Source organism: Gossypium hirsutum, chromosome D05, assembly GCF_007990345.1.
Source record: "Gossypium hirsutum isolate 1008001.06 chromosome D05, Gossypium_hirsutum_v2.1, whole genome shotgun sequence".
Taxonomy (NCBI): domain Eukaryota; kingdom Viridiplantae; phylum Streptophyta; class Magnoliopsida; order Malvales; family Malvaceae; genus Gossypium; species Gossypium hirsutum.
The window spans coordinates 19,248,686-19,320,309 of NC_053441.1; the positions used below are offsets into that span (position 1 = coordinate 19,248,686).

The 71,624-nt window shown below is 32.0% G+C and overlaps 5 protein-coding genes and 1 long non-coding RNA gene across 11 annotated transcripts in view; 3 read left to right on the plus strand and 3 right to left on the minus strand.

The window, feature by feature from the left end:
• Window positions 1-848, plus strand: part of LOC107905165 (uncharacterized) — a 1,766-nt gene extending 918 nt beyond the window's left edge. Inside the window, exon 2 of one of the 2 annotated variants that reach the window (XR_005914021.1) lies at window positions 1-848. This exon is cut by the window's left edge and continues 16 nt beyond it. This is a non-coding gene — a long non-coding RNA (uncharacterized lncRNA). The other variant, XR_001686464.2, reaches the window with a different exon arrangement.
• A 242-nt stretch (window positions 849-1,090) lies between these two features.
• On the minus strand, window positions 1,091-5,619 carry LOC107905164 (growth-regulating factor 1). 2 transcript variants are annotated; one of them, XM_016831742.2, is made up of 4 exons: window positions 4,328-5,619; window positions 3,571-3,798; window positions 2,540-2,903; window positions 1,091-2,147 (listed from the first exon to the last, which is right to left on the minus strand). In XM_016831742.2, exons 1-4 carry the CDS (start codon window positions 4,743-4,745, stop codon window positions 1,325-1,327), a joined length of 1,833 nt encoding a protein of 610 aa, XP_016687231.1. In that variant the 5' UTR covers window positions 4,746-5,619; the 3' UTR covers window positions 1,091-1,324. The 2 variants fall into 2 exon arrangements, with proteins under 2 accessions (XP_016687231.1, XP_040950127.1); XM_041094193.1 differs by having other exon boundaries at window positions 2,540-2,912; window positions 4,328-5,365.
• Window positions 5,620-25,401: 19,782 nt separating this feature from the next.
• LOC107905166 (probable xyloglucan glycosyltransferase 12) lies at window positions 25,402-28,820 on the minus strand. Its single transcript, XM_016831744.2, has 5 exons — window positions 27,609-28,820; window positions 27,196-27,504; window positions 26,787-27,077; window positions 26,569-26,682; window positions 25,402-26,470 (listed from the first exon to the last, which is right to left on the minus strand). Exons 1-5 carry the CDS (start codon window positions 28,359-28,361, stop codon window positions 25,844-25,846), a joined length of 2,094 nt encoding a protein of 697 aa, XP_016687233.1. The 5' UTR covers window positions 28,362-28,820; the 3' UTR covers window positions 25,402-25,843.
• Window positions 28,821-42,954: 14,134 nt separating this feature from the next.
• Window positions 42,955-47,210, plus strand: LOC107905167 (squalene monooxygenase SE1). Its single transcript, XM_016831745.2, has 8 exons — window positions 42,955-43,693; window positions 44,744-44,855; window positions 45,008-45,182; window positions 45,375-45,543; window positions 45,665-45,883; window positions 46,018-46,293; window positions 46,477-46,755; window positions 46,860-47,210. The coding sequence occupies exons 1-8, from the start codon at window positions 43,457-43,459 to the stop codon at window positions 46,962-46,964; spliced, it is 1,572 nt and encodes a 523-aa protein (XP_016687234.1). The 5' UTR covers window positions 42,955-43,456; the 3' UTR covers window positions 46,965-47,210.
• A 398-nt stretch (window positions 47,211-47,608) lies between these two features.
• Window positions 47,609-50,760, minus strand: LOC107905170 (uncharacterized). Of its 2 annotated transcripts, none has more exons than XM_016831751.2 (7): window positions 50,525-50,760; window positions 50,255-50,296; window positions 49,605-49,724; window positions 48,925-49,160; window positions 48,764-48,800; window positions 48,101-48,158; window positions 47,609-47,986 (listed from the first exon to the last, which is right to left on the minus strand). In XM_016831751.2, the coding sequence occupies exons 1-7, from the start codon at window positions 50,663-50,665 to the stop codon at window positions 47,907-47,909; spliced, it is 714 nt and encodes a 237-aa protein (XP_016687240.1). In that variant the 5' UTR covers window positions 50,666-50,760; the 3' UTR covers window positions 47,609-47,906. The 2 variants fall into 2 exon arrangements, with proteins under 2 accessions (XP_016687240.1, XP_016687241.1); XM_016831752.2 differs by having other exon boundaries at window positions 47,795-47,986; window positions 48,076-48,158.
• Window positions 50,761-51,218: 458 nt separating this feature from the next.
• Window positions 51,219-53,852, plus strand: LOC107905168 (probable pectin methylesterase CGR2). 3 transcript variants are annotated; one of them, XM_016831747.2, is made up of 7 exons: window positions 51,219-51,412; window positions 51,500-51,539; window positions 51,655-51,693; window positions 52,018-52,392; window positions 52,706-52,761; window positions 53,230-53,394; window positions 53,576-53,852. In XM_016831747.2, exons 1-6 carry the CDS (start codon window positions 51,293-51,295, stop codon window positions 53,380-53,382), a joined length of 783 nt encoding a protein of 260 aa, XP_016687236.2. In that variant the 5' UTR covers window positions 51,219-51,292; the 3' UTR covers window positions 53,383-53,394; window positions 53,576-53,852. The 3 variants fall into 3 exon arrangements, 2 of the variants coding, with proteins under 2 accessions (XP_016687236.2, XP_016687235.2); XR_001686466.2 differs by lacking the exon at window positions 53,576-53,852 and having other exon boundaries at window positions 52,706-53,141; window positions 53,230-53,372; XM_016831746.2 differs by having other exon boundaries at window positions 53,230-53,852.
• Window positions 53,853-71,624: the final 17,772 nt, after the last annotated feature.

Consider the following 71,624-nt stretch of genomic DNA (forward strand, 5'->3'; position numbering starts at 1 on the left):
GTTAACAAACCCGGTGCCTGGTTTAGTGGTGGCTTTATTCCCTTACTAAAGTCTGTGCCAAGAGAGGAATAGTATCCTGTCTTTCAGGTTTTGCTGTAAAAGGTTGTTTTAACAGTTTCCTATTCTACTGTGGGGACATTGATGGAGAAGTTAAGTTCATCTCAGTAAACGGGTGAAACAGACTTGGTAAAACCTGCACAAAAATTAATGGATTTTCTCACACTAGAAGGAAATATAAAAAAAGAAAAAAGAAAAGAAGACGTGCATTGCAAACGACTGTATGTAGTAAACTTCTGTCTGATCGACATATTGTCTCACTTACAAAACCAACATTTATATACTCTTCATATCTCATCTACCAAAGGTGTTGTTCTAATGTTTGTATTCGTATTGTATGGTTGTTTTCCATGAATAGTTATTGTCTGAGACACAGTAGAACTGCAGTCATGAGACAGTAAAGGATCATGCTTGGTTAGGTTATTGGAGGAAATGCGTTTTGAGGGAAAGCTTTTATAATCATGGAGGCCTAACAAATTTTGATAACATTAGATATTTGCCAGATTAAGAATTGTCTCTGTGATGAGAACTGACATGAGGTTCCAAGCAGAAAATGTGTAAATCATATGTAAGAACATCAGATGCTTAACATGATTATGTGCAGATTATTGTGGGAATTGCAGTCTCTATGTTCTATATCCGCAATCACAGATGAAATGAGTATTTGATCCTCATCATCTGCAGAGCACTGTTGTATATAGATTGTAGGGTAGTTGCCAACTTGCAAAGTGAAAAATTTTCATGGAAAGTCACATCCAGGCTTTGCTTGAAACTTTGTTGGAAAAGTACCATTTTACTGTGGTTGCTGAGTGGTAAACTTTGGCACAACAGTTTACTTGTGAGTTGCTTTCTTTCTTCATGACCTTAAAAGATGGACCCATTCTTGCCATTTTTTAAATTAAATAAATTTCATGTTCTAAGAACCTTCTGAATTATTTAAACTCAAAGATACATAAACATTTTCAAGAGCATAATTACAAGTAACCAATAGAACTACTGTGTTGCCAAAACAAGTCGTACCACACATTGCATGTAACGCTGAAAATAAAAAAATTTGAAGTTTCAAACCACAATTTTAGACAAACTGCGTTTAATCTCTAATTTCTAGGAACAAAGCATGGCTAGAAAGTACAAATTACAAAATGTAAAAAAGGATAAACATAATAATATTGCTTTCATAATTAATTGTTCCATGTTTGTCAATAGATATAAAAATCCATGCTTCCATTTCTCCATTTTTCTCCTCCCACAACCTAGTGAAGTGGATTCAAGAAGCAGGTAGAGAGGAAGACTGAACAAGGGCTGAACCAAGGAGGTTATTGCAAAGACTAGCACCTTCATGTGTCTTGTTGTGCTCCGCTGTTGGACTGCTTCCCGCACTGCTATTAGAAAGAGAACCGAAGGAAGTCTTTTGTAAGACACCGGTAGGTGATGATCCTAACCGAGGACTACTATCCCAGCCCTCTGTCATGAGGTTAAGTGCCGATGAGCTCTTACACTCACCTGTGCTGCTGTTAGTACTATGCAATACCTCGCCAAGAGGACCACCCATGGATGCCTCCCAAGAGATAGGAATCCAATTTGCTTGCCTCTGGTTTGAGTCATTAATAACACTGCCCACACCCAATCCCATGTGAATGGGATCGAACTCACGTGACAATCTGAGAGGGGATAGTGTTACTTTATCATTGTTAGTAGAGGAAGTAAAAGAAATGTAATCAGAGGCAGCCATGGGTACTGATATGGAGAGTTGGGTCCTATCTGATTGAACATCAATTTCTGGCCAGGAAATGGCTGAACGATCAGACTGCGTTTTAGAACACTCGTCCATGAACTGGCGAAGGGAATGCTGAGATTCAGTTTCTTGACTAGTAAAGTTTCTGCACTTAATCAAGGCAGAGATTTTATGAGAAGGGTTAAGGAGTGAGTCAGAGGAAACAAGTCCAAACTCAGTTCTTGAGTGATGTTCATATGAGTTCTGCTGCTTTGGGATCAAGAAAGGGTTTTCTTTTGATTTTAAGTCACCGGTCACGGATGTCATGGTGAGTCCTGGTGTAGTATCACCCACTGTGTCTTTACTCAGAAGCAACCTGAAAGATCAACAATCATCAATGGAATTAGAATCCATTAATGACAAGTTTTTAAGTAACAGGGTATTGAACAACCTGTTGAAAGAACCTTCCCTAATAATAACTAGTAAGACCGGTCACTGTCAAGGATGGCAGAAGATAAGTAGATTCTACAATTATTATTAATTTTATATAGCCAAAGCGATAAGAACATATGGGCAGAAGGCAGGCACCCTACCATTCCAGGATAAATGCTATAACAGTGTAGCTGAAAGATCCACAATCATCAACGGAATTAGAATCCATTAATGGCAAGTTTTTAAGTAACAGGGTATTAAACAACCTGTTGAAAGAACCTTCCCTATAGCTTACAAACAAGGAAGGAAGCAATGATGAGGGGATAATTCTGTCACCTGTTCAGTGTAGCTGCCGCAGAAAGATTAGATGCAGTAGCAGGCTGCGAATGCTTGAACTGCTGTTGTGCAATGGCGAGGCTGTTGGATTCGCCGCTGCCACCGGTTGGCCCTAACACTGATGCTGAAGAGGAGACAGTAGGCATCAGTTTGGCGGGGGCGATGGCTGCGGCGGAATGGCCGGATTGGCCTTCCACAGGCTTTCTTGAACGATGGCGTCCCCTATTCATATGCCGCTCGCAGTACTTCTGGTCGGCAACCGCATCTCTTGAACACCGCCATTTCTTTCCATCTGTTCTACGACACCGCCCTGGCTCTGGGTCAGTGTTATTCGAGAACCCAAGATGAAAAGCCCCCCAACCCACTGTTTGAACATCATTAAAAAAAGGTCAATAAATTTCAAATTATAACTTCAAAACAAAACATTCCAGAAATATTAAAGTAGAAGATGCAGGCTTAAGCATGCATGCCAAGGCCATATCTGTTACTCTTCTGTGTTTGATATAGCTTTGAGCTTTCAGGTTTACCATTGATTTTTTTTTCTTTTGATTTGGAAAAAAATAATATACACACTGTTTTACTTTAACAAAGGCAGGGGAGAAGTTGCCTTGTCGGACATGGGACCAAAACAAATGTGGCAATGAGCTATAGTTGAAATTTGAAATGTCCTGACAGTGATGCTTTGATTCAAACAGATTATGCAATCAAGTAGCGCGTGTGGTGCATTGTTTTGGCTTAGTTGAACAGTGTTTCTCTCTATTAAGGGTGGAAATTAAAAAAAAATAAAAAATAAAAAAGGGAAACAAAAAAGACAATGAAAACCCCAGAAAGTACTTCTTTGCCAATAAGAACAGAAAGTAAAGTGCAGCACTAACTCGTGCCTCCCCTCCCCCCTTCCCATTCCCAAATCTTTATGAGAGAGGGAGAGAGGAAGGTCTGTTTGCTTCTACTTTTGCATCAAGCATGGAAATCATATGGACATTATGGAAAAGTTCTTAGAAAAATGTTTCCTTTTTGAAGAGACAACTTACATGTATTGGGTCTGAGGAGTCCACCGGAGAACAAAGAGAAATTAGCAGAATCAAGGGATTTTCTTATAGGAATGAGAAGATTAGATGGGATAGGCACATTTGAAGTTATGTATTTGTAGATCAAAGCCTGGTGTTCCAGCTCCATCCATTGAGATGGGGTGAATGGTCCTCTACCTCCTGCTAACACCCCATGCATGTTTGCACCATTAAACCCTCCAGTGTTGTAGCCTGTTGTACAAATCCAGGAAGAAAATAAGTGAAGGTTAAGCAAAACATATTGTAACAAAAATAAAATAAAAATGAAGGCAGAAAAGCCAGAATTTCAAGGTTTTCAAAGCAGTGCAATGGGAACAGGTAAGAACCCAAAAACAATCAAGGATGAACCTTTTTGGGTTTCTTCTTTTGTTCTCATAATCACTGTTTGATTTATTACCAAAAATATTTATCTCATAGAACAGGCAGATGAAAATAAAAATAGAGAACCTCACTTTTTTTTATTGACAAGACTTAAAAAAAAGACCTCTCACAGATTTTCATGAAAAGACCCTTCATCAGAACCATGGAATCAAACAAGAAAACCAAGAGAAAGCATGTCTAGTCTTTGCTACAAGTCACAAGAATATGCACCAGCCAAGAGGTCAAAACCATTTTATTTCCTTTTCCGTAATTTCCTCAAATGATGATGAATAGGGTAATGATGTTAGAATCTTAGCGTTGCTGTCAACATATATACATGTGTATATATATAGTGATATACCTGTGTTTCTAGTGTAAGCAGGTGATGTCAGTTGAAAGTAAGGAAATGCGACACTTTGAGAGGCTGTATCAACGGAAAGAGCGTCTGATTTGGGAGCAGAAAAGCTCAGCATTTGTTGTTGCTGGTGTTGTCCGTCAGAGAAGATAGAGAAATTGGATCTAAGTAAAGTATTTCTGTGGTTGTGCAACGCTGCCTTGGAGGTCGAAAAATCATCAAATTTGGCCAGTTTCGAACTCCTCCAGTCGTCCTCATTATTGCCGGATCTCTCTTGCTTGAGGAACCCGGAACCGTACCATTTCTGCTTTGCCTCAGGATCTGCAGCAAGACTGGTACAACCAGCAGTCGTCGTCGTAGTAGTAGTAGTGGTTGCAGTATCTGAACCCACAAACCCTTCCAAACCCACCACCCCAAAATCCATTTAGAAAGACACACCCCGCCCCCCTCAATCCAACCTACAACACAAACTCAAGATTCAAGAAATGAAGCATTGGGTTATTATTAATACTCAAGACAGGAGCTTGTGAGGTGCAAGATGCTCATTTCAAGTGTTTGGTTCATAGATATTATGGTTTAAGCTTTAGCTCAGACTCAAAACCAGACTAGTTTTCGTTTAAAGAGTTGATGTTTAAAGGGAATAAAGACAAAGTAATTGGAGACAGAGAGAGAGAGAGAGAGATAAAGTAGGCGAGGCAAGGCGAAAACTAAGCGGACAAAGCTAGTCCTAAACACAAGTGTCTCTCTATATATCTTTAGACATAATGAGTGAAAAAAGAAAAACATCTGCTTTTATTTATTAGGGATAAGAAAACCTGAGGAGTAAGGCTACTCCTATTATTGTTGAAGCAAATTAAAGATAATTCTTTTTTCACACCTTAAATATCTAAGCCTAAAAAATAAAGTTTACCACCCAAGTTGCCTTAATAATTTCCTCACTTGAGGAATTATCCTAGAAAAGTTTCAGACAGCAAAGTGATTTCTTCTTATGACAGATAAAAGGAAGGGTTTATCTGTAATTTCGAAACCATCCATAGTACTTGGTGCTTGCTTTTTTTCATATGTTAATCAGATGGTTCAAGTAGAAGAAAATTGCAGAAAATGTAATTCATTCAAAAAAGAAGTTTGCCTTGCAAAGTCCGCTAGCGGTTTCCATTCACCATTCTCTCTCTTCATAAAGTTAGAAGGCCAAGATGGGGTGGGCTGCATGAACTCATTCACTCAATATGCAATGCCACGTGACAGTCGCCACAAATAAAATTCCCCCCTCAGCCTCAACTCTCTTCTCCGGACATCCCTTCTTAAATTTCTACAAATTTCTAACCACAGCCTCTTTCATGAAATTTTTAAAACATGCTTCAATTCTAACACCGCACATTACTTTTATTATTTCAATCCTAAGTGTCTATGCTGAAAGGTTTTAAGAAAGTGGTTTTTATTTTATTTTAATATTATTATACATTTAGCTTACTTGTTGCCTTTTTTATAATTAAATTTATGTTTGTTTAACTTGTCACGTAATTCCATATTTATGGTATCAATAAAATTTATGATTAAGTTGGTTATTAGGATATTTTTTTTATTTTTATATTTTTTAAATAAAATTAATAAAAATTCATCATTTTAATTTAAGATAGTAATGGGACTGGGACAAAAGCGGATGTTGCTAAATCCATCACCACTTTATAATTGATACACCCTGCTTCACTCACTCCATTATAGATGTTTAATCTTAAAATCACTACCATCTCTATAGATGTTAGACTCTACCACTTCTATGGTTGTTAGATGCATCCATCCCTATCTCACTTCGCTCCATTTTAATTTAATTTTTGCTACTTATTTTTCCTATAATTTTTAAACATTTTAGAAACAAGTGAATGTTTAAACACAATTATTCAACAAATAATTAAACATAAAATATATGAATTTTTCTTAACACATTTTTACATTTTTACTCTTTTAACAATTAATATATGTAAGAACAAAATGGTAACTTCATATAGTGGAGCAGAACGGAACGGTGTAAACAATTATAATAACAACTCCATGTCCATTGTTCAAAAAAGTTTTCTCAACACCCGAGACGGATTAGCGTAAAATTAATAGAGATTCTTACATATTTTTTATATAATTTCCTTTTACTAACATAATTTAGTTATATTTAACACCGAAGCGGAAGTATGCATAACATATCCAAAAGGCAGTAAATTAAAACATTTGCACCGAAAAAGACCATACATAAAGCATATGTTAATGTTATGTTTGGAAAGAAATAGCAAAAGAAACCCACAGCTTCTAAAATCCATGATTGAGCATCTCTAATCTCATACCTATAACATGTTGCATCACTTCAGGAAAAACACACTTTATACTTCATCCCAAACATAGACAAGACAGCCTCTTCATTCGACGTTAAACCTTTGATGTTTTTCATATCGTAAAAAAGGGTGGAGACAAATGAGTTGCTCTCTCAACTCAATTTACGGACCTTTTCATTACTACCCCATTTCTTTTACATTATCTGTTGGCATTCACTACTTCAAAATAAATGCTGTTGGTGTTCCAACTGTGAGACCTTCTACTTCATTCAAAGAGATTACTAGATTTTAGTTGTTTGAAAGTGTTAAAGAAAATTATTGGACATTAATTGAACTTATCAAACCATGTTGAAACTCTTTAGAAATTACGTGTCCCCCCTCCCCCTCCCATTTTTTTAAGCACATAATGTAACCATAAATTCTAACATGCAAGCATAGTGGAAAATATAGAAAGTTACATTGAATCCAAATGGGGCCATGTTACTTCATGTTGCACCCTACCTTTTTGCCTCATGTTAAAATGACAAACCGTAAAGTCAAATCCATGGTCTTTGTAAAAATCCAGCAAATTTTCATTTCTTTCACCTCCAAATATTACATTCTTCCATTCGAAAAAAAAAAGTGTTCCACACTACACATTTGTTTAAATTGAAAAAAGCATTAATTATCTCAAATGAGGGGAAACAAAGAGAAAATAAATTATAAAGGGAATACTATAGAAGAAAGATGGGCAAAAAAAGAAAAGGGAAAGGAAAGGAAAACGATGGATCTGGAAGGGCATAGATGCATGCTTTCGAAGCATCCTTGTCAAGGTTGAAACTAGGAAGACAAGTTGAGGCATGTACAACATCATACAATTATTCTCTTCTTTCTTATTCTTCTTCTTTGCAAATAAAAGCTATACCCATATTTGCTGTTATTTACCCACACAAGTCGTGTTTTGTTTTTTGGGCACTTAAACATCTCATTCCAAGTTAAAAATGGTCCCAAAAGTCCAGAACTCGTTTCGTTTCTTTTTCTCTATGGTCTTTCATTTTCCAACTCCCTTTTTCTCCTTATAAAAAAACAAGGGCACTACTTCAGTAATATAATCCAAATTAACAACACGGTAATTTACTTACATGTGAAGTTGGAGGCTTGGCAACCGTGACGCCTAAGGGAGGTAGCAAGTGCAAGGGAGTCACATATATTATTTTTCTAATATTGGTCTATTTTAATGTATCAATTCAAATTATCATTATTTTTAAAAAAATTAATATATGTATTAAAAATATTTATAAATATCAAATAATGAGATTAAATAGATCTCAAATATAAAATATTTATAAATTATATAAAAGATTATTATTTGGTGAATTGGCATCAAAATTTCAACTCCACAATCCATCATTAAATAAACAAGGTAAAAATTATTGTATACATTAAAAAGAAAATCATCACATATTATCTATATAACAATCCATCATTCAACAATTTTAAAATAAATAATAAACATTCAAAATTTTAAAAAATTAGTATTAATCGGTACACCATATTTCAATCGAGTGAAATTAACCGGTACACAGTACCAATTGAAATTCACACCAGAACAAAACAGGAATTTGTTGCTTCAATTTACTACCGGAACAGAACGTTCCAACCGGCTTGGACAATACTAGAATGAAATCGACTACATCAAGTTGGTGTTTCTAATTAAAGTATAAAGGGATCAAAAAAATATTATTTTTTTAAAATCAAATATGAATATTTATAAAAGAGGATCAGTCTCTCATAATCTTATGTCTTGATACATGTGCGTGGTTGGCTACTTTGAAAAGCATGGTAAACATTAGATAAATTGTGAAGAGACGAATGTAGGTAGACAAGGTACCATGTGTGCAATATAGAGAGAACCGAACAGTTGTCGCTGATGGGATAAATTGAAGGAGTTCTACATGACGTACATACATGTTGCCACGAAATCGTGTTTAATGGAAGTGCCGCTCTTAGCCAAGGCATGACGGTGACATGGCGATTGAGGTTTCAACATGACAAGGTCATGTGATGAAGCCTAAACAAACAAGATACTTATAACAACACGAGAATATGTTAATAATTTTTCATCTAATTTGACCTTGTTTACCAAATTATAACTTCAATTAACATACATTTAAAAGTTTAATTTTTTCAAATAATAATTTACATGAAATTATAATCAAAGGTAAGTTCAAAGGGACAATCAAGTGTTTTAGATGTTCAAATTTAATTTATATTTTTTCCATGATAAAATTTTATAAACTGACATCCAACAAATTATAATGAAAGAAGTCATTCGATTTGTGCAGTAGAAAATGTTGTTATAAAAAACCAACAATCAACCTATATAGATATATATATACATATTTCATTTAACATTTCAAAGCTCGTTCTTTGTTGATTAGATATAAGAAAGCAAACAGATGGGAAGTAGGGGACAAAGCGCGTGAGTGTAGGAGCAAGTGAGGTATCAGAAAAGAAAAAGAAAAGGAGATTTTAGCTTGGAGAAGACAATTCGACGAGTGCAATAAAAGAGGGAAGATGATGAACCAAAAAAACAAACAAACAAGTAAAATAAAAGTTCAGAAAAAAGAAAAAAGGATTGTAATAGCAATGTTATCTCTTTCATTTTATCTCGGATTCCTCACACATCTTCTTCTTTTTTTAATTTAAAATTTATTCTTTTTTCTAGGGGAGAATGACGTTGACCAATCAGTAGACAGTGGTTAAGATAATGCCACGTGGGCCCTCAGGACATGACCATTGTATTTTTTCATTTAATTTTTATCTTATTAATACAAATATTAAAGAGTGTGCGCGTTCGGGCTTATTTTTCATAAATATGAAATATCCCAAATTAATTAGTAAGATAGTTGATATCTCGGAGGACCCAGCTTCAAAATTGGCACCTCCGAGTCCGACTGCCGTTTTCTATTGGGAAAGTATCATAAATAGTCCCCATATTTCATCAAATTTTCATAATAATTAATTTTAGTTAGTTTTAATTGTTTCTTTTTCCTAATTTCAACACAATATCAATAGGTTTCAAGCCAAAACTTTGGTGGGAACTACAAGTAAATATATCATTAATTTTATTAATTTCTTCTTTTAAAAAAATTATCTTGAAATTGTAATAAATTGTTGAGGGACCATTGTGATATTATTCCTTTCTTTTAGTTGAACGTAAGATCAGCTTGTTTCTATGCTTTGGAATAAAAGTAAAATAATATCACAAATGGTCCTCATAATTTTATCAATTTTTTAAGATAAATTATTTTAAAAGGAATAAATTAATAAAATAAATGTAATATTTAGTTGTAGTTCTCACAAAAGTCTTGACTTGAAACCTATTAATATCGTATTGAAACTGAAAAAAAAACAATTGAAACTAACTGAAATTAATTATTAGGAAAGTTTGATAAAATATGGGGACTATTTATAATATTTGCCCATTTTTCATTTGAGCTAAACATATATATAAGACCACACCAAAAGGTGCCGACTTCTCAACTATTTCACTAATTAATCTACAACTGTATCTATTTTACTAATTAATCTTTTTGTTTTATATATATGGAAAAAAATAGTGCGCGTTTGGAGTACAAAATTTAGGAATGAAATTCATTTATTTGAGAGATTTATAAAAAAAATTAATTAATTTTTTTATTGTTTGGTACAATAAAAATTGCAATTTGATGCGGTTCGAATTTAAAGGAGAAATATGTAACTTTTATTAATTTTACATAATCTAAAGGTTTTTTATCTTTTCAGAAAATGAGATTTTCTTTTTCCAAAATTAATTTTTTGTTTCATTTGTAAAATATAAATTATTAACCCAATTCCCATGCCAGTAAGGAACAAGGAGTGGGAAGCATGTCGTGATGCTGGAGTTTAGAGAGGTTCGCTTCCCCTATGCCGACAGCGCTTCCCTTGGCCCCCACGGCCGCCCCTTTACTTCCCTCCTTTTTTCTTTTTCTTTTTTTTTTAAATAAATGAATGTACTTATTTTTATTTTTGGAAAATTTGTTTTTAATTTTCATGGGGTTTTCTATTTTGGCCCACTTGCCTTGCCATAGTCGTACCAAATTGAAAGGAAGGGAAAATTTGGACCCCACAAACACTGATATTTTAATGGGAGGGAAAAAGAAAGAAAGTTAAGGGCTGTGTTGCTGCGTTCTCTTCTGAAGCCAGTAAGCACCACCTTTACCTGTCTACCTTTTTTTAATATATAAAATATATTTCTTTATTTTGAATTATTATTTACTACACTACTCAGTATTAGTCGCTTTAAATTTTATAAACTCTACCAAATAATGTTAAAAATGGTCGCATATTTATTTTAAATATTATGTGATAAATTATAATTCCATTTGTAAAATTTTTAAAAAAAATCATTTATGTTTAAAATTTATATAGTAAAAGAAGTATACAAACAAACCAATTGTGGATTGTATTTCTATTTTATTTATACGTTACATCATTGCCTCCTGGACATGAGCTGTATAGCCTAAACTTTTACTGTTGTTATTTTGTTCTTTAGCTGGGTAGAAATTTCCCAAGATTTTGCTTCGTCTTGTTCTAGTTTTTGTCAAAGGGATAGCTAGTTGAATATTTATTTATATTTTTTAGGATTATACTGTCTTCACATCCTCTACGTTAATAAGGAGACAAATATACAAGTCACATTTAAAGAGAGTACCGTCAAGAGTAAAATGGCACATCAAATTTGTCAACACAAGCACAGCTTTGTTAGATAATGATTTATTCCACAATAAATCTACATCATTATGACTAAAATTTAGTATATCTTTACAAGTTGAAGCAATTACAACCCCAACAAAAATTCTCACTACCAACAATATTCTACTCTTTAATAACGGTTTTTTTATAAAAATAATACTAAAAATTAATTAAATACAAAAATGGTATAGAAAATAGATTTATTACAAAAATGAAACATTTTTGTACAATGAATATCGGTGCCATTTGACTGGTTGATGACACCATTCTTTTCCTTTAAAATGATTGTTTTATTGGTGATGCCTGACATAATAACGACATCGTGTGATAAATCAAAACATTCAAGTATGAAAACTTTTCTTTTAGATTGGATGTTGTAAAATAAAAATAAAAATTAAAGAGTGTTACAATGAGGCACGCCAAATATGTTTTAGGGAATAACTCTTTCTTACTTAATTATTTTTTAAGGCACTTTAATTTTGTGGGGGACTTCAAATATACAGTATATGGCATTTAAACTATATATATGAGCATTTAATGTATATATATGCTCATTAATTTTTGGGGTTAAATTTTAAAGGTTAAAATACGCTCGGTGTTAGTATATTTTTCATATATTTAAAATTTAGTTTCTATACTTTTATTTTCAAGAGTTTAATTACTTTATTTTTTTAATTAAAAAATTCAGATTTATTTGTTTACACCATTATAATTTTTTTTGTTAAACTTGGTAGTGTAACATTTTGAAATAAAAAAAAAAACCTCTCTTGTTATCCCTATAACAAGAAGTGACATTGTATCTCAATTTCCTTTTTAAAATTCCACTGAAGAGATAGTTTTTTAAATTTCCTCATAAATTTATTTCATTTAATACATATGGCCCCACTATAAATTAAAAAAGAACCTTAAACTTATTAAAATTTGATATATATTTTTAATTTATTTTATTAAAAATATTTATAAAATTTTCAAATATAATCATATAATATTGATTTTTTATATTATATATTTTTAATAGCATTATTCTTCTTTTGTAGTTATTTTTATAAATGGTAAGATTCTTGTACAACAAACAAATCAATTACATTTACTAGCATTTTGAAATAATGAATTGTAGAGTTTAAAAATTTTAAAAATCTTCAAAATTTTAAAATTTTTCATCTGAACACACTTTTAAATTTCGTAAAAAAAATTGTTTGAATAAAAAAATCATTAGGATTCAAAAATCGAAGTAGTAACATTGATTAAAAATGTGTTTTTGTTATTAATATTTCAACATATATCAGTAATTTACGTAACATGTTATTAATTTTTTGAATCACTTTAATTGTTGTTATATGCTTTTAAATATTTCTTTCCTAAATTTAGTTAATTTACCGTAACAAATTTCATTACTAGTCAAGTTGAAATGTTTTTCTTTATTAGAAATTGTAGAGCAATTGGAAGGGTATAACTCAAAATTGAAATTGTATTTGATGTAACATGGTTACTTGCCATGTGTCAATACACTGGCTAAAATTTAACTATGTTATATTGGATTACATTTCATAACTTTAAATTTAAATTGGTATAGTTTATATTCTGGTACGATACATGAATTAAATATGTGTATTATTAAATTATGAGTTTTAAAAATAAATTAATTTCAAAAAGAAAAATTGCGACCATAATTTCCCGTGCGATAAAAGGATTTATTATATGTAGTAATAAAATTATACTAAATTATTTCTTCATATAATTTTAAAAAAATAAATAATATTAGGATTATGAAATTCGAATATAATAATATACAAGTTAAATCCTTTTTTAAGAAAAAGTGAAATAAAATTTTATGTCTTCAATTATTTTTGTTGTTTGATATTGTATTCTTGCAGAATTGTGAATGTTTTTTTTTCAACTAATAATTACGTGTATAAATGCATATTAATCAAATATTATTAGCACTAATAAATTACAAGTATGTAAAAGAGAATGAATTTTTTTGCTAGATCAACTTTTTTATTTTTTAAATGTTTTATCTAATTACTTAATGTTTTATTATCTGTTCTTTCTTACTATCTTTTTATTTCGGCTAAAATATGAATGAATGTATTTTTTTCAAATTATGAAAATAAACCGAATTTTTAAGTATTTATGGAAATGGACTAATTTTAGTTAGTTAAAATATTCAAAAAATTTGACCTTTTTTCGTAAATAAAAAAAAGGTATTTATTGATATTTTAGCCTTTAATTTTATTACTTAAATTTTTTTTTCAAAATTAATTGATGCCTTGTATAAATTAAACTAATTTGATTTAATTAATATAAATATACAGGATGTGACGTCTAAGCCCTCTTTAAACAGTTTGATTGCGAATTCAATACAAGGACAGTGGCATGTTTTTCTGTTTATAAATTTGGAAAGAATAAATATATATTAATTTAGTTTCAATATTTGAAATGGTATTTAAATCTTTTTTTTGTCAATTAAAGTAGTTTTTATTAGAGTATACGTATTAAATACTGGTTAAGGCACAAAGAAAAAATTTAAATTTAAATATTAAATTAAAAAAACTCAAATATTAAAATTAAACTAAGATAAGGCAAGAGTACTGAGACGGAGATGGAAATATGATGTTTTATGACTATATTCATGGCCAACCTAAAATTTAATATTATATAGGAGTTTTTATCAAGGTGCAGGCTCAGCTAACAATATTCGTCACTACATAACAATTAATTTACCACCCCATGTAAAACATGGTTGATACAATCCAATAAATGTACGATATAATGTGTTGGAGAAAATATATGATTTATTTTCCAAAATAAAAGGTTTTTCCCTTTTATGACACGCTATAAAAATTCCTGGGGAATAGAAAATGTTAAAAATATGGGTCTCAAAATGCATGGTAAAAAAGCAATGGATAGAAGACCTTGCGCAGCCAACCTAGCTAGTGAGGTGCCAGCACGCCCTTCCCTCTGCCCGGTTTGAAAATTGGGATTTCTTTTCACAATCTACAGCTATGAGGTCCTACTCCAATAGGGACCTATCACCTATGAATTATACCAAATAACAATAATAATAATCATCATCATCATCCTGGCAAGCAGAGAGTGAGGGACAGACAGATTTATTACTACTTATTATTATCAACCAACAACAACACAAACCTTTACAATTATAAAACGAAGCCAAACTCTATCTTCGACTGCAACTTGAATATTTTTTAGGTTAAAGATAATTAAAAAGAAATAAGTAGTATTAATAGACTAATAAATAGGTTTATTAAAGAAAAGGTGGGGGGAGTAACTAAGTCAGTGTATCCTAGAAAGCCTACCCTAACCAAAACATGTAATAATTACAAGGGAAGAAACATAGAATAGGGTGACCCCAGTTGAGGTCATGATGCTCACGTGACTAGCTTTGTAGCTTCCCCCACCTTTTTCAATATTTTACTTTTTTTTCTTTCTTTTTACTCTTTTAGGTATAGTGACTAGAGAGACCAGAGATAAGTGAGAAGCGTTACACAAGTATATATAAAAATGTGTGTTGCTGAGTCAAAAGAACATTTCAAGTTGGACCCCAATGAAACAAAATAGACTATTTGGATGAGAACATGATTACATTCATCTCTCTCCCTGAGTTTGAGGTAGAAACTTTCTGCGAGTTTCCATGGCAGTGAGAAAATAATACAAATTTACGTCGGGAAGTACAGGGGATGGGTTTTGGGGGAATACACCCTCATTTTTATTTTAGATTTATTGTTAAATGAATGACGAATATGAACAATAACACCTAGAGGTATCAAAATCGAAGACGCATGGGAAACAACGACCATGATTTTAAATTTGTTTTTGTTATCTCTTTCTAGGGTTTTTTGTTTGTTTGTTTGCAAGTCCAAAGAAGTGTGTAATCCCAAAGGCATGTCTTATCGTCTTTTTGTTTTCTTGTTCATAATAATAAACTAGAATTGAGATCTTCAAGGGACCAAACCATGCCTGTCTTTGCCTTGTTCTCTTCCTGCCTAAGCTGCTTCAACTTGGGTTTGGTGTCTCCCTTTGGTTTTCTTTTTTTTTTTTTTTAAAGACCCCTTAGCTCCAAGGTTTTCTAGGGCCTCGGCTTAGAAAATTTTAGTATTTCAAAAAGGGTCTTCGGCTCATTCATTGGTATCTGTTTCGTCTCTCTTCATTCTCTTTCTCTCTCAGCCCATTTAATATCATATTTTATTTTATGGAAAATAAAATATGGGAACTATCATTTTGTTCTCTTCTTCAAATATGGTTTCATTTAAATGGAAATGGGTAACCATAAAAGTAGAGGTCCTGCGTCATAAAATTGCAACTTAAATGAAATCTCTAGTTACTTGAAGTACATGTCAATCTCTCTTTCTACAAGCCATCAATTTGGACAAAATCATGAAGGGCCAAAGTGCTTAGCATCTTTCATTAAACCTTAAAGTCAGTTCCCGTGTCTAATACTACATGTTTATTCGATAAAATTGCTCTGCATGTGCACAAGAAGCATGTTGAGGTCACACATCCTCATTTGACTCAGCTTTGTTTTTGTTGCACCACATTTTGAAATGCTTTAAACAACTTTAACTTGACATATAATAATATAAAGGGTTAATTTTGCTATATATATATCTCAATTATGATTTATACTTTAAATTAATTTTATTTTTAAAATATTCTAATTGATATTAATTAGGTAATCCCATCAATCTGGTTGGAGGTAACAACACATAACAACAAATATAGTTAAATCCACCACCAATTCACTATAAGTTTGTTCTATCCCGCCCTAGCACCATTTGGACATCACTATTATCTCCACTGATATTAGATATGTCCCTATTTGATATTTCTTAATTGTTTATAAAAAAATCAATATAAACATGAAAAACACTTAAATAATTTAAAATTTATTGCATAATTTATAAATACATTTTAAAAAGTAAAATATAAATATCAAAGAGCACAAGGCAAACAAAATCCCAACCACTCCATATCCTCATTTCCAAGTAATAAATTTAAAAGAAATCAGCCCACCCTACCCTTGCTGTTTAAAAAAAAATTATTTTGAGCAAATTAATTCAAAATTTATTAAATAATTTAAACTTTATCATCTCTAGCCTTATCAATAATATTATATTAAATTTGACATTAAATAAGTGGATGAAATTACAAACACAAATATACATACCACGTGAACATCTTGAATTTAATATTGTAAAGAAAACCTCTCGGCTCTTCACACAATATATTTACATGTCTTTACAGTTTGATCTATTTATTTTAAAAATACATCACATCATATTTGAATTGGTATTTATGCTAAACTGACAATTAAATGCATGATTAATACAATATTAATATTCAAAAATATTCATTAAAACATTTTAGAATTTAAATATAAATGATAATTTTAAAATATTTAATCAAATCAACCATATGATTATTTCTTATCAAAGTTCAAACTTTGATCAACTATCTTTTAATTAGTATCAAGTGTAGATTTGATCCTCCACTTTGATCAAAATCTATCAAGTTAAACTAAATGTTAGATCGCCTCTCTAAGTATCCCTCGAACAACGTTAAGTTAATTAACCCCAACATGGCTCATGATGGACACGTGGTTGACTAGGCTTCCCATGAAAAGTGCAAGAAGCATGAAGGTCTTGAACAATTGGCAAATACATAAGAGGAACAAGTTAAAAACCTTGGTTAAACCCCCAAACATACTACTAATAAAATATACGTAGACAATTCACACTTTTAATTAGTTGGAGTTTGGGCTCCACTCATGCCATCCATTTGCAAGTGTAATAGAGTCCAACACCCAAGAAAATGAAAACCTTTTTTTAATGGAGAAAGAGCACTTGAATATGATTACATTTGATGATGTTTTCTTTTCCTTTTTTTTTTTTTCTGGCAACGAGAAGATGACAAAGATTTAAGGAATGCGAAGTGAGAATGGTAAACCCTAGGAAAGATTTAATTCAATAAACACCTAAAGATGCTTCTTACATCATCTTCAATCTTTGACTCGTTTTAATTAATTCTAAGGTGTGTTAGGGTTTCGGGCACCACCTTAAAAGATGGTCAAAACCCAAATTTCTGAACGTCAATTAAAATAGGATGTAACTCAAGTTTATTTTTTTGACCATTATTAATAAGGAAAAGAAATTGAGAAAAAAAAACATTTCTTTATAGTTAGGTTTTATTATTGTGACCGCAAATATCTACGTGAAGATCATTCAAAGATTATTGCAAATAAAGAGTCACATGCAGAAGAAATAAAAAAAGGGGGAAATTTGGAAAAGATTGATTAGATAAATGATTAATCTTACTTAATTGAGAAAAATAAAAAATAATTTGGGGACTTGGGGCTCGATTATCGAATATTCGCACGCATAGGATATTTTAATTAATTTGGGGGGTTAGGAAATAAGTTTGCAAGGTCTGCATGTGAGGTAATCTTGGGATTGGGATCACTCTGCACAAGCTTTGCAACATTGTTATTCTTTTCTTAATTTTTCCCTCTCCGATCCGATCTTAGTTTGCCCACAAAAAAACCTAACTTCAACTTACTACTGCTCTCTCAAGGTATTTCATAATCATTACTGTATCAGGAAAGAAATTTAGTAAAATCAAAGGCAAAATTTCAATGATTTGATTATGTCTAATGGAACAAGGTTCTAGAATTTCGCAAAATAAAAATGATCATGAACACGTTGTGTTTTCCTACTTGTCTAAAAATGGTAAAAATTGTCAGTTTTAGAGAAATAAAATACTGTTTTTCTTTTGATGTTGCCGAATGAATCATCTTTTCCACGGAGGTAAATCCTTCCCCGCTAGGCAAGAGGATAGCAAGTTATAAATTATGTTTCGGTAGGACATGTATTTTTATTACTATGAAATTTATAAATGAAATAATTAATCGTGGGGTTACCATTATCTTGTTTGTAGTGACGAATCTTGTATATGTTCTTAAGAAAAGAAGAGAAATTTGTCAAAATTTCGGGTATTAAAGAGTTGTAGAAACACATAAGAACTCTTGAATGGAATTGGAAAAGAGATCTAACTCCAGTTCCTTCAGAAATGATAAGATCTTTGGCGCAAGAAGAAGGGGTTGATCCATATCATCTTGACTTGGTTACACATACATTATTATACATATTTTGTTTCGCCTTCATTTAATTTGGCTTGATGATTAATCTTGTTTATGCATAAAATAATACTTAAATCAATATTAATTGGATTAACATCATTTATAAGAGAGTATTAAATTTATGTGGGCGAAGAAAAAATTCTTGAAATTACATTCTCTTACCTAATTTGGTACATTTAATTTCTTTTATTATTATTATTTTTTATGTTCATGAAAAGATCAAATCTTAGTTATTATTATTGAAAGAAAGTATGTTCTTCCCTTGCCTACTGGACTAACAAGCATCTATTATATATATATATAAAAGATAATGGAAAAAAGATATCAATATGATTATGGGATATGAAAGTATAAAAAAATTATTAGAGTATAATTTACTTGTGAGTAAAAATAATTACGTAATAAATTTATTAAAAACTGAAATACAAATAAAATATGATTTTCATTGAAATAGTAGAATTGAAGAGCGAGTGTTTTTCAAAATTTTACATAAAAATATAAAAGAAAAAACCAAAAAATATATTTTTTTTATAATTTCACAATCGAAATAAAACTCAATTGCTATGACACAAACTCAATCAAATTTTGAGATATAACATAACAAAAAGCATATGTAAAGTAAACCTTGTTATTGGGTCAAAATAACTGAGTAACCCAACAGATATGTTCTTCATAAGCAGGCCCGTTATGGTATCCACATTCACAATGCTACTTAATTGGATTTAGAAATCGTGTTTGAATAAAATTTTTAATTACCACTTAAAAAATGAAAGGTTGTTTTTTTTTTTTACACTGTCAAACTACAAATTAGGTGAAGGAGGATTATATCAACCCAATTGCAATATCCATTATTAGAGTGTCAATAAGAGATTTTAATGGTGATTCATGAAAATGGAGCATATTTCATGGTTAACTATTTATTTTTATAGAGAGCATCCCAATAAGGAGATTCGTCATTGCTATTGACACTAGATACCTTAGTTACAAAAAGAAAAGAAAGAAAAAAAATCACAAGTAGATTCGTCCAAAGGTTGAACTATTCGTCAAAATATAAAGTTTTCTCAAAATATGAAGAGATATAAACAAAAATCCACAATTAAAAAAAAAGAGATTGAGCAAAATAATATATAGACCCATCTTTTATTTGAGCTAAACTTTGGAAAGAAATTTTGACTTGAGCTCAATCTAATTTTATCACAAATGCCATTTGTAGGATGTAAGCAATGTGTATTGCCATTAGACCTGTTCATGGATCATGTAATACCCCGAAAATTTTTACAATAAGATATTATCTTTGATATAGTAAAGAAATAAAGTGACAAAAAGGAGAATTTTGAGTTATGAAAACATTGAGGATTATATTATGACATATTAATTAAAGAAATGATTAAATTGCAAAAGTGAGAAAAGTTTTGTTATCCAAGAGTAAATACTTAAAATTTGAGGGGTTAAAGTGTAAATATAAAAAAGTTGAAGGACCAATAGTGTAAATATTTTAAGGGTGGAATAATCTAGAAACTAAGGAAAATTGATGAATTGGGACCAAATTGAATAGATGAAGAATTAAGAGGGACTAAATCATAATTTTACCAAATTAAGTGATGGCTCAAGGATGGAATTTTAAAAGATGTAAAGGGAAAAATGGTCAATTAGAAGAAAGAGAAATCTATAAAATAATGATGATGTTGGAGATATTTTAGATCAAATAAATAAATAAATATTAGTCTATTAATATTTTAATTTGATTTTTAAATAACATTTTATCATTTTATTATTATTTTATTTAGTATATATATATGTGGAAGAAAAGATAAAGAATCATCTTCCTTCCCCATGCATTTCACGTTAGAAGAGAAGAGAAGAAAGAAGGTTTTACTTTCTTTACAATTTGGCCATTTCACCAAAAATTTACCATTTTCACCTAGAAATTAAAAGAATTTTCATAACTACCAAGAGAGAAAAATGTTAAGGAGACTATGGGGAGCTAGAATATCAAGTTAGATTCGAGAAATAGAAGCTGGAGGAGAGAGAAAATCAAGTTAAAGATTGAAATCAATAGAGCAAGGTAAGAATATCAAGATTTCAATATATTTTTAAGTTTGATATTATTGAAAAAGTATGAAATTGATGTTAATGTAGGGTTTTATTATATAAGGTTCTATGTTCTTGATATGTTAGTGAAGGGAAACAAGAGGAATTGATAGAAAATATTGTAGAGAAAGGAAAGGAGGGTGTTATAAATTTGATTATCAACATCTTGCACTAAAACAGTTTTGGACAGCAGCAGTAGGTTAAATTTGAAAAATCACCATAAATCGTGAAAATTGAATTAGAGGATGAAAAAAATATTTCATTAAATATTATTGAGTCTAGTTTCTAATAGAAGAAACGGTGTAAGTAATGGAATTGTAAATCATGAGATATAATGAATTTTGTTAGATAAGGTCAGAATGAATTCGGGTTCCCCTGTTCTGACTTGGAAAAATCATTAAAAATTGTATAAAAATAATTATGGGTTTTAATTTATATATTTAAAATCCTTAATGACTCTATTTTCAATAGAAACAAACAGGGACATCATCCAAATTCTATACAAATAGATAATTAATTTTTAGTGAAGAGGGGTCGAAACTGTCGAACAGTGAAATAGGGGAAACTTTAAAAAATAAACTGTTCATATTGGCTGAACCAAAAATTCTAAAAATTTTATGGTAAGAATATATGTGAGTATAGTTTTAGGGAAAATTAACGGGTCTTAATTTGGAGCTCTGTAGATCGAGATATAAATAAATTAGTGACTCTGACACAAACAAACAACTTTAATTTACATATAGGAAAATAATAATAGTATGGATAATGTTGTTTAAATGTGTTATACACATTAAGGATGTGGAATGGAGAGGAGGAGGAGGAAAATTGGAAAATATATGAATGATTTGTGTATAATTGGTCATATACTTGATTATAATTGATAAACGATGAAATAGAAATGATGCTTATATTTGTGCATTATTGGTCATGGCTTAAGCTCATGTGTGAAAATAAAGTTCCATAGTATGTGTGTATGGTATATTCGGTATATGATTTGGCATGAAATAATGTCATGAATGGTTTATAAATTAACACATGTTGGTAAGCGTGATACATGAACAAATGTTGTGTTCATCCATGCTTATAATGCTTATGCTATATGTGTATTTGGCTAACATATTTGGTGTACATGCTTAGGCTTTGGCCAAGTAGTGGTTGGATTATGCCACGTTAAATTTATAAGTTATGCATTGAAATGGTAAGTGCCTAATTGGAAATATGCTTGTGATCATGAAAAGGGTGGTAAGGTTTAAATTATGTAATCTCTAGTGAAATGGTTTATCATGTGATTAGTTCCAAAAAGAGTTATATTTAAATACACTAGCTTGCGACTATGGTTGAATGATATGTTTATATCTTGTGTGTTGTGCATAGGAAACGAGTGTGGAAAGATAATGAAATAGTAAGTTCATATGGCTGAAATTTAATCATTAAATGTTAATTTCATGAATTATATAATGTATGATGAGATATATTTGTTGATGATTTGAGAATAAAATAACAATGCGAAAACCGAATAAATGATCAAATTGAGCGTAACGTCGGATTTGAGTACTTCTGATCGGTGACAAGTGATGAGTGGTAGCTTTAGCTACACTTATCTGATCAGGGACAAGTGACAAGTGATAAATGTGATCCGTGTAAGACCATGGCAGGGCTATGGTTTCGGAAAGTGCTAAGTGATCATACGCAAGACCATAGTTATACTATGGCAAAGTGGAAGTGAAGTACTCAATTTTCCATAACCGTTCCCTAATTTGATTGAGAATGGTAAGTGACAAATGGGCCCAAAAGAATTATAGTAAATGGATAAGTGGTAGTGAATTTATACCAGGATGATGAGTTGCGTTGATGTTGTTATTTAAGCTAAAGTAATATTTTCATTGCAAACTTGAGAATTTCATAAATGTGTTACATTTTGTATAATCAATAAACGTTGAGTTAAATGATAAATACATATTAGTATTGAACTTAATGATTTGAATTGTGAACATGAGAAATTTGTGAATTGAATGAAATGGAAATGAAGTATTGAATTATTAAGACTTGTGAATTGCATGAATATGTATCGGGTCTCGTAGGTCCTATTTATTATGAATATAATATTTTGAGGATATATTATGAAGAATTATAAAATCATGTTAATAATTTGAAAGTTTTAATTTAGATGAAGTTTTATAACTCGGTTAAATACGTTTACAAGTATATGTGTTCTGGTAATGCCTCGTACCCTATTCTGGTGTCGAATACGGGTAAGGGGTGTTACAGATCAGGCTATTCGTCCAGGTTTGAAGGTCCGTTCGAAATTTGTGAAGATTTGGGCAAAAATATTAGGCTTATTTAAAATATGGGCTGGGCTCAGGCTTGAACATTCAAGGCTTAAGCCCGATTCGACTCAACTTATATTATTTTTATATATTATGTAATTTAGAACACATTAAAAAAAATAAACCTATACTAAATATATAATACTGCCCTAATGTAAAATTTAAAATAATATTAAGATGACTATAAAAAGTTTTAATAAATAAAACATGTATAAAATTATTAAATATTAAATAAAATAAAAAAAATTAAAAAATAATATGGAGGGGTCTAAAATGGACTTGGGCTAATATTTTGCAAATATGGATGAGTTTAGGTAAAATTTTAAACTAATATTTCGGGATTTATTCAATTAAAATTTAGTGAGGTATTTAATTAAGATATATTAATTTTATATATAACATTGGATAACTTTATAAATAAGTTTTGTCCTTTAAAGTATTATTTGTTTTCAACGTTGAATGTGTTGTTAAAATTTATTATTGGTATTGTTATTTTTCATGGAAGGATGAAGTTTAAAATTAAACCAAAAGTATATTATACGACAAATTTAAAAGAGTTTAAATAGAATTATTATTTTTTGGGAGGGGGTTTTTGCACTGTAATGAGGGAGTATGGGAGCCCAGTTCATATGGGCATTCGCCTAACGGTCATTAGGTTCTTGGGGGCCCAGTCTTTTATTGTGGAAGTCATTCTAATTTCCCAATTATTGGGGTCTTTCACTCCAGACCACAATGAATTGGCATCAAAACAATGTCTGGGATGTTCATATTTTGTGACCAACAGCAACAGATTTAAAAGGTATTGAAATTGATGCCTCTCTCTGGTTAAGTAATGATATTCAGAGGCATTGGAGCTCGCGCTATAGGACCTTCTTTGAAGCTCAAATTAAAAGAGTATGTTGTAGCATTCCGGGAATATTGACTTGGATAATAAAAATTGATCATGGACCTCATATGGAGAATCAGCAAGGACAGAGGACCACAATGTGTAGTTTCTGAATCAGAGTTTTTTCACTTTTCAACGAATAAAGCATGGTGTTTTTCGTAAGGGTGATGCCTCCACCCTTTCATTTCCACGATGTTATGGCGCACTGCCCATATTTTAATTTTGTTTTGGGTCCATACGCACTCCGTATATTTTTTAGCAGATGATTCGACTGCGTTGGTCCCTAGTCACCCACATCCTTGCCAATGTTTTCCTTCTTTTAAGGGGTCACCATCTTATTCTATGCCATACCTGAGTGGTCGCTTTGTTTACCAACTTGAGATTCCTTTCATGGTTTTTCCCATTTTGTTATTTGTTTTAAGTGCTGAACTGGTTGTATTCTACAATCTACGCAACTATGGCAGTTTGGGATAATCCTAAGCCATCGTGTTGATTATAGAGGCTAAACCTTGAGGAAAATGGTTGCCTTTTGGCGGAACTTTAGACAATTACAACACTGGATTATCCTTTTATATATACCTTTTTCAAAATGGGAGAAATTACAAAAATAAATCCAAGCTATTCATTTGTGGGGCCCAAAAGCCACATCAACATGCCACCGGGTCAAATTCCCAGATGTTGCAGCTGGACCATGGATTTCAATTTCATGTAATTTTATTTTTCTTTCAAGAACATTGTGAAAGCAAGCAGACGGTTACACGAAACTCATTAATCATCGGAAAACATGTTGGAGTTTTCTTCCTTCAATTACATCATATTCTAAAGTTTGGGGCGTGGGGAAAACAAAAGATACATGGAATGGGGGGATCCACATCCTAATGGAATAGTGTGGTCCAGCTGCTTTACAATCATAAATTCGGTGAGCCAGCTACATCTTATGAACCCGCAAAATGGAATGGAGACCCCCCATGTGCTTCCCAGCTACCCCAACAACGTCATTTCTGGGTTATCTACTCTTGCTTTTCAACTCGTTTATATTAGTCCTCCCTTGGCAAGGAAATTGACATTTTTAAGTATGATTTCCAATTTAAACTCTATAAATGGAGAGAATATTCTTAATAAAAAAACATTTCTTTTAACATGGTAATAAAAATCAATATAACTACAGAGTTCATGGGTACTGTTTTTTTAACCAGAACAAAGAAGTAAGTAAATTAATAGCCTACGTTACTACACTGCCATTTGTAGGTAGCCGAGAAATGAAAAAGACTCTTCCTTTATTTACACCCTCAGGATATTCTTGGTATAATAAAATTAGATGACAAGTACTTGATATGAAAACAAATTAATCTATACAAAAATTATCATTTTTAAAAATTATTTACAAAATACAATATTTTTATAATACCAAAAATGACATAATTTGATGAGATATATGTCATCCAAAAGTAAATTATAAAAGTTGCTTTTGATCATGAAATGATGGTTGGGGTGGGTTTAGGGTAAGATTGATGTAAAGAGTAAAGGAGATAGTTGTCCAAATATGACAATAAGGATATGAAGTTTCCTTGACTTTTCCTGGATTTGGTGAATCAAATGGTGATGGAAGGGATCATCCATTTTACACCCTCAACCGAAACTGTAACTACATCCTGTTTTAAGTTTAAAGTTTGAACAACAATTTTTTTCTTTCTTTTTCTTACAAAAGAATTGACAGAAAAACAAAAGAATCAAAAAAAGAAAAAAGGAAAACCTTACATACACTGAACAGTATCACAGATTTCAAGTGTTGCCTATGTTCAAAATGGAGGCTATTTATGCTGTCATTGTAACACCATTTTAACTTACACTGGGTGTAATTAGGGCCAGAATCTAGAGGGTAGAAGATGATGAAAATCACTCTCAGACCAATTCAAAGTCTCACGTTTGAGTTCCGTGTGTCTCCGCCGGCATCAGCCGTATTTGTATCAGCCCCTAATCTGTCCTTTACAGAACCTGCTCGCCAATCAAGTCTAGACCAACCAGAAGGAAGGATATCCCTTGAAACAGCAAGAAATAGAAATGGATACCCTGTGCAGACAGTAAGCTCCTAGCTGAAGCTGTTAGGAGGAGGAACGCCAGAGAGAGCTCCTTCGTGTATATTCTATTATGCTTCTTTTTACGAGCCTTTTGTTCCTGTTCTTGCTGGAGATCAGCTTTCATTTCCTCAAGATTGGGTTCTGATCCAACCCGATGGTGTTTTGGCTTTTTCTCAACCAATGAAACAAGATCACCCTCCGAAGATCGTCCGGACTTTTTCGTAACGACCCACTCGTATGCACTGCCGAGTTGGAAAAGACCAGATATCATAGCATTGAACTTGGTCACCGACATGGTATTCTCGAAAAGAAGGTAAGGAACAATGAACGGGAAGGATTTTGGTGCCGGAAGGATGTTAAGGAACGACATTGTAGCAGGGATGTAACAGACAACCCATGCAGGAAGCTCAGCCTCTGGAATGAACATGGTCATCGGGAGAATAATGCAGAAAAGAGTGAATGAATAAAACGGTAGAATCAGTTTCCGGAGTAGAAAGAACAGAAAGATCAAATTGAATTTCTTCCATACACTTATCTGCATTAACGACATACAAGAACAAAGATAGGAATCAGAATTCAACAAAATAGAACAATTGCTGGTTAACCAAAACAAGCTTTGGAAAAAGAATTCACCTTAGCACGGATAATATCCGGCAAACAGAGACGAAACAACTGCATGGGACCAGAATGCCATCTATGCTGTTGTTTTCTATAAGCTTCATAGGATTCAGGAACTTCACATTGACACTGGTAAACAACAGATGATAGAAAAACAACAAACATTAACTTCCAAGAAAGTGAATGGCTGCTAAATTCAACTAGCAATATCACAGATTAAACTCGAGCCATACCTCAACATCATTGAGAAAAACGAACTTCCATCCTTTAAGATGAGCTCGGACAGCAATATCCATGTCCTCAACCGTTGTCCTCTCCAACCACCCACCGGACTCCTCCAAAGCCTTAATCCTCCAAACTCCAGCAGTCCCGTTAAACCCAAAGAAGTTAAGGAAAATACCATTCACTTGTTGCTCTACCTCAAAGTGAAATGCCAAATTTATGTTTTGAAGTCTGGTTAGTAAATTCTCATCCTTGTTAACAAACGACCACCTTGCCTGAACCAATCCTACATCCTCATTGTCCTGTAATGCATATAACCAATATTGAATTTCACTTCAACTGATCCTAAACATGCTAAATGGTGCTTGAATTCACTAAATTGAATCAAACTAGAAAGAGAATTAAGTTAATTTTAGTTACCTTAAAGTGGGGTACGGTTCGTTTAAGAAAATCGGGGGTGGGCTGAAAATCAGCATCGAAAATGGCGACAAATTCGCAGTCTTTAACATAACTACAACCCATGGCGGACTTAAGGTTCCCAGCTTTGTAGCCATCTCTAATTATACGGTGCCGATATACAATGTTGGCACCTTCTTGTTGCCATTTATGCACCTCCTCTTTAATAAGCAGCTGAGTGGTTGGATCATCAGAATCATCCAAAATTTGAATCAAGATTTTGGATTTTGGCCAGTCCAAATTACAAACAGCACCAATAGACTGTTGGTAAACCTGCAAAACAATAAAAAGAAATGCTAAAACTAAATCATGATTACAGAATGGGTTTGTTTTAATGATTAAAAAAAGTGACTTTTTTTTTTTGCTTTTTGTTTTACCTCTTTTTCGTTACACATAGGGATCTGAACGAGGACCATTGGGAAGAAACCATTTTCCCCAGATTCAAGATCTGCAACAGCGTCTTGTTTGGGGATTGGCTTGATCTTTTTTAAACGGATCCAAAAGCAACCCAAACAGAGGATTAACCTATCCAAGCTTTGGATAAGGAAGAGAACAATGCAGAAATTTGAGAGGAACTGAAGAGGGGGAGCCAGATACTCCACCCGAATCAATACCCAACGAGTGTATACCCAGTCGAACACGTCTCTAACACCGTAAGGCGAAGTGAAAACGTACTGCAACTGAAGCTTTGGGGCATCAAAATGCCAGCCTTTGAAGTACGCGGCTATCTCGAAACCCAGTAACAACAAAGATAACCACAGGAACACTTTGATGCAGTTATAAAACCTAGTTTTAACGGTTTTGTTTTCGTTGGAGGAAGTACTGTCGGCGTCGGTTCGACCGGAGGCGACCCGACGACGGATGGTTGAACCAAGACTGACAAATGCGGAGCCAATGGAAGTCAAGCAGCCAGCAGCACGGTGGGCTTTTAAGAGGAGTACCCAAGTGAGTTGTTTGGCGTTTTTGCCGCGCGCTTTTTCTCGAGAACCGGTCGGGGTGTTGCCGATGAGGAAATCGTCTTCGGATGGACCTTCAAGCTCGAACATTGACCAGTTTGGGTTTTCCATTTTGACAACAACCGGTGTACCTTTATGGCTGCCTTTTGCCCATAAATCAAAAGACGGCGCCATTGTTGGGTTTTTTTTCTTTTTGAAATCCTTAGAACTTGTCTGTTCGGTTTGATCTTGAGGGGTGGAAAATTAAAATCGTACGAGGAAAAAAAGAAGAGCTAAAAGTGAAACAACATTATCAGAAATTTAAAAAAAAAAAGAAAAGAACAAAAGAAGAAAGAACAAAAGAATAGGAGTTTTGCTAAAAGCAAAGAACAGCAATCAAACTTAAAGGGGAAAACAAGGTTTTGAAGAAGAGCAGAGAAGTGTGAGGGACAGATATAGAGGAAAGAGCTTGTGAGAGTTGAGACCAGAGGGTGGGAAATGAAGGAAGGTCCAAAAAGCTCATCTCATTCAATTAAAGGCTTACAGCTTGCAAAAAGGAGGTGGCTTTAAAAAAAACCAAAAATTTTATGAGGGTAAAGGGGAAGAGCGATTTGGGAAAAAGATGGTAACAGCTCAACACGTCTTTGATTTTGATTTTCAAAAAAGAAAAGAGAAAAAAAAAACCCATAAAACACGACAGCACGTTGTCAGTCAATATCAACGATTCAAATCGGACAAAACAGGATTTTAATTTTACCCTAAACCAAATCTTAAAGATTTTAAACGCTAAATGACGGAAAGACGGCAATTAAGGAAAGGGATTAATGCATGATGATTATGTTCATAACTAGGAAAGAAAATCATGGGACGAATTTCAGTGTGCGGTAAAGAAAATGAATAGATTTCCCTCACGTGTAAAAATGCTAATCTTGTTCCAAAAATATCCAAAATATTGTACCTTCCACTAAAATGATTACACAGGCCGAGCTCAGAAAGTTCAAAGTTGTTTCTAATTTTTAAAGGTGAGTTTAAATAGTAGACGATATATTTATCTACGATTAGTATAAAAACAGCACAATGTGCTCCGGGTGAAAAGGGAAGAACAATGGATAATGCACTTGGATTTTTGGGACATCAATTCAATTTCCTTTTCCTTTATTAACTTTAATGAGTAGTTTTTATAAAATTAATATTTATTTTATTGTATTGACTAAAACTAGCAGTAAAAAGAAATTTGTTTTTTCGTAATTGAAAGAGAACAGTTCAAACAGTAATAAAAGTAAGAAAGAAGAAAGTAGCGTGTCAATTAAAATTCATTCCAACCATTTTTTCTTTTTTGGTGGATTCATTCAAACCATTTTAAATCCATATTTGCAGTAATCAGTAAATATATATATATATATAAATTTGATAAATCCCAAAAATCACCTTTCCTTTTTCATTCATAGTGAGATGGTAAGAAAATTATTTTTAAAATGTTTATTGATTTAAATATTTTAATTAATTGAATTATATAAAACCTATGTAAAAATAAACTTTTTATTCATAACGAAATTTAAACAACGGTCAAATTTGAAAAAGATTTTACCATTAAAAATTAAAATGCGACAAATTTAATAGGACGGAGCAAGTATGACAATTTATTAATGATAACAAATTAAAGTTGTTAATGTCGTACGGGTACATGTACTGTTTTCGTCTTAGTATTGGTACCACCAATATCGACTTGTTTCTATGTACTGTTTCGAATTTATCAATGTTTTTAAATATTTTTTTCATGTAACATATTTATATTCTAGTTTTTCATTTCTTGATAAATTATATATACATTTAAATTTTGGATTAGTATTTGGTACTAGTTGGTACAGTAGTACTGCACTTTTTTAATTCCACGAGCAGTCTTTAAAAAAAATTAAATATTTATTTTTTTTAATATTTTACTATACTCTTAGAGGATACTTGTCAACCCCTTAAGTCTACTTGTAGAGTCTAAAACAAATATTATTCATTTTAAACCTTTTTCATATATATATATATGAAAAAAATTCATTATAACAATTTTACAAAATAATTTAATGACATTTGATTATTATCAGGTAAAAAAGTATATCATATATATCACATGTATTCTTTCTATATATATTAAGATTCTGAATCATTAATTATACATCTACATATTATAAAAGTTTCATCTTTCAAATTTTCTTCTTCATAATTAAAGCATAAAATATATTTATATATAAATATATTATATTTCAAAAATTTATACACACAATCAAAATGCAGAGAGTAAAAAACTAGTATATATATACATAATTTGTCGTTTTATTCTGTAGTTGTTGAGTTATGTTATTTATATTTTAATAATTTGTAATGAATATTTGGATTTGAATAAACTTAGATATTTATTTGTTCATATTTACTCTAAATATGCATATTATTATTTTGTAATATTCTTTATAAAAATATTAGTCTTAAGAATTTTTTTAACTTTTTCTAATGTGAAATGTCACGTCAGCACATTTATCTATGTGATATTAACTTTTCATTGCTTTTGTTAGTTACATTTGTTAAAGAATATGAACGTCACATATATAATAATAATTACATGTTATTATTTACTATCATAAAATATTAGTCTAAATTAAAAGTGATTTAATTTGATTAAGGTTTATTGGGCTTTAGTTTTTAAATAAAGTATGTGTCAAATATGTAACAGCCCAATTTTTAATAGTGTCAGAATAATGATTTGAGATCACTAAATTCGATAAAAAAATTAGAAAAATTTATTAATTAATAATTATAAGTTAAGCGTGATTTTAGAAATATTTTTGAATTATTGAATTTTGTGATTTAAAAGAAATTATTAGGTAAATTGGGTCAAAAATGAGGTATCGAGACCTCGATATTATAAACTGAGCCGTAAATATTTTTTATAAATATTTACAGAGTGTCATTAGGGTAGTATTAAAGTTTTGTTAAAAAATTTTAATGTTCCGATGGTTAATTGATTAAAAAGATCGAATTAAAAAAAAGTATTCCTGGGAATTCGTTCCATAAATCGGACAAATATTTACGAAGTTATTTGTGTAGTTAATTAAGTTTTAATTAAGTGAATTTGTCTAAATTGTGGTTAATTATGAAAAAGGATTAAATTACAATAGAGATAAAAGTTTAATTGTATATTAAAGAAAAGTTAAAAGGACCAAATAGGAAATTATGCCTTTTTCTAAAGTTGAAGCGGTTTAACCTTAAAAATCTAAGATATTTTTTAATTTAAAATATATATTATATTATATATACGTAATTAATGATTATGTTTTTATATTGTATTATTATTAATATATTATATTATATTATATTATATATATATATATAACAAAAGAAAGCATAGAAATGAGAAAGAAAGAAACAGAGAAGCCAAACGAAAATTGAGAAAGAAAAAGAGAAAGAAGAAAAAGAAAGAGAGCCACGGTTCAGGGGTTTCAAAACTTCCAAATTCAATTCGTAAGTCAATTTAGTCCCTTTTTCTTATAGTTTTGATATTTTTAGAATCCTAGAACAAAATACTACTTGATTTAAGCTGAAATTTTGAAAGTTATTAAATTTTTAAATGTTGTTCATGTAGAATTAATTGATGAATTAGGGGGTTAAATTGATTGAATTTCAAGTTAGAAGTTAGTAAAATGTTGAATTGTAAAATAAATTATAGGTTTTGAATTAATAGGGACTAAATTGAGAGAATTTCGAAATTAAGGATTTATGGTGAAAATGATGAGTTAAAATGAGTTTATAGTAAGAATTAAGAGAGAATGTGGAGTTAGATTGGGAAAATAAAATTAGTATTTATAAGGGATTAAATTAGAATTTGGGTAAAGTTTAGGTATAAATAGAAATATTTTAATGAAATTGTGTATTAATGATTTTTAGTTGTTTAATTATGTAGCTAATGTCGTGCAATAGTCATTGTCCGAGAAAGGAAAGGAGAAGGTGGACAATGATTGACTCGAGAGAAATTTCGGTTAGTATTACCATAATTCGAATTTAATTATTAATTGTTGACATTTAAATTAATATACATGATAAGCAAATTGAGGTAAGTATCATGATTGAATTGAATAAAAAATACATATATATACGTATTGATATTGAATTTATTGATAGTAATTGTTAAATTTTGAATAATATGTTTAGTAAAAAAAAAAGATGAATGTCGATATTGAATTAAATGAATTAAAATATGAATTGAATAAAAGTGAATTAAATTATGAATATGTGTGAATATGTGAATTGTGTATTGATTGAGAAGTGGTTTGAATTGAATCAAAGTATGATTTTATATGAATATCTGAAATATGTATTGGTATTGAATTGTTTATTGAATAGAAAGTGGGTAGTGAATCTAAATTGAATTGTGATTGAATCGAAAGTGAATATGAAATAGAAAGATGTATTGAATCAAACTGTGATTAAATTGGAATGATTTGAATTGAAAGTATGAGAAAGTGATTGAATTGAAATGTGATTCGGAAACCCTATTAACTAGTCGGGCTGAGTCGGATATAGTTGGCATGCCATAGGATTGGAAGAGTTCAGGGATACTTCGACCTCGAGTCGATGAGACACTGAGTGTCATACTGTTACTTCGGATAGATTCGATGAGGTACTTGGTACCAATTTTCTTCGGCTCTGCCGGTGGGACACTGGGTGTCACTTTATTGCTTCGAACTATCCGATGAGGCACTGGGTGCCATTCTGGTGTGTTTGGTTGGATCCGTGTATCCGCCAAAGTCCGAGTCAAGTTAATAGGGGTAAATAAATATTTTTGATAATATAAAATTTATTGAATGATCTTGAATATGAATCGAAATGAGATATTAAATTGAGATATGGAAATGAAATGTATGAACCATGAGTTCAAGAAATGGATAATGATGTAGTTCATGAAATGGTTTTGGTAGGATGAGATGATGTAAAAATATAAGTAAAGAAAAGCAAATTGAAATAGCTATTATTGAGAAATGAGAAGTAAAATTAAAATGATTTGAAATAGTGAAATAATATGTGAATTTAATTGAATACAAGTTATTGAAATTTATTTATGGATTTAATGAATAAGTTGAGTGTTAAAAGATTATAAATGTAAATTGATTATAAATGAACGAATCGAATTAAAAGATGGGTATTATTATTGTTGTTGTTGAAACAAGAACATTTAATGTATTAAATGTTTATTGAAAGATTAATGGTATAAATTGAATTAAGAAATAGTGTATGAGTTAATTTGAATACAATTTTATAAAATTAGTTATTATTATTGAAGCATATTGGTCTAAATGTTTAATTTGATTATTAAAAGATTTAAAGCATAAATTGAATATAAATAGAAGTTTACAATGAATGAGTTGATAAATTGATTGAATTTGTATGAATTGAAATGAGTTATTAGAACGAGATGTTGAAAAATCCAATAAAAATTTAGATAGTGAAATAATGTATGAATACAATTAAATATAAGATTGAAATATTGTTTATTGTTATTAATGATCAAGTTGATTTAAAGTATGAGACAATTAACGAATAATTGTAGACAGAAATTAAATGTATATAATTTATCGATTAATGTTATTAATTTGAATTATGGTAATACTACTGAGTATTCCTATACTCAGCGTACGGTTGTTTCCGTACGCAGGTTAGTAGAAAACCAGTGTTCGGTCCAGCATCCAGAGCAATCCCGACCTCAGAGAAATTTTAGTGATGTACCTTTCTTTTGATAACGTGGCATGTACCTAAGTAATGTATAGGTTAAGTATAAGAGTTTTGTGATTGTGGTTTTAGAATGATCTTTAAATTGATTATAAGTATGAAATGGAACTAATATGAAATGATAATGATTAAAGTATGATATGTATGTTATTTAATTGTGAACTAGTTATAAGTTATCCGATTTATCCGGTAATGCTCCATAACCCTGTTTCAGTGACGGTTTGGGGTTAAGGGGTGTTACACTCTACTAACTAATTTCTAATTGATGATGAGCTTATCAAAACTTAGGGTTAATGTACAAAAGTTATATATTACAGTTTGGTCTCCAAATTACACATACATAACTTTTTTAATATACCATCTTTAGAAAAAAGAGAGAGAGAGAGAGAGACCTTCTTTAAATTACTTGTGTACTAATTTGAAAGATCAAAATCACAAGATCTAAAGATTTCAAGAAATTGATGGATTCAGTGCGATTCCACATTTAATCTTGTTCTTGATTTATTATTGATAATTTAACTTAATAGATCCTGATTTATGATTTATTTAATTTTATATCACATATTATTTTACGGTGTTCAGTAATATTCAACCATGATTTTTATTGATGGAAAAAGTTAATTAATTTTCTTTTTTGTAGTTGAGGATTTAAATTCAATGGAATAGAGACTTCTAATTTTATGCTTATATTTCTAATATTCCTTTTACCCTTAAGCCATTTTTTACCATTACATTAACGGATTAATAATTATATTTATCACCACATATATAATTATAAATAGTTTTAATTAAATATAAGATAAATTTAGCTTTCAACGTTTTTACTTTTTTATTAATTTGTCCTTTATTTTTTAAAAAGATTAAGAACTAAATTTAACTAAAAAAACAAGAATAATATTTTTTAACTATTAATAAAGAAAACAATATAAGATATCTAATAATATTTTTTCCCACAAATGATATCTAATAATATTGATTATACAATATTTAACGAATTAACAAAATATAAAGTGACATATACAACATAAATTCAGTATTATTTAATTAAAAAATTATCGAGAGAGAAACGAATATGTTTTTTTAAGAGGTAATCTTGAAAATATCCTATTATTGATCGATTTGTATAAACAACGAGATAGTAAAAGTGGAGAAAAATGAATACAAATATTTTACGTGAAAAGCTATCATTGAGGGATAAAAAATCATAGGCAAAGGAAACTTTGATTTTTCACTAAGCAATAAACAAAGAGTATAACGATGGAGGGTGTCTAACCAGAATACAAAGAGCAAATCCCAAAAGAAACCCAAATATCCCAAATACAAAAGGATATCTCAATAACTCTCCCCAAAAACTCTTTAACAAATCTCACACGAGATATTTAATGCAAATATGATTCTCTAAATTTAATCTATTTGAACAGGGTTCCAAAAACACTTTAAATCGGATTGGAACGTAGGTCCAATATGATTGAAATAACCCTATAGGAATCAGAGTTCGACTGGAAGAAAAAGTCTTATTGAGAGTAAAAAATGCGACTGTATTTGTGTAGAAATCACCGCCTCGTCGTGACGTCATCTACCTGCTCATCACGACGTTGCAACCTTGCTTGGTTGCCAAAGACATCGCATTGTCTCGACGTTCGGGAGATCCTCGTCTCAATGTCGCGTGGTTTTCTGCTCCCCTTTAATTTCTTGTCAATTCTCATCTTAAATGCCCACAATATATCCGATAAATGCGAGACACATTTTCCTTACCTTAAAATTTTTCAGTTTTCACGGCCAGCTCTTTTCAATTTTCATGGAGTATTTCATCATTTCATTTCATATTATTTAAAATATGAATCTACATTACTTTTATAAAAAAAATTATAATTACCAAAGTTGGAACACTTAGAAACATCCACGTGCATAAACGAAATGAGGACTTTGTACAAATAATTTACTTCACCTTGTAGCTTTTGGTCAATAACAAAAAGAAATAGAATGGGATATGAAAATATATATAATCATCTACTTCCTGCTCCAACTATCATAACCTTTTATTTAATTTTTTATCTTTTTAATTTTGAATTTATATTTTTTTTGTCAAATCACTCCCAAAATAAATGGAAAAGTTAATGTTCATTTTAATTTTATTCACGCTACACACACGTGAATTGCTATGTGGATGATATACAAATATTTAATTAATTTTTAAATTTAAAATATATAAAAATTATTTTTAAAATTTTTTAAAAATATTAAAATCATATAAAAGTTATAAAATGTTAACGTGTCACTTGCATGGTAATCCATGCGTATGCCATATCAACAAAGTTAATAATCGTTAAATTTTTCATCCATTTTAGAGTGATTTGATAAAAAAAATACAAAATTAAGAACCGAAAGAGATGAAAAATTAAACGAAGGGCTAAAATAATAAATTTATTTTGAAAAATTGGAAAAAGAAAAAAAGGGAAAGGGAAAGCATTGGTCAACAAAGTTAAACTAAGAAAATTCATGGATGGTGTGGGAGTGGAATAAAATTACCAAACATTGATTCATGCATGACAGCTTAGCGTACACCCCATACCTTTTGCTGAATTTGTTTTCCAATGAAACCGAAAGGAAGTTTCTTGAGTCTGTATTTGTATGAATAATTCCTTTGAACAACCACATTATTTGAGGTGAAATTAGGAGTTCATCATAAAATGGACCTAACAGAAAAAGAAAATTTCAAAACATGTGGGACCTTAGCATCTGTATTATATATAATGAAAAGGTTGGGTGGGAGTAAACAACATTCATCTCAATCATATTTTATCTCCATATACATAGGTTTTTAACTGGCCAATTAGACAGCCCCGACACTCAACTTTTTCATTTTTTTTATAATTTATTGTGTTTGTAATAAATAAAATGAATCACATAATTGGAATGGATATAAAGGTAAGAAAAACGAAAAATATGATTGTATTAAATCCAATAAATTGTCTTTTACTTGTTAAATGTGAACCAATCGTTACATGAAAACGTGCAAAGTCCACACCTATTTTTTGTGCTCCCCATGTTTGGTTCTCTTTGGTCTCCCACAGCTCCAATATTTGATTTTAGTTTACGTTTTTGGATTGTCTTCACTTCATTTTAATGGCTAGACGGACTAAATCAATTGAATTTTTCCATTGTCTTTTTTATTCTTTTTAATTAGATATTATAAATAAATAAATACCAATACGTGATGAAAAGCCAAACGTCGAAGCTTAAGATATTATAAAAACTAAGGGCAATAGGTTGACCTCAAAATAATTGGCACCGATGTGTCAATTTGTTACGACATGTGGCATAATATTTAAGAACAAAGAATGATGTCCTCATCCATGAAGTTGACCTATGGAAATATGTTTACATTGAGCTTTTCGTTGGAAAAGTGATGATATAGGCCTTTTCTCATACCCACTTAAAAATGCATATAAATTTTTACATCACCTCCACGGAAATACCTTGAGAGCCCAGTTGAGGAAATGACAAGCCCATAATTCAGTTTTTTTATTAAATAAATAATTTATTAACTCTTTAAAAGTCGAGAAGCAACTTTATTAGCTACGAAGCAGCCTATCCAAGTTTGCTCCCCATGAAAGACAAAAGTCATCATATGTGTGCTGATCTATCTATAGTATAATCCTCGACTAGGTTTTATGTATATATGAATTTTGATAAAATAATGGGGGTGCAATTAGATTTATAAAAACGAATAGGTCCCTAATATCATGGCAAATAATAATTACTTAAAAAGAACAAATTATAATAAATGTCAATCTCCGAGTAAAAACTAGAGAATTTCACACATTCTAAACGAGGATTTCGGCCGTGTCAGACGAGGGATTGTGAGGAGTGCTTATTTTTCATCAAGATTTTCAAAATTAAAAAAATAATATTATTTGTTTGGATAAAAACAATGTAAAGACTTTCAAAAAAAGAAATTTAATTAATTCAAACCGAAAGAGATATTTTTCAAAATATTAATATGATTTTTATCCAATTTCAGTACATGGTTTTAGGTTTTATGTCATTAAAATATTTATATCTTTTACAAATTTAATGATATCTTGTATGATTTATTTTTCTTAAAAAATAATTTGATATCTTTTATGTCCATTTTAAGATATATGTTTGAAATTCGTAGTTATCTTCAAAGTTCAAATATATATTATTTTATTGAGAGTACAATATTTTTTTTATCATTTTTGATAAAAATATATTAACATTTTGAAATATACATTTAATATATTAGTATTATAAATTTGGAGTGCAACTGTGCAAGAGGTTTTCTTGATTCGAGCTTGAGAGGGAAGGAGGGAAATGGAAACTCTATCTCGATGTGGGAAGACTCCCTACAGAATTTTTTACACAACTCTTTAGTAACTTTCTACACCCTCAAAAATTAGAATTACAACCGCGAAAATTCTCAACAACTATGTACCTACGTTCCACAATCTACATATTAAAAGGCTAGTTACTAATGCTATATGTCCTGGATGTGCCAATGCCATTGAGACATCAGTGCATGATATCGGCGACTGCGGGTTGAGTAATGAGGTCTGGCGAGTGCAAGATGTTGTGTGGCCTACAGATGGAATTGGGGGAGTGACCAATGTCCTTTTTTGAGAAATATGACAGGGAGAAATGTAGAGCTATAATAGTGATGGTATGGGCTTTGGGGTTCTCTAGAAATAAACTAGTCCATGATGGGGTCAATCAATCACAGCAGGAGATTTACCTAGGTTAATTCGTTTCTTGGCAAACTGAAGTCACCGGGAAGGGTGGAAGCCTCCTGGAGATGCGCAACTCCGTGAAGTGGGTTCCTCCTTCAGTTACCTAAATCCCCAAATCTAATGCGTTTTCCATTTTGGATCCCTCGATACTAATCGTGGATTGCCGACTATCCATAACGGTGGGATGAGCATTCCAGTGATGAAGATACAAGCGATGAAGGCCATAGAAAAGTCATTTCGGCTGTAGTTTTACTTTTGTTACAGAAAGCTTCTTCATAATTGACAGCACTAATCCCTAGTTCCCAAAATTACCAACTTTGCCCTATAGCAATTGAGTCGAGCCGATATTGCCATGTCCATTATTGCTTTACAATTGGCATGTTTTACTTTATCAAATACCCGCTTTACTATAGATATATAATCTTGAAAATATCTATCATCTCTATAGACATTGGATGCACCTATTTCTATTGTGCCTCAATTTAATTTGTGCTATTTTATCTTTAATTTTATTTTAATATTTTTAAAGTAAGGTAAATATTTAAACATTATTTTTCAAAAAAAAAATTAATATAAAACCTATAATTTTTATTACGTTATTATATTTTTACCATTTTAATAGTTTATATATACATACTAAGATAAAATGATTACTCCATACCCACTAGTCAAAAGAAAAAAAATCCACCCGCATCCACTTTTCAAACAAAAAATCCACTTCAAATGAAGTGGATCGATTCAAAATCCATCGCGATTTGAGTTTTGTCATTTCTATTTTCACGCAACCTCAATTATTTTTATTTTTTAATTAACTTAATTTTGTTTAATTAAGTTATTTTACTTTTTATTAGTTTATATTTTTAATAAAGTTAGGAATAAAAAGAAATAGGTATTTTTTTAAAAATAGTTAATTTGGCTTATTTAAATTATAAAGTTTATATTTTATTTTATTGATTAAAAATAAAATAAAATAAATTGTAAAGATTTAAATTGAAATATATATTATTAACCATAAAAAAGTATACGTTCTTATTAAATAAAACCAAAAATTGTATTTCATTCCTATTAAATGATCCGAATAATACTATCCCTATCGAATTACATTCCAAACTATTAACAATTTACGTTTCGTTTTTGGTTCCTCGTATCGGACTAGAGGTGTCAATGGGTCGGGCCGGGTCTAAAAAATCAACCCGCTTCATAAGCCCGGGCTCGGCCCGAAATATAGGCTGAGATTTTGTCCAGGCCCGGCCTGGGAAAAAATATGGAACCCGAGCCCGACTCGGCTCACCCCATTTTTTTAATTAAAATTAAAATTATATTTTTATTAAAATTAAAACTAATTGTTATCAAAATTAATTGTTATCAAAATTAATTGTTATTAAAATTGTATCAAATTATATTTTTTGTACCAGTCAACATTTTGTAAAATCTAACATTTTGTTAGTAAAATTATTAATTATTAATTGTATTAATTGTTACTAAAATTATCAAATTATATCAAATTATTAATTATTAATTGTTACTAACATTTTGTTAGTAAAATTATTAATTGTTAATTATATTAATTGTTAGTAAAATTATCAAATTATATCAAATTATTAATTGTTAATTGTATTAATTGTTGTAACAAAATCTAACATTTTGTAATTTAAAACTTAAAATAAAACTAAAACTAGTATATTTTAAAAATAAAAAAATATATTTAATATATTTTCGGGCTGGGCCAGGCCGGGCCCGGATAAAAAAAAATTACCTGAGACCCAGCCCGTTTTCTAAACGGGCCTCGTTTTTTACCCAAGCCCATATTTCGGGCCTATATTTTTATCCAAACCCTCTCATATTTTAGGCGGGCCGTCGGGTCGGGCTAGGTCGCCCGACCCATGGACACCTCTATATCGGACTGATCCGCCTTTTAGGTAACATATTTTTTTATCTTTTCTTATTTTCATATGTAAACTTTGGTACTCACACTTATGTTTTATTTATCCTTGGTTAATAAAGCAATGAAAGAAACATGAAAAATGTTTTTTTTTTCCGAAAGATTGGTTTTTTTTTTACTTGAAATAAGCATTATAAGGATCTATTTAGAGAAAATGGAAGGATGAATTTTTCGTGTTTCTTTCCTTGCTTCGTCAACCAAGGACAAAAGAAAAAAAACAAGTCGGAGTTCCAAAATTTACATAAAAGAAAGTGAAAATAACAATAAAACAGGAAAAATAAGAAGAAGATAAAAAAGTATGTTACCTAAAAAACGAATGGATATGATGCGAGGAACGAAAATAAAAACACAAATAGCTAATTATTTGGAACATAAGTTAATAGGATAGTCTTTTTGGATCGTTTAATAGGAATGAAATATAATTTACTATAATATATATTTCAATTTAATTAATAATATAAATCTTTGCTGTTTATTTATTTTTACTTTTTTTATTAATGAAATATAATATTTAAATATACAATCTGATTAACTAAATATTTAAAAAATAAATACCTATTTCTTTTTATTTTATGTTTTATTTTTAATTTTTATTAAAAGTAAAATAACTTAACTAAATAAAATTAAAATATTTGAAAAAAATAAAAATAATTGAGGTTGGGTGGAAAAGGAAGCAAAGTCGGTAATTTTTGAAAACAAAGGATTAATAGTGTGAACTATGAGAATAAATTACCAAAAAAGTCAATTTTTTAAAAAAAATTATGAAAGATAGATTAATTTTTTTTGAAAATATACATAAATTAGTTAATTTTAGTAAAACGCTTCCAATTAGAAATATTTTTTGTCACATCAATACTAAAAAGTGGTAGCACCAAATTTTTTTAAATTTTTTTGGTGTCACCTATTTACGTGGAAATAAAACTTACAAAACATACCTTTATCATTTCGTTTATTTTATTAAGCAATATCATTTCGTTTATTTTATTAAGGCTCAAAATATCATTTCGTTTATTTTATTAAGCAATATGAGATATGAGATATGTGTATATATAGACTTTTTAATAAGTTTGCAGCTTGTTTTTAGACAACGTGAGATTGCTCCTTTTTTTAACTAACAACATAACATTAAAGGTTACAAATCTATATTGTCTAAGAACAAGCTACATTACTTAAGAAAATAAGAGAAACGAGACTTTGAGTCTATATAAAGGCTTTTTTTATAAAATTTATTTTCACATTGCCATTTTTAGTGCTCTAATTTTGGGTCAATAGGTTGAAAACACGTCCAATTAAAAGCGTTTTTCTGAGTTTCCCTTGAGCTAGAAGTGTTTCACCAAAACCGGTCTATTCCTGTAAATTTTTAAAAATTCGGCTTATTTTTGTAATTTAATTTTTTTTTGGTTTTTTTGGTAATTTAGTCAAACTATGAAGTTTTTTTTTTGTAAAAAAATTAAAATCGAAAGAAAATTATTTAAACCTTTTTAAAATTTTAAATTAATAAAAGAAAAATTATAATTTAATCCAAAAAAATATAAAAATATAATTTTATTATTTTAAAAATTATAAATTATATTTTTACTATGGTAAAATTTACAATTTAATTTCTATCCTTAAAAAAATTATGCCTTCCCCTGATCGAGCAATCCAAAATCGAAACTTAGGTAACTTAATTATAATGGATAGCAAAGCAAAGGCAACTATGTTTCAAGAGAATGAAATAAAGTAGCTTGCTGCCTAGCTAAACAGATTTACCTATTAATGAACGGAGACATGTGGAGGAGGATCGCCTGTGGATAGAATCATGGGATTAGCTCGGGTTTTTGACCCATGTTCTTAAATAGTGCTCAACACAGAGTATTTTGAAGAAAAGGAGCACATGGTTAAAGATCTACATGTAATCGTTGACGGAAAGGAAGAATGGTTGTAGATTATTCTTTCCATTTTTATTTGTTTTCCTCTACATATAGGGATGTGTAGAAAATTTTCATGTTTTCAGAGACTATTTCGAGTGTTTTACTTTTTGTTTTTGGATGTTTCGTTATGGGCTTGGATTCGTTTTTTTTGTTTATATTTTCTCTTGGACTTAACCAGGTTTAAGTTCATTAATTAATTTTATATAATTAATGATAGGAAAAAGACGTAATTAATGATTATCACACCAAACTCGTGATGTTATCCGAGTACACTCACTCCCTCCCTCTTTTGTTGCTCCGTAACCAAATAAATATCTATTATCATCAACTTTTCACTCACTCCCTATTTTTGTTCCTTATTCTCGGTTTCGAAATAATATATATAAATGTGTGCATGGGCTACCTACGGGAGATGATTTTTGCTACTTATTGAATAAATAATAAATATTTACTTATGAAAAAGCAAAATTGAAAAAAAATCATTATAAACCAGAAAAACAGGGGAAAAAAACAAATAAATAAAGTAGCTAGGCAGGGAGTAATTATTAATTATTAATTTAATTTGGAATTAAAAAGAAGGAGGCGCAAGTTAGTAAATGAGTAACGTAAGCACAGATGCTGGTGAGTTGTAAACTTTGTACATTTCGCGTCTTCCCACCTGGTTTCTTTCTACTTCTCAGAAGGTTCAAGAAACACATTTAGCGTTGCAATTTTGCAAAGCGAAGCGAAAGCATTCAAACTTTTCTGAATCGTCAAACAAACAAACAAGCACAGCAGTTCAAGAAATCAGAACCGTAGACAATAGAGAGAATAAGGAGCGAGATTCGAGTCTCTTTCTCTCTCGATCGACTTCATCGTTGGGTGCCTCTATTTCTTTTCTTGTTTGGCATTCAGAGGGAAAAAAAAAAGGAACGAATGGCGGATTGGTACTTGTGGGCATGGATCTTGTGCTCCACGATGACGCTTGTTGTTCTCCGTGGTTCCGTTTTGAAGAGACGGAAGGGGAACGGAATCTCCGCGACGAGGGGTGAGTCCGTGAAGAGAGTCCTCGCCGGTAACGGAGAATGCAGATCCGCTGACGGCAGCGACGCTGATGTCATTGTTGTTGGAGCTGGCGTTGCTGGCTCCGCCCTCGCTCACACTCTCGGCAAGGTGCTTTTTCGTTTTTTCAGTTTTCCATTTCCCTCCACTTCGCATTTCTCAGTAACAAATTAGGAACTAGTAAAAGTTTTTCATTTCATCATTTTCTTTTTCGTTTTTTTTCCCGAGTAGTTTAAGTGATACTGTTACCTATTCAGTTGGTGCCACACCTGCACCTTCTCTGAGTTTCCCCAACAGCTTTTTCTGCTTTCACTTCTATCTTATTTTCATGCGATTTGTACAATAACTTTAAAATCCTTTTTACTTTCTCGTCTCTATTTTGGAATATGTTACAACTTTTAAATACGCATTATTAACAAAAAACCGATCTTGTGCCTGTCGGCCACGGATTCTGGGAGTGACTTATGAGCTTTGGAATTATAAATCAGTATTTATCATCTCTAAGGCTGTACTTATTGGTTCATATATCTGACTTTTCTTATTTTCCTTTGGAAGAGTAGGCGTACTTAACCGGTTATCATTTAGCAATCATAATTAGTGGACTTCAATAAAATGACGTCTGCTGCCATTATCAATTTCTATGTAACTCTATATCTACTTAGTCCCTTTCAATTTAGTATAATCTTGGTTTGGAGTTATAACGGAATATTCCTTAGGACAAGTTGCTTTAATAACAAATATTACGTTTCTTCGGTTTTACAAGTTTCTTGTCCCCTTTTCTCCTTACTTATTGTCATCTGTGATCCCATTGCTGCTAATTTAGCCACCAAACACTCGATTCTAATAACAAATTAGGCGTTCAGCTAAACTAATACCTGCGCATATTTATCTATTTGACCTCCAAATTAGCCACCAATCACATATGTATAGCAGCACCCATACTTGCCTTTGTTTATAAATTTTTAATTGATAAAGGTACATTAAGCATCCATATCTTGTTCCGTTCTCAGGGTTTTGACTTGCTTATATAAATTTTAATCGTTTACTTTTGAGCGAATTAAGCATAATCTCAGATAATAGCATTTTCGTTTTAATAAAATATTTGTGATTACTATTATGAAAGTTATTTCAACTAAATTGATTACGTGGTGTAAATTACAGGATGGACGTCGAGTGCATGTCATTGAAAGAGACTTGACAGAGCCTGACCGTATTGTTGGGGAATTGCTACAACCTGGCGGCTATCTCAAGCTAATTGAATTAGGACATGAAGGTACTTGAATATTAAATTGCTTGACTATGTGTAGACGATCATGGTGTTAGAAGTTGTGTTGGGTTTTGAATTTGTTGATGTCTAAACATCAACTGTCCTTGGTTACTTTCACTCATAATGGAATAGAGTTCTTTTGTACTTCCTGACTGCAGATTGTGTAGAGGAAATTGATGCTCAGAAGGTTTTTGGTTATGCTCTTTTCAAGGATGGGAAACATACCCGACTTTCTTACCCCTTAGAAAATTTCCACTCAGATGTATCTGGTAGGAGCTTTCACAATGGACGTTTCATACAAAGGATGCGGGAGAAAGCAGCTTCTCTTCCCAAGTTTGACTTTTCCTTCTTTAGATATTAGTCAATTGTTTATTTGTTACGTTCCTCATATTCATTGCTCAAACTTTTTACTATTTAAAAATTTGATGCTTCGATGTGAATCTTTGAACTGCCTAATATAGTGGTGTTGTAACAAATAGTGATTTAATATCAAGGTACTTGTACCTTTTCCCCCTCTTTCACCAGTGTACGTTTAGAGCAAGGGACGGTTACTTCTTTACTTGAAGAAAAAGGGACAATCAGAGGAGTGCAGTACAAAACTAAAGATGGTCGAGAATTGACAGCCTTTGCACCTCTGACCATTGTTTGTGATGGTTGTTTTTCAAACTTGCGTCGCTCCCTTTGCAACCCAAAGGTGAGTTATCTGATAAAGAAATCAAGTTCCCATATTTTCATTGTTTTGTTCCTTTTTTTTTATCATTTAGAGTAAACTAGAAATTAGAGAAATTTTATTAGGCTTAATTTTTAATCTGCAGGTAGATGTACCCTCTTGTTTTGTTGGATTGGTCCTCGAAAATTGCCATCTTCCATACTCAAATCATGGGCATGTTATACTAGCAGATCCATCCCCCATTTTGTTCTATCCCATTAGCAGCACTGAGGTTCGCTGTCTGGTTGATATACCTGGTCAGAAGGTTCCTTCTATTGCAAACGGGGAGATGACAAACTATCTGAAGACCATTATGGCTCATCAGGTGTTTAACTGCTCTTATTGCTGCACATTCGAGCCATGGCATTGTTTATTTTTGTAGAAGTTGTTCTTTGCTCATTACATCTGAATTTATATTTATTAGTCTCTTGGATTGACAATGTGCTGCATATGTGATAGGTTCCCCCAGAAATCTATGATTCATTTGTAGCAGCCGTTGATAAGGGAAATATTAGAACAATGCCAAACAGGAGCATGCCGGCTTCTCCTTATCCCACTCCTGGAGCCCTATTAATGGGAGATGCATTCAACATGCGCCATCCATTAACTGGTGGAGGAATGACTGTGGCTTTATCTGACATTGTTGTCCTCCATGATCTGCTAAGGCCTCTGCGTGACCTCAATGATGGACCTAACCTTTGCATATATCTTGAATCGTTTTACACCTTGCGCAAGGTAAACTGTATTAATAAGCTGATTTTATTTATTTATGGATATTGATGTGCCAAGATTCCCCTCTCAAATCAGATTGTACCAATGTTGAAGTCAAAAATTAACTGAACTTTCTTTGTGTGTATAGTGTAATACTATAATTTCATATTACTGCAGTGAAGTCATGGTAATGTTATGTTTTTGCAGCCTGTGGCATCCACCATCAATACATTGGCTGGCGCCCTGTACAAGGTGTTCAGTGCTTCACCTGATCAAGCAAGGAAGGAAATGCGCCAAGCTTGCTTCGATTATCTAAGCCTTGGTGGTGTATTCTCAACAGGACCAATCTCCTTGCTCTCTGGTTTGAATCCTCGTCCTTTGAGTTTGGTGATGCATTTCTTTGCGGTGGCAATATATGGTATTGGTCGTTTACTGGTTCCATTCCCTTCACCCAAAAGAATCTGGATTGGAGCTAGATTGATCACGGTGCAGATCCTGATCCCCGCCAGTATTATTATTATTTTTAAAATTTGTCTTTTGGCAATGTTTTATAAGATGAGTTATAAAATATGGGTTTAATGATGTTGCAGGGGGCATCAGGAATCATCTTCCCTATTATCAAGTCAGAAGGAGTTAGGCAAATGTTTTTCCCAGCGACTGTTCCCGCATATTACAGAGCTCCCCCTCTTAAGTGAGAAACCCATACTTTCTAATATCATTAGTGTTCCCCCTTTTCTAGAGTGTGGGAAAGGTAATTGCTCAACTAACAACCTCTTTCTTTAACCTGTCTATAAGTTTTCACATTTCCCTCTCTCTCGAAAAAAAAAAAAAAGAAAAAGAAAAAGAAAGATAAAAGTACATAAAGTTTTACAAAATGGTGGGGTGTATCTTGGATAAAGAAACTATGCTTTGTTTGTTATTAAGATTCAAGTTAAATGTCATGCAGGAATGTGTCCTTTAGGTATAAATTTTCCCAAAGCTTTAGCATATATTCTCTTGGTGGGTGGTGCGGTGCCAGCAAGTCTTTCGCTGGCTGCTGGTCCGTGACATTAATAATGGTCCCATAATAGACATATAGAATAATCCAGTGCAGCGGAATCGGTCGAGATTTGTTCTCTTCCACCTAACAATTATACAACCCGTGCAAACATTTGGCGGTATTTGGATGGCTAATTGCTTCGATTGATCATCGATTTGCTTGATTTAAACATAGACGAAGACTTCTCTATCAGAAGTATAATTTACTTTCCCACCATATGCGATTTGATGACACATTCGAGAAAGAAAGAAAAAAATTGGTAAACTTAACTATAATGATATTGATCACAAGAAGGACAAATCAATTAATGAGGATATATGCTATTACTTAAAGAAATTAGAATTAACTTTGAGATTAACTCCGTATCAATATTGTTTTTTCCTTTATCAAATTATTCATCTCTTGCAAAATGCCTACAACTACAACCTCAGTATGAACTCGGTTTTTTTTTTTTTTAAGTTGACCGGCGGTGATGACAGGTGGGTATGAACTCTTCAACAGTGAAGTCGAGGTAGAAGTATAGGGTTTTGAATTTCTACATCCCCTATTATTACACTTCATTTCCCAACTCTTTTAGACAAATAACCAGGTTTTTAATTTATGCCCTCATGTTCTTCCTCTCTTGCTTTATCGCCTCGTAGGAGGTCATTACCTCTTTAAATTTTGCCTCTGCAGCTTCTGAAATATAGCACAAGGTCTCAGGAATGTAACATTAAATAAAACCCCCAAATTAATGCTGTTAAAATTTATAAGCTTTTAATACTGACCCACATCAGACGCATCACATCTCACCTTTATTGTTCTGGTTCTGATCTGGGTGGAACTGTTTTGCCTTCGCCCTGAATGCTGTCTGCAGACAGACAATGTAATCTCAGTTCAGCATCACAGGCATGACATGAAATCCAGTAACAAGCAGAAACGGTAATAATACCAGTTTTTCAATTAAGTTCTTTGATTGATATAGCTCCATCTTAAAAACGAGAACTATAAGCTAACAAACTATACAACAAATATAGTTGATATGACATAGACCAGCAAACTTTGTCAATTAACTAACCCTTACATTTACAGGAAGGGTTTTGCAAGGGCGTCCTATCTACTGGAATATGACATACTTGACCAAATGTGGTTCAGTCACAATGTAATACATTAATGAAGCAAACCACTCATTACAGGAACCATTTTTGAAGATTATGAACTCATTGGGTTATTTGATGGACATTAACATAAATTAGCAATCTGTCAACCTTGAGAAGATTATGAGCTTAATGGTTAAGACAACAGGTATAGTGGGTAAAGTTAAAGCAAGTCAACTTTTAATAAAGATGTACCAGAAATGTCATATTATATAAAAAAACATAACTGCCATATCAAAATGAAGTATCAAATTTGGGTAATGGAATACATGATATACCTCAGAACAACAGAAAAGCATAATAAATATAATTAATTTACCTTAATCTCATCTTCTGTATATGGTTGGGTTCTGGACCTGTGGAGAAAAGAAGTCCAGAAATGTCAATTATTATTGCTAAATACCCAGTTGAGCTCTTGGCCATATACTGAAAATGATAGGGTGGAAGAGCATTTATAACCCTGTGTTGCAGCAGCATTACCTGTCAAGACCTAAAACCGAGTAGTGATGTGATAATGGATAGCTTGCACTATCTCTTTGAGGTTGCCTGAAATTGGTTCTTTGATCCCTAAATTGTGCTTCAGCCTTCCAATACCAGTCATCTCTCTGGTAGTGCTGATGATAAGCACCAGGACCATTTTCCCTCCAGCTCTCGTAGCTCCTTCTGTACTTATTTCGCTCCCTGTTAAATACACTTTGCATGCGCCTTATCCGCTCCTACAAAGAGAAACAGAAACTAATAGACAATATGATGATATGCCAGTGGTATACCAAAAAAGTCAATCAATATGAGCACAGCTAAAGGCTCGGCGCCCCAGATTCTGAAATTGCTAGAAAATATTAAGGACTACAGATGGTTAGTCCTAAAAAGAGTGATCTGCTTGGTGTTAAAAGAAGAAGAATGATTATCACGTGCAATACTTGCTGCCACCCAACTTACATTCTACAAGAATCATGGAGCAACATAGCCACACGAAGCTCAGGTGCATCACCCAGAGATTCAAAGTTTCCTAAGATACAAGTTTTCATCATCATCAAATGCTAAATGTTACAGCTTATCACTGCTTCAAAGTTTGTACGTAACTTCCTATAACAATTTAAAACAACACAAACTAATGTTTTGGAAACCATGTAGGAAGTTCAACATAACCAAGAACTTACCACTCTCTCCATTTCTTCCTCGTACTCTTCTTGCAGTCGACGGTTGTACCTTCTCCATGCTTCCTCCTGAAAGGATGTTCGAAAAGAACCTCCCCTTTGAGATAATTGAGACCTGGCTAACTTTCATGGTGCAATTACACACATGATCAGATTGGTGAATACAAAAAAGAGAAAACAGAAATACTATATTCAACTGTCTTCATTGTGATATTATGTCAACGCATAAGTATCAGCAGACATAATAGATCCATACGATAATTCAACAACGCAGCAGTGAAACATAATATAGCTAGCTTAAACATATTCCTAAAATCTAAAAATACTAGCACAGGAAAACAGAGGTACTTCTTCCTGATAAATGTCGTCATGATTGTTAACACTTATTGGCATGATATGACAGAGCTCAGTGTCAAAACAATAGTTTTTATTTCAAATAGACCCATAGAATTGAATCTTCCTCTTAAAATCCAATTTATCTTTGCTTTAGGAAAATTCTTATCATCCTATAAACAGTATGTTTTCAGCAAAACCACTACCCATGCCACTACCCATGAGTCCAAACTAATAGTTACAAAAGCAATCCTCATAGAAAACAACTAAACACAATCATCTATCATTGAACTGAGAAAGAACTTCTTTACTATATATACCTGAGCAAACATCCAATCAACAGATTTCCTCAGCTGACTAACCTGCCAAATTGCAACTACAATCAAATAGGCAATTCTAATAAATAACTGCTCCGACCAGCATAAACTTCATTAAATCAATTACTTAAAATTCTCAGAAAAAAAAGAAGTAACCTTTCTTCTTAAACAATATTTAAGGCAAAGGAAATAAAAATCAAATTATGAAGGAAAAAAAACAGACTAAAATGTTTAAAAGTCTGAAACATCAAAAGAGGAAATGGAAGAACTTACAGCGAAAGTGGTGGCAGTGGCGCCAATTAAACCAAAGAGGAAAAGTCCCCAAAGTTTGGGGTCTTCCTCCTTCCCTTTATAAGCCCTGTTTGGAGACGACCATTGCTTACTCTTATCACTGTCAGCGTCTTCGCTTCCCATTTCTGTCGAATTCCCCAATTTCCAATAATCCGAATTTCAACAATCCCTTCGCTTCGCTTCAATTTCAATCCCAAACCCTAATCGCATGGTTAGGGTTTCTCCTGTTCTTTTTCCCTATATTTTCTTTTAATTTTTACGCAGAAAATTAAATATATATTTTTCTTCTTTTTCACCGCCATTGGATTTGATACCCTCTCTAGTACCGGAGAAAGAGTTGAGACACTTGATCAATTTCACGGGCATAGTACACGTGTCGCTCATCTAATGGGTTGAGTTAAGCCGAAACCAGGCTGATATTGAGCCCCCGACTATAATGCTTAACTTTCTCGTTAACGAATCAAAACCGTTGGATTGGGATATCACGCGCCAACACTCACGCGCCTTTTAATAAAATCTGAGATCCGACTCTGGCTCTTCGCGCACTAAACTACGTGTCCTTCAGTCTCTTATCTCTCGGTTAATAATAATATTATTAATTAATCATACTGAAATTATTTATTATATAAATATATATTTTTTTTGCAAATTGATCTTCTTTATTGAATCAGAAAGTGTTGAATAAAAAACAAAAACAAAAAAAAAACCGGAAAAAAAGAAGAAAAAAATTGTAACCGAAGTCTGTAGGCAATGTCGAGGAGGCCAGTGAATCCCTCTAGACGTTACGGCGATGCCGGCGGCGGAGCTGCTCTCTTTTCGCTGTCTAAATCTCATTCTCCGCCTTTGCTCTCCATTGTTCTCATTGTCCTGGTATTTTTTTAAGAAAACAAATCTTTTGATTTAATTATGTTTTCTATAAGTTCTTTTTTTTAAATTATTTTTATTTTTAATTTTCAGGGGGCATTGCTTATTGTTGCGTATTTCCATAGCGGATCAGGTTTGATTTTCTGATTGAGTTCATTAATTGAGCATTGAGTAATCACTTAAAATGTAATTAATGATTTTTATGTTTCTAAGCTGATCAGTGATAAATGATATTTTGTTTCTTTCAGGATCTGGAGGCATAAGGAGCCTTGTTTCCAGAGTTGAAGGTAAAAAAAAACTTCTCACTGAAAAAAATCACATTGGTGCTTACGTTCGCGTTATACCATACGGGCATTGCTGTTAAGTGAATTGCGTGTATTGATGGTCGGCATCTTGGATTTATGTATATGTAAATGCAGTTGTTGATACTTTGCTAACTTGGAATTTTCTTCTTCAATTAGATTTAATTAGGTTTGGTGAGGATCGGTTTATGCCTGTGGAATCTTAATGATATGTTTCATCTGCTGAGGCATCATTTACCTATGCCTTTCAATTTGCTATTAGATAAATGAACTTTAGATTTTTAGATAGGATTTGATCTTTGTGTGCAGGTGACTTTTCCTGCACATTTGAGGTTCTACGGGCGCTTCCTATTCTGAAGAAAGCTTACGGTGGTGGCATTCATAAAGTTTTGCATATTGGTCCTGATTCTTGTTCAGTGGTCTCAAATTTGTTAAAAGAAGAAGAAACTGAAGCTTGGGGGGTGGAACCATACGATATTGAGGATGCTGATGCTAACTGCAAAAGACTAGTGCGTAATGGCATCATGCGTGTGGCTGACATCAAATTTCCTCTTCCATACAGGCCAAAGTCGTTCCCTCTTGTAATTGTTTCGGATGCATTAGATTACTTGTCTCCAAGATATCTCAACAAGACACTTCCAGATTTTGCAAGAGTATCGGCTGATGGAGTCGTCGTATTTACAGGTAAAAGAAGCTCAACTTTTATTTTGATCCCTGAACTTGCAAGTCATAAGTGCTTTCCTATCCCATAATATTCTTTGTTTGCTTGCTGATGGTTTCAGCCATATTTTTTTCTCATACTGTGTCTATGTCATCATGACCAGCTTCTTCTCCATGTTCTACTTTTCATATATCAATGTTCTGTATGTGTTATGAAAAAAATATGCACTAAGCTTTTCTAGCAGTGCTTTTGTAGCTAGCGTGCAATATGTGATTACAAAGAAATAATCTGAGCCTTTTGACATATCAAGAACCTTTATGATTATTACAAATGTAGGTTTTCCAGGCCAGCGGAAAGCTAAAGCTGCAGATGTGTCCAAATATGGAAGGGCGGTAAGTGGCTGTCACTGTCTTTATCTTTATCTTTTTACTGTTGGGTAGGCTTCCAACTGAATGTTGTCAAGTAGAACCAACAGTAAGTTTTCAGACTTAGCAACTTTGAATTCACTTTGACGAAATAGACAATCTAGTTAATAGTTAATACTTTGAAAGTCTGGGAAATTCCAGTGTATGTTAAGGAGAAAGAAACGTTCTGATGGCTTCGTTAAGCAAGTGTAGAGTGACATGATGTGTTCATTGCTTGGGTATGAGTGCTATTGACTGTTTCGGTTACCTTGTGTTTTGTCTTTCTGACCATTTGCTTGATGTTCTCTTTCTGTAATTTTGGAGCTTGAGATAAACAAAAAGTAATACGAAGGTTGAGATGTTATCTAGTAATTTTCTTCCCCTTATCCTTAAGTAATTTTTTACTTAGCTTAACTAAATGTGAGACATGCTGAAGTGGTTTCTTGATATCTGAAGGCTAAACTGAGGAGTTCTACTTGGTGGGCGCGGTATTTCATCCAGACCAGCTTAGAAGAAAATGAAGTTGCAGCCAAGAAGTTCAGTCGTGCTGCAGAAAAGAGCTCGTATAATCCCAGTTGCCAAATTTTTCACCTAAGGTCATACCGCTGATTTGTTTACATGGTAATTTCTGTTTCACCCTTTTGCAGTTTCATAGTGCAACTGATAGTTTAAATTTTGGTTTAAAATATTTATTTTGCTTTCATTGGCATACTTTTAATTCCATCAAATATTCCATATATTCTTTAATTCATATTATTTTGAATCAAAACATTTCTGTCTATTTTTTTTTTCATATGTAAAGCGCAAGGAATTCTAATTGTATGACTTCACTTCCTTTGCTTGATGTTGGCACAAGAATTTAGATGACGATCTCAAGACGATATTGTCATTTTGTAGTCGACTCTTTTGATTCTAGATATTTATGACAATCGCCTTTCGTACAATCACGATAAACACAATGCAACCAAACGCTTATATGAACCCTTTTTGTCCGTCATCATTTGGTTTGGTCCTAATCCTGGATGAAATAAGAGCTTGGTCTCTACAATTAGAAAATAAAATGAGACATTTTCCACTGATTATGATGCTTTGTCTATTACTCGTAACATTACCAGACACAGAATCTGCTCATTGATTTAACTCACCAGTGTAGTTAAACATCTTCTTAATGATGATTTATTGTTTCTTAATCTTCCATGTCTTCACTCAATTTAAGTTATTGCGCTTTCAGAACACTGCAATCTCATGCTACAAGATTCAAGTTCTTGTTCCTACACGTCTCGATTCTTTGGATTTAAAATAATTCGTCATTAAGATTAAGAAATATTTGATATAAGATGGTGCCAAAACCCAAGCATTTGTTTAGTTCAACTGTACCTTCTGCAAAAAATAATTATATTATGAAAACTGAAATTCTATGCTAGAGTACTGGTGCTAATTCAGTTGGTCGATTGTAGCTTTTGGCACTGATGAAAAGCTAATGAATGTGTCATGTACTACGAGTAAGCAAGGTCTTATCAAGCTCCATAATGAGCAAATATAAGTCAATTGAGCCACGAGGTTTTTGGAGTGCCTCAAAATATTTTAGAAGCTTAAGGAAGGGCCAGATCTGTGTAAAATCATGTAGAATGTTTTGGAAGTTCTAGAATACTCCACCATTGAATAGCATTTAATGTGTTAGGTGGGAAAGTTCTAAAATTAGATCTTAACCGTTCATTAGGATTAATTGTAATCTTTAGATCAATGTAAAATACTCCGATAAATAAAATTTAATGAGTTAAGTGGAAACGTTCTAGAATTAAATCTTGGCTGTCCATTAGCATTAACTGTAACCATCAGATTGAAAGGGGTTTGCCTATATAAGGAGAGGCTCCTCTCCCTCATTTGTATCCAAGCTAGATTTGACAAATACGCTATAGGGGCCAAAGTCTCGGCACGTGACAAGTGGTATAAGAACTTACATTTTTAGTATTGTGATGTTGAACAATGGTTAGGGGTGAGCATTCGATGGAATCGAGTGAAAAATTTCGAGTTGACGAATCCTATTTTATCATCTTGACTCGACTTGAAATTTTTTTGAACCGAGTGAAATTATTTGAGTTAAATTAAAAAAATTAAACATGTCAAATTAAAATATTGTTACAATATAATTAATTCCATATTAAAGTATATAAATTTGAAACCATGTGTATTTGAAACTTTTTCAAAGCAAAAAAAAACTTGATAAATTTGAATAATTAATTAACTTATTTAGGTCCCAAAATTATTGTCGAAACCATTTTTATTTTGAAAAAACGGGGTCGACTTTTAAAACGAAAATGAGTCGCCACCAATCTTTTTCGAGGTGTGATCGGGTCACCTTGAAATTAATCATTTTAATAAAATATTTTGATTTATTAAAATAATGATTTTGGTCTATAAAATTCGAGAAAACAGGCTTGGGAGTCAGTTACACATGAGGAAGGATTAGCACCCTCGTAACGCCCAAAAATTGATACCTAATTGATTAATTAATGTCCTAATGTCGAAGAATTAAAAAATTTGAAAAGAAATTTAAAAATATGATCCTTTTATTTAAAAAAGAAGGGTGTATTTTATATTAATCGAGAAAAAAGAATTATATCCCGTGAGTTAGGACACAATATTTCTAATCCCAACACGAGAATAAACACAAAAAATTTATTTATTTTTAGAAATTTTGATAGTCTCGGTTTTGGAGAAGAAATCATATCCCGTAAGTTGGAACACTGTCCTTTCCTGATTCCCGTGACAATTAAAAAAACATTTTTTAAAAAAGGGTCGTATATTTGGAATTATAAAAAAAAATTGAGACCTTGTAAGTTAGGATACAATCTTTTCAAATTCAAAAATACGAAGTATTTTTATTTTAAAAAAAATATGCATTTGGGTCGAAATTGATGCGATACTTGAAATGTTACACGAATAAAATATTAAAACGGCGAATAACGAGAATACAAATGTAAAGTAACAATGATCACATAATATACATTACTTTAATATTAAAAAAACAAAAAAAAAATCAACAATAATAATGAATAAAAAAGGTATAAGCAATAGTATAAAAAATATAACAAGACAATATCAAAATTAAAAGTAATTAATAAATAAATACACAAAATAACGTTGAGTAAATTAATCTAGGAAATATTAAAATGATTTTTAAAAAGGTGAAATTAGGGTTATAAAAATAATATTAATAATAAATAATCTAAATTTTTTGAAAAAATAAAAAATAGGAGATAAAAATAAAATAAATGCATTTAAAGTGTTTAAGTTAATAAATAAAAAATATAATGGAAATAATAATATAAAACTAATTGATTTAAAGAGATAGCTATAATAGCTATAATAATAAGTACATAAATAAATAAGGTAAAATAATAATAGCAATAATAATTTTCGAATTAATTAATTTAATAACAAAATAGTCATAATGACAAAATAGGATTAAATTGGGCTTTAAAACAAAATTTTGGGGCAAAATTGGAAATAAACGCAAAAGGGAGGACTATACTAAACACGCGGATGAGATGGAGGGACTAAATGGGAAATAATTCCCACCCTCCAAAACGCACAGTTCCATTAGGGACTAAAACCGAAGCTGGGATAAATTATAGGGCAAAATTAAAAAATAAAAAAAAACTTGATTGTAAGTAATAAAAAAATGGAAGGGTCATATGCGCAAATATTCCACTGAAGCAAAAACAAGATGATCCTTCCTTGGGTCGGGACACCGCGTGGGTCAAGGGCCTGAATCGGCGCTATTTTGCGCCTGGTGTTTTAAATCAAAACGACGCCGTTTTGAAAAGCTTTATAAATTAACTTTTTTTTATTAAAAATTCATTTTATTCCTTTCTTCAAAAAAAAAAACCTTCAAAAACCTCTCAAAGTTTCTCCTCTCTTTCCAGAATCCGGTGGAACTCAAGTGCCGAACCACCGCGCCGATCGTCGACCGCCGGCAACGGGGTTGCCGCTCACGGTGGCCGAAAAATCGAAAATGTCCATTTTTGGGCTTTTCGATTCCCCGACTAAAAAATCCCCGATTTTCATCGGAATCGGCACCTCTTTCGCAAAAAAGGTACGATTTTTATCTTTTCCTTCTCATTTTTTTGTTTTAAAAAAATGTAAATAAATAAATAAAAATAAAAAAAAACGACACAACTACCTTTGAAAATGGTCTGTATTTGAATTGATTTTTCTCTATTTTATTTTGATTCATTCGTAACTAAAAATATAAAATCGGGGCTCTTTTTATAGCCCGAAAATACCACTTATTTCTCTTTTTTTTTCTATTTTTTACACTTTTTTTGCTTTTGGACTCTCCTAGTCCATTTTGCAGGTACAGACGTGGCGGCACACGTGGAGGAGGCGGCGCGAAGGGCGGCTACTATTGCGGCGGCTGGAGACCTAGGCTGTTAGGGTTTTTTTTGTTTCTGAAAAAAATTTGTTTTGGGCCATACTGGGTTTGGGCTATTTATTGGTTTTGGGTTTTAATTATTTGGGCTGATTGGGTTAGGTTAGTGAGTTTTGGGTTAAAACGATTTGGGCTAAAATTGGACTTTTATCATTATATATTTTATTTGGTTTTAATATTTGTATATGGGCCGGGCAAATTTTGGGTTTGTACAATTATTATCCTAATTTTTTTAAAAAATTTAACTTTCTTTATACATTTTTTAATTTTTTTGAAATTTTTATAATTTTTTAAAAATATAAATTTTGGATTTTTTGAAAATTATTTTGAATTATTTTGTAATTTTTGTTGAGAGAGACAAATTTTCTCATTTTCAAACTTTACAAGGACTAAAAGGGTATCTACACAAATCTGTTATTTGAATTATTCGATTTATTCAACTTGTAAAATTCAACTCGATTTGAACTTGAAACTTGAATTACTTATTCGAGTTGACTCAAATAATTCAAATAACTCAAAATTCAAATTTTTTTATTTTTTGATCGAATCGAGTTTTGCTCACCCCCAAAGAAGATAAACGGGCAAGAGAAAGGCATTGTTGAGAATCGAGGTGTTGTGAAAGGCAAGAAAGTTTCGTCGAAGGACTTTGTGAATATTGTGGAGACTTGGATGGCCAAGGTCAAGTTTGTTGTAAGTAATGTACTTACAAGGGAGGAAGACATTGAGGATTCCCGTGAAAAGATCAAGCTCGAGATGATGGTGTCTCGAGATGAGCTAAAAAAGTAACTTATGGAGGAGTTGAATGGGTCTATGAGCAAGGCCTTAGGTGAGCTTGCCTGAAAGAACAAAGCCCTCAAGGCGTTAGGGGAGGTGATGCTGGTGGGATCAAGAAGTTCAAAAGTGACCTTTCGAACATCAATGCAGCCAAGGGTGGTGGCGTGCCGATGTGGTCGAGTTATTGAGATATGCCAAAAGCCAAAGGAGTTTAAAGGCACAAGTGATGCCAAAGATGTGAACAACTTCCTTTGGAGTGTTGAGCAATACTTTCGTGCGACTAGGATCGCGAAAGATACCCTTAAGGTAAGTATCACTTTGATGTACTTAATTGATGTTGCCTTACTTTGGTGGCGTCGTAAGAGGCTGAATTGTTGATACTTGGGAGACCTTTCAGAGGAGGTTTAAGTTGTACCTTTACTTGAGTGTGCCAACGAGGATGCTTAATTAAAGCTTAGGCAACTTTCCCAACGCGGGACAGTGTGCAACTATGTGCGCAACTTTTCCGAGTTGATGCTTTAGATATCAAATATGGGCAAGACTAAGGCCTTATTCAGTTTCCTCGATGGGCTTAAGCTGTGGGAAAAGATAGAGCTTCACCATAGGGGCGTTCAAGATCTTATGCGAGCCATGGTGGTAGCAGAGTCCCTAGTTAAGTCCCCCAAGAACCATAACGGAGTCCCTAGTCGAGTCCCCCAAGAACCATATTAAGGAAAAGAGGAAAAAGACTGGGGGAGCTAATAATGGACATTCAGTTTCCTAGACGAGGCGAAAGACCTAAGGCAACTATGAAGGAGGTGGGCGAGAGAAAGACACCCAATTGCTTTTTATGTGAGGATCCTTATAAGGTGTGAGATTGCCCCACCAAGGTCAAGCTATCTACGATCGTGATAACCTTGGATGAATTTGAAGCCGAAGGTAATGGAATTGTCCAAGAGCCACAAGGGGAGCTTGGCAATATTCGAGTGATAAGGGATGAGCACGACGTGGAGCTATGAGTGTTAAGGTTGGCTATCATCCGAAGGTATCTCAAGGCAGACGCCAACCAAGGCACAAAAAACAACATAGGCTTCTGTTGCAAATGCAAAGGAGAAATGGGTGTCACGTAAATCACACTTTCCTATCATCGCGCCTGAATGTCTCAGATCACCTGAAAGTTGCATCTGTAACACCCATTACCTGGTTCAGTCGTTGGACCTGAGTTACAGGATGTTACAACAATTAATAAAATCAAACACATGCATTTATCGCAACAACATTCAAAATATTAATAAATATGATTCAATATTCATGTTTAATATGAATTGCAAATAATTCTAGGTTTTAAACGAGCATACGAAAGCTTTTAATTTGACCCGAGTGCAGATTAGGACTAAATTACAAACTTTTAAATAATTAGGGAAAATTCATAAAACAAGGTCACACGACCGTGTGGCCAAGTCGTGTGACAGACTAAAGCCATGCAAAATAGAGTCACACGGTCGTGTCACCTTGCCATGTAACAAACTGAGGTTGTATGGATCTAAATGTAAAATCGTACAATCATTCACACGACCGTGTAGCTAGGCCATGTGAGAGACTATGATCGTGTTTAACCAAAAGCATCATGATCATACAGAGCACACTATCGTGTCACTTGCCCGTGTGTGACACACGATTGTGTGTTAGCGCGTGTATGCCAAAATGTGCCTTAACAATCGAGTTATCTAACCAATTCTTTAGTTAAACTATGTATATGCAAACACCAATTCTTAAACTTGTTTCAAATACACAAAATCATATCAAATACATAATCAAATCCTAATTTTAACCAATATGCCTCAAGGCACCTCACTAGCACATCATAAATCAAGTCTAAAATGCATCACCATTCAATCCAAATTAGAAATGACAATATACATGCTTTATATGCAATCAAAATACCAAAATTTCATTCATCCATTTGACCATAATGCCAACAACAACAACTTCCAAGATTGGTACCAAACATTTACACATAATCAAATAATAACACAACCAATTCAGTAATCAAATATTAAACCTTAAACAAACATACCATACATTCAAGGTTATCAATTCAAGCTATAATCAATTTAACAACTTGCCAAAACACACTTATACATATGCTAGTATACATACCATCATCTTTCATTTAAACTCACTACTAATTAACCTACAATATAACAACAAAGTTAAACATCAACCATTCCTTAAAACATTCAAAACTACTTTCAACATTCATTAACCATCAAAGTATTCAAAGCGACAACCTTAGGTACATGCCAATTACTTATTAAAAATAAAATACAAACTTTAAGGAGTCTGGAGCCTCGGTTGGATGCTGAAGTGGGACTCAAAATGTAACTACGAACCTAACCTGCACATAAAGAGTAAATATTCATAGTAAGTAAGCAATGCCATGTATCTCTACATAATAAAATGCTATAGAATACTCCATTCAACCATAAGCCTTTATAATCGAAAGGTTTCCCACCATTAGGTTTCAATAATCATGAACATCATCTTGCATTGTACTTCCGTTGAAGTTTTCGAACTCGTAAATCCATCTTTGATAACTTCTTAATGTCATCTTGGATTGCCCAACAACAGTGACTGCCACCCCGGGTTGCCTGGCAACGATGACATACCACCCATATGGCCAAAGTCGACACATATTCATTTCTCGATTCTTATATTCATAATACTTCTATTCAAATAATTCCCAATAGCAATATAATTCACTCCATAGTCATGCATTTATTCATTTTGGAACTTATCTCAATTTTCAATTGTAAATCTTCCAAATTGTTTCGCTCATCACCAAGCAGTTAATCATAGCAGTATATAATATCATAAAATCAAGAAAATACGAAAATTAAATAAGTGTTAGACCGTAGAAACACTTATAGAAACTCGGACTACTCGTCGTCGATTTTTGCCTTCCTCGTCCCTTTTGATGCTCTCATATCGTCTTTAGCTATAAACATCAATATCACAATGCAAACCATTATTTTCCAATTAAATTTACAATAGATTTCAAAGTTTTACATATTTTAACATTTTTTGAATTTAGTCACTAAAACAAAAAATGCCATAACTTTCGAATTTGGGCTTCAATTTCAAAACATATTTCAAATTTAACCTTAGCTAACTTACTAGCAGCACATAGCATATAATTTTTACCCCACTATTTGCAAAATGTTACACTTTAGTCCTTAATAACAAAACTATCCAAATCTCACTTTATAAGTTAATCCTACTAGCATTTTAGCTTAACATGCAAGTAATTAGTACTAAAAACTTCAATAATCCTTCAATGGTAACTCCTCAACATTTTAATAGTTTCATGAAATAGTCCCTTGTGTTAGAGTTGTGTGACCCGAATCCCATCACTTCTTCTATTTGACATTGATTACAATAGGGTTTTTCAATCTTTAAATAGATGTAGTCGAGACTCCTCTTGTATCATTCGTTTTTCAACATCAGTGAATTTCTTCTCCTCTGCTCGTGGTTTTTTTTCCCAAAAGGGTTTTGACGTAAAATCTGTGTGTTCTTATTTTTTCTTATTTTTGCAATCATTCTCTTGTCATTATCAACATCTATTATAACACCTTGGCTAGCTAAATCAAGCTCCTGGAATCTCAAAAACATAAAAATTATAAGAAACAAATTTAAAATTTAGAAACTTTTAACCCTAACTCTCCTTTTCGTGAGTGAAGAAGATGAACATTCAAAATGTTTTCATTTTCTCTTTATTTTTCTATTGATTAAAGTAATTAACCTTTCTTAATTAAATTAAACATACCTTAAACCAACTTAATTAAGGCTACTCAGTGGATTCCATCATGGAATTCCACTATCCCAAATTACCACTTGGTTTATTTGCTCCATTAGTCATTAACAATTTAAAAATATATAGCAATTAATTTTTATCGATCTTATCTATCTAAAGTTCAATCTGCCTATTAGCTAATTCTATAAATATTTAATAAAAATATTTACGACCTCAATTTATAAAATCACGTTTTTTGACATGTTCGAATCGTTACAACATCAAAGTCAACTTTGTAGCTATTATCAATAAGAATGGACTAACATTTTAATTGGTGAGATCTTTGAGGTAGAGAAGTTTGGACATTAATTTGATAATTCCAAAAGGTAAGATTTTACAAAATCCACGGTTTCTAGAAGTGCTTTAAGCTTGCTTTCATGAATAAATTGGTTTGTGGATATGCCATAATGCCCATATAGTGACTATAAGTTAGAAAACTCGTCTGTGAGTTATTTTGGTTAAATAGAGAGGATATTCAATCTATGAAACTAACATTGCTCAATTCTTGTGGCCATGTAATATTGAGATGAGCCCAAACTGAACAGAGAGAGGGACAATCGCGACAAATATGGAGAACAAACTCCTCAAATGATTGACAGAGTAAACAAGTCCCCTTCGAAAGCAAATGTCGTGTAAACAACTTTCCAGAAGTAGGGATAAACCCTTGTAAAACCTCCATATTGTGAGAATAATTTTGTTAGGTAGAAAAAAATTCCATAGCTTAGAAAAAATTGTTGGTGTGTAATGGTTATCATGTTTGTTTGTCACACTGGCAAATCATCGAGCCCATATTAGGCCTCATCAGGAGTAAACATGGTATCATAATCTCTTCATCTACTAATTCTAATACACTAGAAATCTGAATCTTGCAGGTGGGAGTACGAGGAAGCAATTTGGCATGCCAGATCTCAATAGAATGACTAGTAACAACTTGCCAGCGAACACTAAATTCCAATAGCTGTCAAGCATTCATTCCATATGCTTTGTGAAGGTTTGGTTTCCAAATCCACGTGCAGTACTTCGTAAGTAGGAGTTTAGCAAGTAATGATTCAAGGTTGGTTAACAAATGTCAACCCTGCTTGGCCAATAAAAGCAACAATCAACTTGGCCATATCCCTAAATCCCAGCCAAATTTGGGTGACCATAAAACATTTCAAGCGGTCCAGTGTTTCAATTAAGAAAATTACATGAGAAATTTGAGTCGTATGAAGTTTCGTTTCAATTAAGAAAACTACGTGAGAAACTTAAGTCTTTAATAAAGACAGTAGACAACGAACTGCACATGAGCTCCTAAACCCACAGCAATTCCAACTAAGGCATCTCATGGCTCATGGCTCATGGCTCATGGCTCATGGTGGCACTGTTCAACAGTGCTTGTTGCTTCATTTTTCAAAGAAAACAAATAAATCATTATTCACGCATTAAACAACAAAATTATTTTAACTGTTTTTTAAAGATGTTACCTTATTTGCTATATAATTTTTTTTAGAGACGTTACCTTTTTCTTTTTGCTTTTCCTTTTTATTATTTGTTAATTCTTCTATTTAAAATTTTAAAGTGGTCACCTTTACATTAATTAAAGTTTAAGGTTTTAATTATTTATTGAAAGGGATAAATTTCAAAATCATATATGAACTTTAATTTAATATGCTATTTGATATATAATTTTTTTTATTTACATTTGATACATGAACTTTGATTTGGTGCAATTGTACACATAAAACTTTGATTGTGCTTCAAATGTATACATAAAACTTTAATTTTGATTCAATCATGCATATTTAAAGAAATAAATACATCAATTTATTTTTATATTGGATAAATAAAATTATTTATGTATGCAATATATAAGCGTAAAATAATATTATATCAATAATTGTGTTAATAATTTACAAAATCAACATTCATAAATAAAATTACACATTAGACTAAAGTTCATATATAGTTGTGAGATTTATCTCTAAATAAAATGATAAAAAAGTAAAACTTTTTTATATTTTTTAGCATTATTCATACATATATACATCGGTGCACACTACTCCGATTGGTGCAGCTAAAATAAGATGGAATGAGCCAATACAATTTGAATGGACCGAAATTTTCTTTGATACGAAAATAAAATCGATTACTCTTATTTATTACTGAAACAATACACATCAACAACATTCCCTAAATTAATCTTTGTTAGTTTCTGCTTGCAATTGCAAATCCCATACATAATCAACAACTTTCCGAGCAAAACAAACTAGAAATCTTTAACTAAGATCTCTGTTAGAATTGTGTGACCCAAATTCTAAGAGATTGCTTGCAAGTCAAGTTAAACAAAAATATATTTTCTTTCTAGAAGATTTAGTATTTATTAGTATAATATATTTAGCATTTATTAGTATAGTTTATTTGACTTACTAATTTAGCCTATAAATAGGCTCCTTTACAATCTTAGAATTAAGAGACACCTATTAGATTAGAACTCATAACACATTCAGAGAATTTTGTGTTTACGTTTGAGGGTTCTTTGTTTTTCGGGTTTTCGGGGTTTAGTTTTTATCTCCATCTTTTATACTCTTCATTCTTTTGCCATTATAGTAAAATTATCTTTGCCCGTGGTTTTTTATCCTCTTTTGAGGGGTTTTTCCACGTTAAATTTGTGTGTTCATCTTCTCAATTTCTTCTACTATTTTTACTTGTTCGTTGCTTAATCGGGACGATCCTAACTAGTGGTATCAGAGCTAGTTTAACTTTCATAGATCAGCCCGGTCAGAGATGGCAGCAACAAGGTTTGAAATTGAGAAGTTCGATGGTGAGACAAATTTCAATCTGTGGCAAGTTCGGATGATGGCAATTCTAGTTCAAAATGGCTTGAAAAAGGTTGTTACAGGGAAAAAGCCTGAGAATCTAAATCAAACAGAATGGGAAGAGCTTGATGAAAAGGCCTTGTCTGCAATCCAGTTGTGCCTCGCGAATACAGTATTGCAGGAGGTATTGATGGAGAAGACCTCATTCGCCTTGTGGAAAAGGTTAGAAACTCTTTATGCGACTAAGTCTCTGGCTAACCGTTTAGTGTTGAAACAACGTCTATTTACGTTTCGCATGAACGAATGTGAGCTTTTTAAAGATCACATCAGTCAATTCATTACTCTTTTAAATGATTTAAAGAACGTTGAGGTTCATATTGACGATGAAGATCAAGCTATGCTATTATTGTGCTCTTTACCCTCTTCATACAAGTCTTTCAGGGAGACCCTGATTTATGGCAGAGACAAACTCTCGTTCGAAGATGTGAAGGGTCATTTGTTGAGTAGAGACAAACTTGACAATGAGTTTGATTTGAATAGCAAAGCAGATAGACAAGCTTCCGTTTTGGTAGCATCAAAGAAACGAGACAAAAGGTGTCGCTATTGCAAAAAGTTAGGTCACGTCAAAGCAGATTGTTATAAACTGCGAAATAAAAGAGCTGCTGAGAGTAACGAGGAAGATGTAGCTGGTGCTAATTTGGTCGATGAAGGCGGTGATGATTTCTTGTTAGTGTCAACGAGCGATAACTCCAAACTTACGTCTGAGTGGATCCTAGATTCAGGATGTTCTTTCCACATGTGTCCCAATAGAGAATGGTTCTCCACATACAGTTCAGTTGAAGGTGGAGTTGTGCACATGGGAAACGATTCATCTAGTAAAATAATCGGTATTGGTACTGTTAAAATTAGGATACACGATGGGACGATTAGGACACTCTCAGATGTCAGGTATGTACCTGATTTACGAAAGAATCTCATCTCCTTGAGTATTTTAGACTTGAAAGGATGCAGAATCAACATCGAGTCGAGCGACATTAAAGTATCTCGTGGAGCTCTCGTTTTGTTAAAAGGTAAAAGAACCGGCAGTCTTTATATTCTGGAAGGTTCTACAGTGACCGGTGAAATCGGACGTCCCTCGTCCGTTACGGAGTCAAAGTCAACTCATTTGAAGCGGAGACAACTTGGTCATAGGAGGGAAAAAGGTATGACCGTTTCGTTGAAGAGAGGTTCTCTTTTGGATGCAGGTTTTGAAAAGTTAGGGCACTGTATTCATGAAAATCAGACCCGGGTTAGTTTTGATTTGGCAGTGCACAAGTCGAAGGCTAGAAGTCTTCCAGCTTCTAAGCATAGATTCGACTCAGTTAATTCCCTGCATAGTTCAAGATAGGCCCGTGGCGGGTTTTGGCAAAGATGGCATTGAAAGAATTTGTGTCAAGGTGGAGATTGTTAGAATTGTGTAACCCAAATTCTAAGAGATTGCTTGCAAGTCAAGTTAAACAAAAATATATTTTCTTTCTAGAAGATTTAGTATTTATTAGTATAATATATTTAGCATTTATTAGTATAGTTTATTTGACTTACTAATTTAGCCTATAAATAGGCTCCTTTACAATCTTAGAATTAAGAGACACCCATTAGATTAGAACTCATAACACATTCAGAGAATTTTGTGTTTACGTTTGAGGGTTCTTTGTTTTTTGGGTTTTCGGGGTTTAGTTTTTATCTCCATCTTTTATACTCTTCGTTCTTTTGCCATTATAGTAAAATTATCTTTGCCCGTGGTTTTTTATCCTCTTTTGAGGGGTTTTTCCACGTTAAATTTGTGTGTTCATCTTCTCAATTTCTTCTACTATTTTTACTTGTTCGTTGCTTAATCGGGACGATCCTAACAATCTCCAACCAGCGCTCATTGCTGTATTGTTAGCTTTTCAATCTAGATTATATATGCTTTATGTTAATATAGGACCTAAAATTATGTAATGAAAGCATGTGTAAAATGTTCAAAGAGATTGTGCTTAGCCCACAAAACAAGTTCATGTTCCATGTTGGTTTTAATGGCATGATGTTAATTAATTAGGAGACCAATTAATGTTCCAAATATATTAGAATTAAGTGCAGGACCAGACTATGAATCAACTTTTAAACGTTTTGTCCACCAATGCTTCCCATGCCACGCAAGTCACGGGCTTTCTAAGAAAATTGTTCCAAAACATATAGATTATCAACATTTTTAGGTTAAAATATGTCTTATTTGTATTTTTAAGAAGTTAATTTTTTTATTTTTTTTAAATTAAAATTTAAGTCTAATTGTTAATATTGTTAATTTTTTATTAAATTCAAGTTAATTACAACCTCCTTTTTTTTAAATACAAGGCTACTAAGTGAGTAATTTTTTTTTATTTCAAAATGTCACAACGAGTTTAACCAAAAAAGTGTCAATAGTTGGATGCGAATTTTAAAATTAGAAAAAGTAAAGAAATTAAATTACTAAAAGTATAAATACAAGGATTGAATTCCTAAATTTCAAAAAGTGAAGGGACTATATGCACATTTTAACCACATTTTTAGCACAACATCAATATGATAATTCACGGTGATGATATATTTTCTAATTAAATTAGATTTTACCAGGAAAAAAACCAATTTATTTGTTAATTATTATTTTAAGTGTGATAAGTACAATATAATTAAAGTATATACAAATATATATTTGAATAATCACAAGTATTTCTTGTGGGGCATGGAACAATATTATCAAGTCGCAGGTATCGACAATAAGCCAATCAAGCTATAAATGAGGCCTATAGCTAAGTATTTTGGAGTGAAGGGAGTTGTAGCTAAATATTAGTTAGCGGTGTTGTGGGTGTTCTACATAACCTCAAAGTAGAATTAAACTATTAAAACACAAATAAACTAATAATTGACACAATCCAACCTAAAGTTGACGAATTGAATTAATTAGACTAAAACCCACACATGATGGAATTGGGAGACCCACGTATTTAAACTTGAATATTTAGAACTTAAAACCTCCACCTTTGTCAACTGAGTTAAGACTTTATTAATGGTCTTTATCTGACCTCTTTTTGATATTATGCATCACTCTAATTCGTAGATAATTTTTTCTCTCAACATATTTAGTTGAGTACTTTATTTTTTTTTATATCTATCAATATTAGATAATTACATTGAGTGAACTTATTAAACTTGAAATTGAGTTAAATAAAATCCCTAACAAGAGACTATACTATATTATTCATCCTCAAAACTCAAACTTAAGATTTTATCATCCATCTCAGTATTTTTTAAACATAAACAAAAAGCAATAGGCAATTTTCAAAATCTATTTTCTGCAAAGATTGCAGAAAATTAATGGTTACGCTCGTGGCATAGCGGAGTTGCGTTTTGACGTTTATTTTATTTTCAAACAGGCTGTTGCATGTGGCCATCTACTTCACAGGACAGTGTAGTACATACCTAATCTAAAATTATCTTTCCATAGATACATACAAATTCATAGAGGAGGAGGGAAAGAGGGTCACACATTCAGTTGAGCCCCCACAAACCAAATCATTGATTCCAAAACAAGATAAGGAAATCACCTATTCGAAGAAAAACTCCCAAATTGCTTAAATAAATAGGAAATATGAAGCTTCGGACAGTCTCATCTATGACTACAAAACCGTGTTATGAGTTCATCTTTCAGGTTAGTTGGTCTTATCAAATAAAATTTCAACAGGGGTCGGCAAACATCTCAAAGGCAGGCTCTTATCCACGACTTAAAGCCTCTAAACTCCAAATCAATATATATATATATAAAATACAATTTGCATTGCAAATTAAAACCATTGGCTCTCTCCGAGCTGTGATCTTCATTTCACCATGAAAATAATAATAAAGAAAGGAAGAAAGAACGCGGCATTTCCTTGAGACGGTGACAAAGAGTCAAGATTTGTGGCTCCTTCATGGCGGCAGGCACATGTGCAGCCACGTCATTTTCATTTTCACATCAAATTTGGTACGGATACCTATAATGGTCAATAAAATATCACGTGTCATTGTTACGAAAATAATTGATTCATTGTCGATTTTACCATAACAAAGTGATAATGATTTACGAATAATTTTTCTCAACGATAGTGTAGATCACCATACCAAAGTAAAACATTTAAGATACTTAATCACGGTATTCATACCAGCACGACAATGTAGTCAACACTAAATTATGACATATAACATTTTTTTTAAAATTTGTTGATCAAGTGTTTATTATAGGATGATTTTGTGTACGGAAAAATGGAAATAAAGGAACTTATATCATAAGCAAAACATTAATTTTCACTATTAAAAATGCGATAAAAACAGATTTTGCTGTGGGTAAAGTAAATTCATGGCAAGAGAGTTAGGAATGTCGGTACCAATTATCTGTATAATTAAGTGAAGTGTAAAAAACTAAACTAAAATAGCTGAAGTCATCAAAATTCAATGGTCATCTTTTTTGTATAAAGCTTTAATTTACACCTATATAATAATTATTAGTTTGTAGGAAACCTCAACCTCGATCATCAATGCCAGATTGATTTTGGTACTCATACCTATAATGCTCAGCAAAATACCTAATGAAGTTTAACCAGATATATAAAGAAAATTAAAAAAAGTAGAATTGGATGTCAACCGATGTATTCGTGCACTTAGAATGTTAATTTTGAGAGGATCAAGTTAAAATTAGACGTGTTTCATAAATTTTTTTTCTTATAACATATATTATGTAGGTTTATTTTTTTATTAAGAATATTTTTTAATATTATTTTTAATTCTATAAAAATATTGGAGAGACCTACTTCTATATTTGGGAGGACCATAGTATATATATAAAAGAAGAAATTGAAAAATCTTAGATCTTATGGGGGCCATCACCCCCTAGATCACTTAGTGACTCCGAATGGAATTTACTTATATTCATTTACTTAATTAATTATAATTTTGGACAAAGGATGAGTATTTCCAAATGTCAATATTTTTTTTTAGTGAATGGAAGACACAAAGTGAGATTACAGAAAATTATTAAAGAAAGAAGTTGATTTCATTAAATGTTTTCAAATTACAACTCTCATTTAATTTAAATTGATTTTAAAATTTTAAAATTTTAAAATATTCTAATTGCATTTTTAAATTATTTACATAATAGGGTTTAAGTAATGAATTTTTAAAAAATTGGATATTAGATGAATTGATTAGGTCAAACCATGCAAAAATCATTAAAGAATTGAGTTAACTGCACTAAATGTCTTCAAATTATAACTCTTATTTTAAATTTATTTTTAAATTTTAGAACATTCTAATTACATCTTCAAATTATTGATGTTATATCAATAAGGTCCTTCCATTACTAAACTTGTTAATTCAACTTTTAAATGAGACGACAAATCTTGTGTGACATAATTTAAAATGAAAAACTTAACGAAAAAAGAATATTGTAAAAATTGATGTTGTAAAAATCTTGGAATTGAGGTTTTCAAAGCTTTTATAGAAACTACCATTCACACTCTTTTTTTTCCCAATTTTACTTTAATTTTTAGTTTTTAATTTTAAAAGTTGTAAGGAAAAATTTTACCTTTTTTTTTTAAATTTTCATTTTAAATTATATCATATAAGATTTTAGGCTAAATTAACTAACAGTTACTCAACTTTGGAGTAGCTAACAAAACAATCGCCTATGTTTCATTTTAAATTATATCATATAAGATTTTAGGCTAAATTAACTAACAGTTACTCAACTTTGGAGTAGCTAATAAAACAATCGCCTATGTTTCATTTCAATCACTCAACTTTAGAAAAATAACAAAATAATCCTTTTAACCATTTCCCATTATAGACGTAATGAAAAAGTGACATGACATTTAACGAAGGGTTAGCTGCCATTTAAACAACCCCATAGCCCTAGCTGGGCAACAGAAAAGAAGAAAAGAGGAAAAGAAAAAAAAAGAGAGGAGAAGAAGAAGAAGAAGAAGAAGAAGAAGAAGAAGAAGAAGAAGAAGAAGAAGAAGAAGAAATGGACATACCCTAGCTACGACCGTTTTGTTCCTCCAAGGTGGAGCCACCACTCAGTTCGCTGCTATCTATTGAATCTCTGCCCCTTTTTTTATTCTCTTTTCCTTTCCTTTTCTTTTCTTTTTCTTAACTCTAGTTGTCGTTGTTCATGACTTTCTTTGGCTAATCGTCATCACCAAATGGCTCATCTTTGATTTTCTCCAATCTCACTTTAGATTTTCCAATAGGCCTTCAAAATCCCAAGATTAAAACCTTAAAGCTTCGAACAAGGCTTCAACAGATCTTCACCGTCCACCATCTGATCACCACCATATTCCGGCCATAGCTTTTCTTCGACCAACCATGACTTTTGACCACTCGGATCATCAAACTGGTGGCTTGAGTTCTCCAACCCACAAAACCCGAAATGGGTGTGGGTTTCTTCTCCTTTTATTCTCTTCTTTTTTAGTTTTTTTTCTTCTCTCTTTTGATTTAGGCCAATTTGGGATTGTTATTCTTTTTTTGTTGGTTTGATTTTGGATGCTTGTTATTTGGTATTTTTTTTTGCTGATTTTTGTTGTTTTGTTGTCGATTTTGATTTGAAGCTTCATAACATCGCCACAAGCAGGAGCTCCGACCAAACCGATGCCGATGAACGGGTTGTGATGGGATCTCCCTTGACGTTAGCCCAAGCAACCGTTTTGATGCCAGCCTCAACATTTTCACTGTCGATTTTCAATTTTCACTACCATGAAAAAAAAATCAAGCTTCATGGTAGCTAAGAGCTTTTCCAGGTTCCACCTGCCAAAATTTTTTTTCCCATTCTGGGCCCTAGTTTTAGGTAAATTTTGGGTAAATTCCATGTCAATCAACCACGTCAGCTAATTGGGTTTTCAACGTGGCAAGTTAACTGGCTATATCAGTGGTCCCGTTAAGTCAGTAACAGAAAATGTTAATTGATTTGTCACTTTTTGATAATGTTACT

What these genes read in the sequence shown, in the direction of transcription:
- LOC107905170 (XM_016831751.2), bottom strand. Translation starts at nt 50,665, where the DNA reads ATGGGAAGCGAAGACGCTGACAGTGATAAGAGTAAGCAATGGTCGTCT. An exon ending in TTGATTGGATGTTTGCTCAG is followed by an intron (nt 49,725 to 50,254) that starts GTATATATAGTA and finishes GCACCATGAAAG; the next exon opens with TTAGCCAGGTCTCAATTATC. An exon ending in ATACAGAAGATGAGATTAAG is followed by an intron (nt 48,159 to 48,763) that starts GTAAATTAATTA and finishes GTCTGTCTGCAG; the next exon opens with ACAGCATTCAGGGCGAAGGC.
- LOC107905164 (XM_041094193.1), bottom strand. Translation starts at nt 4,745, where the DNA reads ATGGATTTTGGGGTGGTGGGTTTGGAAGGGTTTGTGGGTTCAGATACT. An exon ending in TGCTTACACTAGAAACACAG is followed by an intron (nt 3,799 to 4,327) that starts GTATATCACTAT and finishes TTTGTACAACAG; the next exon opens with GCTACAACACTGGAGGGTTT. An exon ending in GCGGCAGCTACACTGAACAG is followed by an intron (nt 2,148 to 2,539) that starts GTGACAGAATTA and finishes TTGATCTTTCAG; the next exon opens with GTTGCTTCTGAGTAAAGACA.
- LOC107905167 (XM_016831745.2), top strand. Translation starts at nt 43,457, where the DNA reads ATGGCGGATTGGTACTTGTGGGCATGGATCTTGTGCTCCACGATGACG. An exon ending in AAAGCAGCTTCTCTTCCCAA is followed by an intron (nt 45,183 to 45,374) that starts GTTTGACTTTTC and finishes CTCTTTCACCAG; the next exon opens with TGTACGTTTAGAGCAAGGGA. An exon ending in CGTTTTACACCTTGCGCAAG is followed by an intron (nt 46,294 to 46,476) that starts GTAAACTGTATT and finishes ATGTTTTTGCAG; the next exon opens with CCTGTGGCATCCACCATCAA.
- LOC107905166 (XM_016831744.2), bottom strand. Translation starts at nt 28,361, where the DNA reads ATGGCGCCGTCTTTTGATTTATGGGCAAAAGGCAGCCATAAAGGTACA. An exon ending in GAACCGTACCCCACTTTAAG is followed by an intron (nt 27,078 to 27,195) that starts GTAACTAAAATT and finishes TATGCATTACAG; the next exon opens with GACAATGAGGATGTAGGATT. An exon ending in TTTTTCTCAATGATGTTGAG is followed by an intron (nt 26,683 to 26,786) that starts GTATGGCTCGAG and finishes GTTGTTTACCAG; the next exon opens with TGTCAATGTGAAGTTCCTGA.
- LOC107905168 (XM_016831746.2), top strand. Translation starts at nt 51,293, where the DNA reads ATGTCGAGGAGGCCAGTGAATCCCTCTAGACGTTACGGCGATGCCGGC. An exon ending in CCTTGTTTCCAGAGTTGAAG is followed by an intron (nt 51,694 to 52,017) that starts GTAAAAAAAAAC and finishes CTTTGTGTGCAG; the next exon opens with GTGACTTTTCCTGCACATTT. An exon ending in TGTCCAAATATGGAAGGGCG is followed by an intron (nt 52,762 to 53,229) that starts GTAAGTGGCTGT and finishes TGATATCTGAAG; the next exon opens with GCTAAACTGAGGAGTTCTAC.